Consider the following 55,069-nt stretch of genomic DNA (forward strand, 5'->3'; position numbering starts at 1 on the left):
TTTAGAGAATACATACTCTCCCAAACAGTACAATTCTCTGCACATAGTAAGGACTCAAGCAATACAACTGTTTGACTGATTGAGGAGGTAAGATGATTATTTTAAATCCATGATAAGGAATTTCTTTAAAAGTGGAAGTGGAAAAGCAACCATCGGAGGTTCTTGAGAAGTATAGAAAAATGATCAGGGCGTCAGAGTGAAGCATGGACGTAGGTGGGGAGAGACAGGAGGCAGAGAGGTTAGCAAGAAGGGTGATGCATAATCAAGATGGAATAGAATAAATGTTTGGATCAACATGAGACTAGTTTGGATGGAGTAGGGCAGATTTTATTATTTAAGCACTTATTTGTTAAGCACTTACTATGTGGCAAGCACTGTTTTAAGCACTGGGGTATATATAAGGTAATCAGGTTGGACAGAGTCTCTCTCCCACATGGGGCTGAAAGTCTTAATTCCCATTTTACAGATGAGGTAACTGAGGCACAGAGAAGTTAAGTGACTTGCTCAAGGTCACCAAGCAGACATGTGCAGAGCTGGGATTAAAACCCATGTCCTTTGACTCCCAAGCCTGTGCTCTTCCCATTAGGCCATGCTGCTTCTTATATCTTAGCATTGTTATGAAGGTCAAACCCACAGGATTCGGTGACAGATTGAATATGATGGTTGAATTTGAGAAATGAGTTAAGGATAACGCCAGGGTTATGCGTATGTTAGACAGAGAGGTTGGTGGTGTCACCTTAGAGAATTTGGGCTTGGGTGAGAAGATAAGGAGTTCTGTTCTGGACATATTAACTTTGTAAGTGTCAGTTATGTGAGCTGATAATGATAATGATGGCATTTGTTAAGCGCTTACTATATGCCAAGCACTGTTCTAAGCACTGGGGGGTGTTACAAGGAAATCAGGTTCTCCCATAATGAGGCTCACAGTGTTAATCCCCATTTTACAGATGATGTAACTGAGGCACAGAGAAGTTAAGTGACTTGCCAAAAGTCACACTGCTGACAAGTGGTGGAGGCAGAATCAGAACCCGTGACCTCTGAATCCCAAGCCTCTGCTCTTTCCACTGAGCAGCGCTGCTCCTCAAGGAACTACAAGAATTATTACCTTCAATTTGCAGATGGGGCACAGAGAAGCAAAGTGACCTTAGGAGCGTGCCAGTAACTAATAAGCCCCTCACAAACATCGTTAAAAAAAATAATTTGCCCAGTTACCCAGCAGGCCATGTGGCTGTGCTTAGTCTTTGATTATTGGATTCCATTCTCTTTCTACTTTTGCTCTCTCACAATTACCTTAATTTCATTAACTGGGAGAAGTAGCGTACCCTAGTGAGAAGAACATGGGGTCAAAAGGACGAGGATGCCAAGCCCGGCTTTATGTGACCCGTCACTTCACTTCTCCGTTCTTTAGTCTCTTCATCAGTAAAATTGGGAATTAAGTTTGAGAGTCTCATGTGGGCATCAGAGGGTCTGTCTCCAACCCGATGAGCTTGCATCTACGCGCTTAGTACAGTAATCGCTCAATAAATACGATTGAGGGAATCTACCCCAATGCTTAGCACATTCGCTGGCACATAGTAAGCTCTTAACATATACCATTAAAAAATGACCTAAACTTACAGTCTGGAGATGTTGTCAAATCTAATCATCTTACAAAGGGAGAAACATTGGCGTACTACCTTCCCCAGTTACGTTGCCTCCTTCCTCCATTCTCCAACTTCCTTTCCTCCTCTATCCGGTACCTGAAAGTAAGGACACGTGGCGCAATTACGCGCAAGCGTATGAGTTTCTAATACAGTCAACTGAAACGTAGGAAGTGTTACGGAAAAGGAAACTACGCCCAGGAGTTCAGTGCTGCTGTGACGTGGCAGAGCTTGGATAAGTGGTAGCGTTAGGACCCAGCCTCAGCAGTAGGTTGAAGTTGCCAATGCCGTAAGAGCTTTAATTTGACCCTTACAGAGACGCTTCTTTCCTCCTGCTTCTCCCAGGAAACCAAGGGAGGAAACCAGGACACTCCCCGCCAACTACGATACCGATTCGCGTTGTTTAGATGGGCCTCACAATATCCTCCCTCTTTTCCCGGCTCTTCGGCAAGAAACAGATGCGCATTCTGATGGGTGAGTGTCAGTGAATGCTGAAACCTAAGACCAGTAACGAGGAGGCAGTTAATGGCCTCTGATCAGGGTTCAGAGAATTCTGTCAGACGAACTTCGAAGTTACGGCTGAGCCTTCTAGCCCTCGCGTCAGTTTTCCTTTGCATTGCGGCTATGTGGGTTAATAGGATTGGGGGAGTTACGGTGTTTGAAAGTGAAAAATAGGAATTCTGTTGTTTCGTAATTTTATAAAGGCTTTGTATACTGCTCTGCACTTAGTAAGCGCTCAATAAATACCACTGATATGTTTATTGTTCTCAAGCTAAAATATAATTGTGAAAGGATTGTGGCAACTTGAAAAGTATCCAAAACCTTTTTCATTTTTTTTGATATGAAGGAACTGAAGTGGTGGGAAAAAACTTTAATGGATTAAAATCCTCACATTTTATGCAATATGTTTAAATATCAGGGAATTGCCTTCCGAGGCTAGACATTTTTCTTAGGAAAGTGCCTGACTAGGCCTCCCAGTACGAAAATTGTGTCAAACGCAGTTTAGAAGGCAAACCGCAGATGTGGTTTTGAACGATTTTGAAATGTAGGCCACACTTGAAATTTATTAGCGACGCAATACATTGTCAAAGAGGACTAAAATAGATGACGTTAATAAATCAGTTAGATAAATGTATATATATATTTGCAGTTGTCCTTGCGGCTTCCTTAGGGGTGAGGTCAGTAGCCCCAATCTGTAATTTAAGTACGTAATTTACCCTTACCTTTTCCAAGAACTAGGGTAGCCGTTGAAGAGAGATAATGGAGATTAGTCTTCCATTGCTGCCTGGAAGCCTTTGCTCGTAGAAGAAGCTAACATGGCTGCTAAGATCCAGGGCCAGAGTTTAGGTGCCTTCAGTATATCTTTCTCTTCTCATTTACTCTGTCTTCACATTTACCAGTTGCAGTCAGCCGGGCTTCTGCAGAGCAGGACTTTATGCTATTTTTTTAGGGAAAGGAGAAACATAAGTACTTTGAGCATATTTTTTTATGGCGTAAATACTATCTGTAAAGCAGTTAGTTTGCGTGTGTCAAGCACTGTTTAAAGCGGTGGAGTTGATACAAGTTAATATGGCCCGGTTCTCGGAGAACAAAATCCCCATTTAGCAGTTGAGGAAACAAGCACGTAACAGTTAGTGACTTGCCTAAGATCTCACTGCAAGCAAGTAGCAGAGCTGGGATTAAAACCCTGGCCCCCTGGCTTTTAGGTCCTGGTTTTATCCATTAGATCAAACTTTCCTTTTTCCCTCTTTATATTCCAGTTTCTCTGCAGTTCTTAGAAACAAATAAAGAAAAACTGGACTTTAAAAAAAGCTAATATGAGTAGTTTGAAATAAAGAACACAGTTTTTATATTTATTAGATTTTGATTTAATGCAGGATTTACATTCAAGCTTATGTACATAACGTATGTACGTAACTGAAAATAATATATTATAAATTATTTATTTTTATTAATGTCCGTCTCCCCCCTAGACTGTAATGCTATTGTTGGCAGGGAATACGTCTACTAACTCTGTTTGTTGTATTGTACTCTTTAAGCACCTAGTATAATGCTCTTCATACCTTGCTCAGTAAATAATGATGTTGATGATGATGATATTTCTATGGAGGATTTTTATTAATATGTAAAGCAAATATTTTACTGGCAAGTATTTTTCTTGGAAATTTATATCTTAAAAGCATCCAACACCCAAGTTTTAACAACTAAGCATAGTTATGTCGCCAAATCATTTATTGCATTTTCATATTTGTGATTTTCCTGCAAGAATTAATAAATTGGCTTTTTATATAAGAAAAAAGAAGCAGTGTGCTTTAGTGGAAAGAGTGCAGGCTTGGGAGTCAGAGGATGTAGATTTTAATACTACCTCTGCCACTCTGTGCTTAGTGACCTTGGGCAAGTCTCACTTAACTTCTCTGTGCACAGTTACCTCATCGGTAAAATGGGGATTAAAAGTGTGAGCACCATGTGGGACAACCTGGGTACCCTGTATCTACCCCAGTGCGTAGGACAGTGCTTGGCACATAGTAAGTGCTTAACAAATACCATCATCATTATTATTAATAAAACACTTCTTTTAAAACTTATCAAAGTCTTTAAGAAAGTGGAAGGGTAGAGGGCACTTCTCATTTGAGTGGCTTCTAAACTACATCAGAGTTCTTCTCATTTACTGCAATATGAAAGCTTTCAGTCAGTAAAACGTACTGACTACTTTCTGTGTACTTTCACTGTACTAAGTACTTGGAAGTGTACAGTGTAACAGACTTGCTTGATGTTTTAGTTGCCCACAAGGAACTTACCCACTAGTGGGGAAAATAGTAAGAATATGAATGTATACATAAGTTCTGTGGGGCTGAGATTGGGTTGAAGAAGGGGTACAAATCCAAGTTCAGGGATCACCTGGAAGTGAAAGGTAATATGGGACTCTATCAAGCAATTACTGGTATTTACTGAACATATACTGCGTGCAGAGCATTGTACTAAGCCTGTGGGAGGGTACAGTATAACACAGTTGGTAGATATGTTCTCTGTCCACAAGGAGCTTATCAGCTAGAGGTAAAAACAGATGTGGCCTAGTGAGTGGAGCACAGGCCCGAGAGTCAGAAGGACTTGGGTTCTAATGCTGACTCAGCACCTGGTCTGCCGTGACACCTTGTATAAGTCACTTAACTGCTCTGTGCCTCAGTTATATTATCCTTAAAATGGGGATTAAGCCTGTGAGACAGGGACTGTGTCCAGTCTGATTAACTTGAGTCTACCTCAGTCCTTTGTACACTGCCTGGCACATAGTAAGCATTTCATAAATATCATCTGCCATTAAGTAAATTATGGGTAATATATAAATTCTGTTGGACTGAGGGTGAGGTGAATAAAAGGTACAAATTCAAGTAATAATTAATAGCAGTAACTGTGGTACTCGTTAAGCACTTACTATTTGCCAAACACTGTTATTTGTGGGGTGTAGATACACATTAATCAGTCCTTGCCCAAGGTCACATAGCAGACATGTGTAACATGCCTCAGAGAATAGAGCACGGGCCTGAGAGTCAGAAGGATCGTGGTTCTAATCCTGGCTCCACCACATTCTGCTGTGTGTCCTTGGGCAAGTCACTTAATTTCTCTGGGCCTTAATTACCTCATCTTAATCGACTGGGAGCCCTATGTGCAACAGGGATTGTGTCCAACCTGATTAACTGGTATCTACCCCAGTGCTTAGAACTGTGCTTGGCACATAGTAAGTGCTTAACAAATACCATAATTATTATTCTTATGGAACAGAGCTGGGATAAAAACCCTGATTCTTCTGACTCCTAGGCCCAAGCTCTATTCACTAGGCTGTGCTTCCTCAAAGAGGAAGAGGAGAGTCAAGCAGTTAATCAATGGTAAATATTGAAGCCTTACTATGTTCAGAGTACTTTACTAAGCACTTGGGAGAGTACTATGCGACACATTTCCTGCCCACAATAAGCTTACAGCCTAGTGGGGGAGACAGACATTAGTATAAATAACTAATTTATTGGGAGAGTCAGAGAAGCAGCGTGGCTCAGTGAACAGAGCACAGTCTTGGGAGTCAGAGGTCATGGGTTCTAATTCTGACTCTGCCACTTGTCAACTGTGTGACTGTGGGCAAGTCACTTAACTTCTCTGTGCCTCAGTTACCTCATCTGTAAAATGGGGATGAATAATAATAATAATGTTGGTATTTGTTAGCGCTTACTATGTGCAGAGCACTATTCTAAGCGCTGGGGTAGACACAGGGGAATCAAGTTGTCCCACATGGGGCTCACAGTCTTGGTCCCCATTTATACAGATGAGGTAACTGAGGCACAGAGAAGTTAAGTGACTTGCCCACAGTCTGAAGACTGTGAGCCTCACATGGGACAACCTGATTACCCTGTATCGCCCCCAGCACTTAGAACAGTGCTCTGCACATAGTAAGCGCTTAACAAATACTAACATTATTATTATTATTATTAATTTATAATATTTAATTATGAGGAAATGAGGGCTTAGTCGAGGAAGATCTTGGAGGAAATGTGATTTTAGTAAGGCTTTGATCAGGGGAAAGTGACCCTCTGAAGCAGGAGGTAGTTCCAGGCCACAAGCAGGATGTGGATAAAATAACCTAGATCCAGGTACAGTGAGTAGACTGGGATTAGAGGAGTTTCCTGGGTTGTAGAAGAAAACCAGAGAGAGAAATTAGGAGGGGGCAAGGTGATTGAGTGCTTTAAAGCCTGTGGTAATGAGTTTTAGTTCATTGTGGAGTAGTTAGGCAATGACCGGAGGTTCTTGAGGAGTGAGGAAGCATTTTTTTTACAAAAATGATCATTTTCAGCCAGACTTCAGTGCCTGTGAAGGATCATTTTGAAGGATATATGTCTATATGCACATGTGGAAAGATGAATAACTATCTTTTGTACATCTCTCTTAGTGAAATTTTAAGGTATCTCCATTTTTAACATTCCTAAATAAAAGAACTCTTCAGAGCAAATTAAAGTGCACAGTAATAATATGGCATAGTGGGTAGAACACAGGCTGGGGAGTGATAAGGACCAGGGTTCTAATTCCAGCTCTGCCACTTGTCTGCTGTGTGACCTTGGTCAAGTCTCTTCACTTCTGTGCCTCAGTTACCTCATCTATAGGAATTAAGACTGTGAGTCCCATGAGACTGCCTGGGTCCATAATGATTACCATGTATCAACCCCAGTGCTTAGAACAGTCCTTGGCAAATACTAAGTACTTAACAAATAACATTATTATTGTTATTTATTAGTATTATTCTTATAGGAAAGCAAAGACATATCTGTGAAGAGCATCTACCAGCTAACTGCTGGACAGTATTCTTGAAATGGTTCACAGTGTCATTCATTCATTCATTCAATAGTATTTATTGAGCGCTTACTATGTGCAGAGCACTGTACTAAGCGCTTGGGATGAACAAGTTGACAACAGATAGAGGCAGTCCCTGCCGTTTGATGGGCTTACAGTCTAATCAGGGGAGACGGACAGACAAGAACAATGGCAATAAACAGAGTCAAGGGGAAGAACATCTCGTAAAAACAATGGCAACTAAATAGAATCAAGGCGGTGTACAATTCATTAACAAAATAAATAGGGTAACGAAAATATATACAGTTGAGCGGACGAGTACAGTGCTGTGGGGATGGGAAGGGAGAGGTGGAGGAGCAGAGGGAAAAGGGGAAAAAGAGGGTTTAGCTGCAGAGAGGTAAAGGGGGGATGGCAGAGGGAGAAGAGGAGCTCAGTCTGGGAAGGCCTCTTGGAGGAGGTGAGTTTTAAGTAGGGTTTTGAAGAGGGGAAGAGAATCAGTTTGGCGGAGGTGAGGAGGGAGGGCGTTCCAGGACCGCGGGAGGACGTGACCCAGGGGTCGACGGCGGGATAGGCGAGACCGAGGGACGGTGAGGAGGTGGGCGTCAGAGGAGCGGAGCGTGCGGGGTGGGCGGTAGAAAGAGAGAAGGGAGGAGAGGTAGGAAGGGGCAAGGTGATGGAGAGCCTCGAAGCCTAGAATGAGGAGTTTTTGTTTGGAGCAGAGGTTGATAGGCAACCACTGGAGTTGTTTATGAAGGGGAGTGACATGCCCAGATCGTTTCTGCAGGAAGATGAGCCGGGCAGCGGAGTGAAGAATAGACTGGAGCGGGGCGAGAGAGGAGGAAGGGAGGTCAGAGAGAAGGCTGACAGAGTAGTCTAGCCGGGATATAACGAGAGCCCGTAAGAGTAAGGTAGCCGTTTGGGTGGAGAGGAAGGGGCGGATCTTGGCGATATTGTAGAGGTGAAACCGGCAGGTCTTGGTAACGGATAGGATGTGTGGGGTGAACGAGAGAGACGAGTCAAGGATGACACCGAGATTGCGGGCCTGAGAGACGGGAAGGATGGTTGTGCCATCCAAGGTGATAGAGAAGTCTGGGAGCGGACCGGGTTTGGGAGGGAAGATGAGGAGCTCAGTCTTGCTCATGTTGAGTTTTAGGTGGCGGGCCAACATCCAGGTGGAGACGTCCTGGAGGCAGGAGGAGATGCGAGCCTGAAGGGAGAGGGAGAGGACAGGGGCGGAGACGTAGATCTGCGTGTCATCTGCGTAGAGATGGTAGTCAAAGCCGTGAGAGCGAATGAGTTCACCGAGGGAGTGAGTGTAAATGGAGAACAGAAGAGGGACAAGAACTGACCCTTGAGGAACTCCAACAGTTAAAGGATCGGAGGGGGAGGAGGCTCCAGCGAAGGAGACCGAGAATGACCGGCCAGAGAGGTAAGAGGAGAACCAGGAGAGGACAGAGTCTGTGAAGCCAAGGTGAGATAAGGTATGGAGGAGGAGGGGATGGTCGACAGTGTCAAAGGCAGCAGAGAGGTCAAGGAGGATTAGAATGGAGTCTCGAAGACAGCAGAGATGTTGAGAAGGACTAGAATGGGTTAGTGGTCCCATTTCGCTAGGATGGGGTAGTGACCATGGGTTTGGCAAGAAGAAGGTTATTGTTGACCTTAGTAAGAGTGGTTTCCATGGGGTGAAGGGGAAGGAAGGCTGATTACATGGGAATGACTAGAGAGTTGGAGGAAAGGAAGTGAGGTCAGGAGTTTGGAGAAAAATTGTAGGAAGATGAGCTGATAACTGGAGGGAGCCATGGGATCAAGGGAGGTTTTTTAGGATAGGGGATTATTTTGTTAATGAGTTGTACATCACCCTGATTCTGTTTATTTGCGATTGTTTTAATGAGATCTTCTTCCCCTTGACTCTGTTTATTGTCATTGTTCTTGTCTGTCTGTCTTCCCCAATTAGACTGTAAGCCCGTCAGAGGGCAGGGACTGTCTCTATCTGTTGCCGGTTTGTACATTCCAAGCACTTAGTGCAGTGCTCTGCACATAGCAAGCGCTCAATAAATACTATTGAATGAATGAATGAGAGAAGGGCATGAGTGGTTAAGGAGTTTAAGGAGAGAGTTAAAAGTACAGATGTCACTGTAATAGGCACTTGGGAGAAGATAACAGTACAGTTAATAGACATCTTTCCTACTGACAAGGAATTCCCTGTTTCCTTCCTTCATTCATTCAATTCATTCATTCAATCATTTTGAGGGCTTACTGTGAGCAGAGCACTGTATTAAGTGCTTGGAAAGTATAAAAATTTTTTTAATGACAAAAAAATTATAATAGAGGAAATGGGAGAGTGTAAGGAAATGTAAACATAAGTCATTCGTTCACTCACTCTTATTTATTGAGAGCTTACTATGTGCAGAGCACTGTACTAAGCTCTTGGAAGGTACAATTCAGCAACAGTTAGAGATAATCCTTACCCAACAACAGGCTCACAGTCTAGAAGGGGGAGACAGACAACAAAGCAAAACAAGTAGACAGGCATCAATACCAAATAGATAAATAGAATTATTGATCTATGCACATAATAAAATATACTAATAAATATGTACAGATATATACAAGTGCTGTGCGAGGGGAAGGGCGTAGAGTAGAGGGAGGAGTAGTGGCAGTGGGGAGGGGAGGAGGAGCAGAGGAAGGGGGTTGCTCGTTCTGGGAAGGCCTCTTAGAGCAGGTGAGCCCTCAGTAAGGCTTTGAAGGGGGGCAGTGAACTAGTTTGGCTATATGAGAAGGGAGAATAGAGGTAGGATGTGGACCAGAGGTCGACGGCGGGACAAGTGAGAACGAGGCACAGTGAAGAGGTTAGCGGCAGAGCAGTGGAGGCTATGAGCTTGTCTGTAGAAGGAGAGAGGGAGATGAGGTAGGAAGAGGCGAGGTGATGGAGAGCTTTGAAGCCAGATGAGGAGTTTTTGCTTCATATGACAGGCAGCTACTGGAGATTTTTGAGAAGGGGGTGACATGCCCAGAGCATTTCTGTATACAGATAATCTGGGCAGCAGAGTAAAGAATAGACTGAAGCGGGGAGAGACAGGAGGTTGGGAGATCAGATAGGATACTGATGCAGTAATCCAGTTGCGATTTGGTGAGTGACCTTACCAACAAGGTAGCAGTTTGGATGGAGAGCAAAGGGTGGAACTTGGTGATATTGTGAAGGTGAGACCAGCAGGTTTTGGTGACGGATTGGATGTGTGGACGAATGAGAGAGCGATATCAAGGATGACACCAAGATTGCGGGTTTGTGAAACAGGAAGGATGGTAGTGCCGTTCACAGTGACGGGAGAGTCACGGAGTGGACAGGGTTTGGGAGGGAAGATAAGGAGCTCAGTCTTGGACATGCCGAGGTTTAGGTGGCGGGTGGACATCCAGGAGGAAATCTGAAGGCAGGAGGAGATGCAAGCTTGGAGGGAGGGAGGGAGAACAGAGGAGGAGATGTAAACTTGGGCATCATCTGTGTAGAGATGATAGTTGAAGCTGTGGGAGCGAATGAGTTCACCAAAGGAGTGAGTATAGATGGAGAACAGAAGGGGACCAAGTACTGACCCTTGAGGAACCTCTGCAGTTAGGGCATGGGGGGGTCGGGGAAGAGAAGCCACTGAAGGAAACCGAGAATAAACAGTCTCGTAGCCACGGAGTTGGGGTAAATAGCATATATTTAAGAGGGGCAAATCCAAGTGCATATGCAACACAGAAGGAAAGGCGAGTTTTTCGTAAGGGGAAAAACCTCATGGGTGAGGGTCATTTTAGTAGGATATTGAAGCTGGGGAGAGCTGTCAGATATGAAGGGGAAGGAAATTCCAAACTTAAAGGAAGTATATAAGCCAGAGTTCAAGAGATACAGATAATAGAGCACTCAGTACAGTGCTTTGCATACAGTAAGCGCTCAGTAAATGTAATTGAATGAATGAATTGAATGAATGAATAAAATAATAATGATGGTATTTGTTAAGCACTTACTGTGTGCCAAGCACTGTTCTAAGTGCTGGAGGAGTTACAAGATTATCAGGTTGTCCCAGGTGGGGCTCACAGTCTTAATCCCTATTTTACAGATGAGGTCAGTGCAGCCAGAGAACTTAAATGACTTGCCCAAAGTCACACAACTGATAAGTGGCAGAGTCAGGATTAGAACCCATGACCTCTGACTCCCAAGCCTGTGCTCTTACCACTAAGCCACGCTGCTTCTAGAAGGAACGTGGAGGTGCTGTGAGTACTTGGACATTAGAGGAGTGAAGTGGTTTGGGTTGTATTTGTAAATCAGGGAGATAAGGGAAGAGAGAGCGGTAATTTAGTGCCTTAAAGCACAGTGTAAGGAGTTTTTATAATTATTCCCCTGCTTTCAAAGCCTATTGAAGGCACATCTCCAAGAGACCTTCCAATTAAGCCCTCCTTTCCTCTTCTCCCATTCCTTTATGCACCATCCAGACTTGCTGCCTGTATTTATCCCTCATTCAAACCCTACAACACTTGTGTATATACCTGTAATTTATTTATTTTATATTAATGTCTGCATCCCCATCTAAACTATAAGTAAGCTCCTTGTAGGCAGGGAATTATCAGTTTTTATTGCTATATTGAACTCTCCCAACTGCTTAGTACAGTACTCTGCACACAGTAAGTGCTCAATAAATATGATAGAATGAATGAAAGAAGTGATTTGGCAATGACTGAAGATATGAGGAATGGGGGAATATGGGCTGAACTGTGTTTCAAGAAAATAAGCGTGCAGCAGAATGAAATGTAGCCTGACACATAGTTCCTGGTTCATAGTATAAGTTCTGAAGAAATGCCACAAAAAAAGTTTTCAGCAGGAAATGCAGCAACTTGTCCTGAAAGCAGGAGGAAAAGCTTAACTGTCCAGAGTCAATCAATTAACCAACCAACCAGTGGTATTATTGAGTGGTTCCAGTGTATAGAGCACTGTACTAAGCGCTTGGAAGAGTATACAACCAAGTTGGTAGGTACATATCCTCCCCATGGAAGGGTAAGCTCGTAATGGGCAGGGAATGTGATTGTTTTTTGTGGTATTGTACTCTCCCAAGCACTTACTTTAGAGCTCTGCACGTAGTACACACGCAATAAATGAAATTGAATGAATGAATGTGTAGGAGAGTGGTTTCATGTTCATTTATTCATTGTTATATTTATTGAAAGCTTACTATGTATAAAACACTGTACAAAACACTTGTAATTTAGTATAATGTAGCAACAAATAAACACATTCCTGCCCACAATGAGCTCACAGTCTAGTACAAGAATTTTAGTACACACATTCCCCTTGTGTCTTGAGAAACTTGATGTACATATCATTTTCATCCCAAAAGCCATTGATATTTGTTTCCCTTAATAAGATGTAAACACATTTTGGAGCAGGAAATGTGTCTTGTATTTTTGTTGTACTTTCACAGATGCCAGAACCAGTGCTTTAATCTCAGTAAACATACAATAAACATTATTATGATTACTTTTAGTATTACTATTATTATTCAGTTTAGGCTCCTGGTGGAACAGGCATGTGGAGATCCTGTGGGATGAAGGGGGGTATACTTTGCATTTTTATATCCCCCAGTCGTTTTTAACTTCTTAAAACCACAGATTTGTTCATTTTGCCAAGTCAGTTAGTTGTTATGAACACTGTAAAATCAAAAGTTGTTTAGGTGGAAAATAAAAATTCCAGTTATTTTTGTGTCTTTATTCTTGAAGTACGCAGTAAAATTTGGCAACGTTCAATCATGATGGCATCATTTGGCATCAAAAAAAGGTAAAACCACGGTAAAACCACAATTCTCATTTGATTGGTTGTTTTTAGAGATGATATATGCCTTTTTTCAAAATATAAGCACATTAGATGTTGCAAAGTAAAATGTATACTCTGAACTAAAATTAATTTTTCTCGTTCTTTAGTTGGTTTGGATGCTGCTGGCAAAACAACTATTCTGTATAAACTGAAGTTAGGGGAGATTGTTACGACTATCCCTACTATAGGTAAGAAAATAATAATTAACCATTCATTCATTCATTCATTCAGTAGTATTTATTGAGCACTTACTATGTGCAGAGCACTGTACTAAGCGCTTGGAATGAACAAGTCGGCAACAGATAGACAGTCCCTGCCATTTGACGGGCTTACAGTCTAATCGGGGGAAACAGACAGACAAGAACAATGGCAATAAATAGAGTCAAGGGGAAGAACATACTGTAGAGATTTATTGTAATTACCTGAATAAAAATGGAAGGATTTTTAAATTCAGACAAATTGCTAATTAGTCCGAACAAGTTATAATTCTACTTTAGAGGTAGGACTAATAACAGTTTATCAAATCCTCTACCATTTCAATTTTAAAACACTTTTGACTAGCTTTACAGCATTAGTTCTGGAGATTTTCTCATCTCCTCAAAACCCTTCACTTGCTCCTGTTATCTTAACATCAGATGCAAACAATGTAGCATTAGCTTCAAGTCTTGCCACCTCATAACTCACCTTTTCTTATTTGTTTTCCTCATTTTCTCTGCCCCAGTTCTTTATCTTTGCTCTTTCTTAGCCAGCCATTTTGTTATGTCTCACTTTAGAGCGTTCTGTCTTCTTCTTCTTGTTCACCCATTCCCTTCCTCAACTTTAAACTCCCTCTCTCCCCACATTACATAGATCACAGGTTTCCCCCTCCCCATGTTCCTTAAATCTCAACTCTATCAAACCTTTCCTTATTAAGTTCCTAGCACTTTGAGCCAAATCATCTAGCTTACTAATTTCAATAGTATTTATTGAGCGCTTACTATGTGCAGAGCACAGCTAAGCGCTTGGAATGTACAGGGAAGTAGCGTGGCTCACTGGAAAGAGCCTGGGCTTTGGAGTTAGAGGTCATGAGTTCGACTCCCAGCTCTGCCACTTGTCAGCTGTGTGACTGTGGGCGAGTCACTTAACTTCTCTGTGCCTCAGTTACCTCACCTGTACAATGGGGATTAAGACTGTAAGCCCCACGTGGGACAACCTGATTCCCCTGTGTCTACCCCAGCGCTTAGAACAGTGCTTGGCACAAAGTAAGCGCTTAACAAATACCAACATTATTATTATTATTACAGTTAGGCAACAGAGACAATCCTTGCCCATTGACGGGCTTACAGTCTATTCGGGGGAGACAGACAGACAAAACAATAGCAATAAATAGAATCAAGGGGATGTACATCTCATTAATAAAATAAATAGGGTAATAAAAATATATACAAATGAGCGGACGAGCCCAGTGCTGAGAGGAGGGGAAAGGAGAGGGGGAGAAGCAGAGGAAAAGAGGTATATATGCAGTTTTCCTAAGTGTGCCTCTGGGGCTGAAAAGGCCAATATGGTGCATTAATAGTCCTGTCCTTTTTGAGCACACAAACAGCCGTTTTTTTAGTAGCCTGCCTATTTTTCCAGAACCGGACACTGTTGTCTTTTCTGTCTGTTTCATGTTGCTTATAAAGCTTTTTCTCAAGCACTTTGTACTCCCTGTCCCACAACAAGCTCTTTCCCTGCCCCACAGTACTCTCCCCACCCCATAGCACTTGTGTATATGTACATATTTATAATTATATTTTATTTATTTTATTAATGATGTACATATATAATTCTGCTTATCTATTTCGATGGTATTGATGCCTGTCGACTTGTTTTGTTTAGTTGTCTGTCTTCCCCTTCTAGACTGTGAGCCCGTTGTTGGGTAGGGATTGTCTGTATCTATTGCCTCTAACTTGAAATTGTACTTTCAAGCACTTAGTGCAGTGCTCTGTACACAGTAAGCACTCAGTAAATACAATTAAATAAATGAATGAATGAATCTATAATTCTGTTTATTTATAATGATGCTACTGATGCCAGTTTACTTGTTTTGATGTCTGTCTAACCGCCTTCTAGACTGTGAGCCCATTGTGGGCAGGGATTGTCACTGTTTGTTGCTGAATTGTACCTTCCAAGCGCTTAGTACACTGTCCTATACACAGTAAGTGTTGAGCAAATACGATGGAATGAATGAATACTCTTCCAAGTACTTAGTGCTTTGCACCCAGAAAGTGTTCCAAAAATATGATTGGATGGATGGATGGACAGACGGATAGATGGACATATTCCAGATTTCTGCTGGAATGTAGATAACACTTGACTGATACTCTTTTTTATCTTTTTTAACCAAGTCCTTAAAACCTTGCTTCTGCCCTCCTTGCTTCAGTTTCCCAATTTCAACTGTCAGTACAAGAGCTAGTTGGTTATTCTGTTATTGCCCATAATGAAGGAGCCATAAATCGTCTTTGTTGAATATATCTTTTTATTTGTCCTTCACATAAGAGGATAAGCTCCTTGAAGGTATGAAACTTGTTCCTTCATTTTTCTTCATATCTTAAATGTAGTTTCACACATCAAGTAGGCATTCATTCTGCTGCCACAATAATTTACAATTTTATTCAAGAATCAAGCCCCCTTTTAATTATATTTCCTATGTCTCTAACTTTTAGTGTTTCAAATTTACAGTTTATAGTTACCAATTTTGTCAAAAATCTGAGAACTTTTGAAATTTGAATCAGTTAATTCCAAGAAATCATTAAGATTTAGAGAAGAAATCTAATTATTGAAATGACCATTTTTTTTTATTGTAGGTTTTAATGTCGAAACAGTAGAATATAAAAACATTTGTTTCACAGTGTGGGATGTTGGAGGCCAAGATAAAATTCGACCTCTTTGGAGGCATTACTTCCAAAATACACAGGTATGATTTAAGTTCATATAATTTCTTCCTCTGTGGATTAAGTATTATATATTCAGAAATACTATTTAGCATTTATCAGTATAATAATTGTTTGTTTTTGGGGGGAGTTTATTATGTAGAGTGTACTACACTAAGTGCTTGGGGGAGTACAATATAACTGAGTTGATAGTTTGTTTCCTGCCCACATCAGGCGTACAGGCTAGATGGGGAGACAGACATTAATATAAATAAATAATTCATGAATAACTGAGGCCATGGGAAGAGTAAAGGGTGCAAATCTAAGTGTATGGGCAATGCTGAAGATGGGGGAGAAGAAGAAATGAGTATTTAGTCAGTGAAATCCTCCTCATTCATTCACTCATCCATCCATCCCTCTCTCCCTCCCTTCCTCCCTCCATCCACCCATTTGCATTTATTGAGTGCTTACTGTGTGGAGAGCCTTGTACTAAGTGCTTGGAAGAGTACAATACAGCAATGAACAGACACATTGCTTGCCACAACTAGCTCACAGTCTAGAGGAGAGGAAATAGACATTAATGCAAGTGAATAAATTACAGATATGTACATAAGTGCTGTGGTCCTGGGATGAGGACAGAACAAAGGGAGCAAGTTAAGGCAATGTGGAAGGGAGTGGGAGAAGTGGAAACAGGGGCTTTTTAGGTAAGGCTTCTTGGAGAAGATGTGCCTTCAATAAGACTTTGAAGTGGGGGAGAGTAATTGCCTGTTGGATTTGAGGAGGGAGGGCATTTCAAGCCAAATGCAGGTCCTGGGTGAGGGGTTGGTGGCGAGATAGGTGAGATCGAGGCAGAATGAGAAGCTTATAGCATTAGAGGAGTGAAAAGTGCAGGCTGGGTTGTATTAGGAGCATAGCAAGGTGAGGTAGGAGGGGTCGGAGGAACCGAAGTGCTTGAATGCCTTAAAGCCAATGGTGAGGAGTTTTTCTCTGATGTAGACAGGGGTGGGCAATCCCTGGAGTTCTTTCAGGAGAGGAGAGTCATGGCCTGAACATTTTTTTAGAAAAATCATCTGGGCCAGAGAGTAAAGTATGGACAGGAGTTCGTAGAGGCGGAAGCTAAGGAAGTCTGCAAGGAGACTGATGCAGTAATCCAGGCAGGATAGGATGTGTCACTGTATTGACATGATAGTAATTTGGATTTTAGTGATATGAAGGTGGCACAACAGGATTGAATATGTGAGCTAAATGAGAGAGAGCAGGCAAAGATAACGCCAAGGTTATGGACTTGTGAGATAGGAAAGATGGTTGTGCTGTCTACAGTGATGGGAAAGTCAAGGGGAAAACAAGGTTTGGTTGGGAATATAAGGAGTTCTGTTGTGAACATGATAAACTTGAGGTCACAGGAGGACATTCAAGTAGAGACGCCTTGAAAGCAGAAGGAAATTCAAGCCTGAAACGAAGGACAGAGATAAGGGCTGGTAATGTAGTTTTGGGTATCATCCACATGGAGGTGGTAGTAAAAGTCATGGGAGCAAATGAGTTCTCTGAAGAAATGGGGGTGGATGGAGAATAGAAGGTGACCCAGAACTGAACCATGAGGGATCCCCACAGGTAGGGGAGGGAGGCAGACGAGGAGCTCATGAAGGAGACTGAGAGTGATAGCCCAGAGAGATAAGATGAGAACCAGGAGAGGACAGTGTCACTGAGGCCAGGGTTGCATAATGTTTCCAAGAGAAGGGGTTGGTCATTAGTGTTGAAGGCAGCTGAGAGGTGAGGAGGATTAGGATGAAGTAGAGGTCATGCGATTTGTCAGAAAGGAGATCATTTGTTATCTTTGAGAGAGCAGGTTCAGTGGAATGAAGGGGACAGAGCCAGATTGGAGGGTGTCCAGAGGAGAATTGGAGAAGAGGAATTTGAGAAAGTGGGTGTAGACAAATTAATCAAGGAGTTTGGGGAGGTATTGTAGTTGGCAGATGCTGCATTACCTGGAGAGAGTTGTGGGGTCAAGTGAGGGTTTTTTAGCATAGTGGAGACAAGGGCATTTGAAAGCAGTGGGGAAGAAGCCACTGGAGAGAAAACAGTTGAAGATGACTGTTAGGAAGATAAGAGAGAGAGGGCAAGAGTTTTAATAAGGTGGGAAGAAATGGTCGGATGAGCAGGAGGAGGGGGTAACTTTTGAGAGGAGACATCTCCTCTAGTGATACTGTTGAGAAGGGTGGGAGAACTTAAGAGGGGACTGGAACAGAGGGATTATGGAGGGGCAGGGGAGATTTTAGGGAGCTCATGCCTGATAGTGTAAATTTTCTTAACAAAGTTAGGTGGCCAGGTCACTGGGGCAAGGGTTGGGATGGAGGAGATGTACCTTCAGTAAGACTTAGAAGGAGGGGAGAGTGATTGTTTTTCAGATATGAAGAGGGAGGGTGTTCCAGGATGTGGGTGAGGCCTTACATTCATTCATTCAATCTTATTTTTGAGTGCTTACTGTATGCAGACCACTATGTCACATGCTTGGGGAGAGAACAGTACAACAGTAAACAGTTATACAATTCCTTCCATACTGAACTAACCGTCTTTTGTGGGAGACATTAATATAAATAAACTGCAGATATATTTCTAAGTACTCTGGACTGGGACAGGAAAAGAACAAAGGGAGCAAGTCAGGGGGATGCAGAAGGAGTGAGAGAAGCAGAAAGGGGCCTTAGTCATGGAAGGCCCCTTGGAAGGAGAGGTGCCATCAGTAAGGCTTTGAAGGGAAGAAGAGTAATTGTCTGATTTGCAGAGGAAAGGCGTTCCAGGACAGTGGCAGGATGTGGGCAAGGAGTCAGTGAGAGATGAGTACAAGGCACATTGAGATATGTGGAAAGGAGTTAACTGTATGGACTGGATTGTAGCAGGAGAGTAGTAAGTTGAGATAAGAGAGGGCAAGGTGATTGAGTGCTTTAAAGCCAGAGGTGAGTAGTTTTTGTTTGATGCAGATGTGGATGGGTAACCACTGGAGTTTTTTGAAGAGTCAGGAAACATGTTCTGATCAGGATAGGTGGGTGGTGATATAGATGAGATCGACATTGAGGTATAGTCAGTAGTTCGATATTAGGGGAGCAAAGTATATGGGCTGGCTTGTAGTAGGAAACCAGTGAGGTAAGATAGGATGAGGTTAGGTGATTGAATGCTTTACAGCCAGTAATAGGGAGTTTTTGTTTGATGCAAAAGTAAAAGGGCAACCTCTAGGTTCTTAAGGAGTACGGAAGAATGAACTGAACATTTTTATAGATAAATGTCCGGGCAGCAGAATGAAGTATGTATTTGCATGTGGAGAGAGGAAACAGGGAGGTCAATAAGGAGGTTGATAGTAATCCAGGTAGGAGTGAATTAATGTGGCAGCAGTTTGGATGGAGAGAAGAGGGTGAATTTTAGCACTTTTGTGAAGGTGGAACCAACTAGATTTGGTGGGTTGAATAAAAATAAAAATAATAATCGGGATATTTGTTTAGTACTTACTATATTGCAGGCACCGTACTAGCGCTAAGGTAGATACAAGGTAATCAAAGGTGAGTTGAGGATAATACTAAGCTTGCAGCTTGTGAGAGAGTGAGGATGGTGGTGCTGTTTACAGTGATGGGATTGTCTGGAGGGGCAGGATTTGGGTGGGAAGGTGAGGAGTTCTGTCTTGGACATGTTGTGTTTGAGGTGTCAGAGGATCTTCATATAGAGATGTCCTGAAGACAGGAGGAAATGCAGGAGTTCAGAGCTGGAAATGTAGATTTGGGAATCATCATCCACATAGGAATAGTAGTTGAAGCCATGAGACTGAATGCATTCTCCAAGGAGTGGCTGTAAACAGAATAGAAGGGACTAAAACTGAGCTGTGAGAGACTCCCACATTATTAGCAGGTGGAAGGGAGGAGAAGCCCATGAAAGAGACTGAAAAGAGTGGCCAGAGAGATAGAGGGAAATGAGGAGTGGGCACTGTCCGTGAAGCCAAGGGTGTGATCAGAAGTTTCGAAGGAAGCTGAGAGGTTGAACAGGATTGGGATGGAGTAGAGGGCCATTGGATTTGGCAAAAAGAAGATCAGTTATGACTTGGAGTAGTTTTTTTAGAGTGAACGGGGTGGAAGCCAGAGGGAAGGGTTCAAAGGAGAGAATTGGGGTAGAGGAAATGGAGATGGTCAGTTCAGAAAACTTGTTCAAGGAATTTGGAGAGGAGTGGTAGGAGGGAGAGGAGCAATTTCTGAAGGGAGCCTTAGGTTCAAGGAAGGGATTTTTTTAGGATAGAGGAGACATGAAAGAAGGGGCAGGAAGAGGAGGGACTGGAGAGGAATAGGGGAGATTGTAAGGACATCAATCTGATTATTTCAACTTTCTTAATAAAGTATGTGGCCAAGTCATTAGGAAGCAGCTAGAAGCAGCGTGCCTTGGTGGAAAGAGCATGGGCTTGGGAGTCAAAAGTTGTGGGTTCTAATCCCGGCTCCGCCACTTCTCAGCTGTATGACTTTGGGCAAGTCACTTAGCTTCTCTGGGCCTCAGTTACCTCATCCGTAAAATGGGGATGAAGACTGAGCCCCAAGTGAGACAACTTGATTACCTTGTATCTACCCCAGTGCTTACAATGGTGCATGGCACATAGTAAGCACTTAACAAATACCATCATTATTATTATTATTAGGAGCAATAGATGTGAGGGGGACACAGTTTGAGGAGGGAGTTAAACATCTGAAACAACTGGTGAAGGCAGTAGGCATGGAGTCATAATGATGGAGAAGTAATGTGGCTGGGCAAAGTTCAAGAGTTGATGTAGAGTGACATTACTCTTGAAGCTGGACTGTCAGCAAAGATCGGTAAAATAAGATAAGGGGTGAACTGAAATAGTACTGAATAGTACTTTAAAGCTGATGGTAAGGGGTTTCTGTTCACTGCGGGGTTAAATGGGCAATCCCTGGAGGTTCTTGTGGAGTGGTAAGACATGGACTGAAAAGTGTTTTTTTTTAAATTAATAATAATAATAATAATAATAATAATGTTGGTATTTGTTAAGCGCTTACTATGTGCAGAGCACTGTTCTAAGCGCTGGGGTAGACACAGGGGAATCAGGTTGTTCCACGTGGAGCTCACAGTCTTAATCCCCGTTTTACAGATGAGGTAACTGAGGCCCAGAGAAGTTAAGTGACTTGCCCATAGTCACACAGCTGGCAAGAGGCAGAGCCGGGATTCGAACCCATGACCTCTGACTCCAAAGCCCGGGCTCTTTCCACTGAGCCACGCTGCTTCTCCCACAGAAGAGTGAATTACGGACTGGAGAGACAGGAGGCAGGAAGATCAAGGAGAAGGCAAATGTAGTAGTCAAGGTGTGTTAAGATACTTGCTTGGATAAGTGTAGTTGCAGTTTGGATGAAGAGGGAAGGGCAGATTTTAGTGATACTGTGAAAGTAGCACTGACGGGATTTGGTAGCAGATTGAATATGTGGGTTGAGTGAAAGATGAGTCAAGGTAATTACCAAGATTATAGGCTTATGAGACAAGAAGGATGTTGATGCTGCCTAGATTGATGGGAAAGTCGGAGAAGACAGGATTTGAGTGGGAAGGGGAAGAGTTCTGTTTTGAATATGTTACGTTTGAGGTGCCAGTGGACACTGAAGTAGAGATTTACTGAAGGCAGGAGGAAATTCAGGACCGCAGAGAAGAAGAGAGATCAGAGCTAGAGAGGTAAATTTGAAAATTCTTGCACAGAGTTGGTAGTTGAAGCCTTGGTAATGAATGAGTTCTCCAAAGAAGTGGTGGTCTAGTGGGAAGCAGCATGATCTAGAGGATAGAGCACTGACTTGGGAGTCAGAAAGACCAGAGTCTTATTTCTGGCCCTGCCACTTGTCCACTGTGTGACTTTGAGCAAGTTACTTCACTTCTCTGTGCCTCAGTTACCTCATCTGTAAAAATGGGGGTTTAAAACTGGGAGTACCTATGTGGGACGGACTGTGTCCAACCCGATTATCTTGTATCTACCCTAGCACTTATTAATACTAACAAGGGAATTGGAATAGATAGAAAATAAAAGAGAACCAAAATTATAATAATAATGATAATGGTAACTGTGTTATTTGTTAAGTGTTGTGACTTTGTGAATATTCCAGGCACAGCGAGATAGACACAAGATAATCAAGTCCCAAATAAGGCTCACTGCCTAAGTAGGGGGGAGAACAGTATTAAATTTACATTTTTGTGGATGAATGAACTGAGGCACAGAGGAGTTAAGTGGTTTATCTAAAATCACACAGCGCACAAGTAACTTTGCTTGGATTAGAACCCAGGTCCTCAGAATCCCTATAGTAATTATGGTACTTATTAAGGGCGTACTGCATGCCAACCACTATTCTAAGCACTGGGGTAGTAACAGGGTAATCAGGTTATCCCATGTGGGGCTCACACTTTTAATTCCCATTTTACAGTTGAGGTAACTGAGGCACAGAGAAGTTAAATGACTTGCCCAAAGTCACACAGCAGACAAGTGGCAGAGGTGGGGTTAGAGCTCACGTCCTCTGATTCCCAAGCCTGCACTCGTTCCACCAGGTTATGCTGCTTCTCTCAGACATCCTCCACCCATTTTACCAATATATTTCCTCCCTTAATAAGTTTACCCATTTTATAACAATCAAAATTAATAAATATTTTTATTAGTTTTAGGCATGAAAGCTAATTTTAAAAGCTCAAAGTGTACTTTCAGTCAGCTGTGTTTGTTTAACATAGTGGGTTTTTTTAGATGGAATTTGTTAAGCACTAAATATCTTCAAGACACAGTACTGGGGTAGATACAAGGTATTGAGATTGGACACAGGCCATGTCCCACATGGGGCTCACAGTACTAATCTCCTTTTTACAGATAAAGTTATGAAGGAACAGAGAAGTTAAGTGACTTGCCCATGATCACACAGCAGACAAGTGGTGAGCTGGGTTTAGAATCAGTTCTCTCTGATTCCTAGGCCTGTGCTCTATCCAATAGGCTATTCTGCTTCCAATTTATTTATTTGATTTATTGAGCACTTTATGTGTGCAAAGCAGTATCCTAAGTGGTTGAGAGAGTACAGTATACTAGAGTTGTTAGATTCATTCCCTGCCCACAATGAGTTTTCAGATTGGAGAGAAAGGTAGACAAAAATATATATAAATAAATTTTGGATATGATCATAAATGCTGTGGGGCTGTGGTGTGTGTAAAGTGTACAAACAAAGTAGGTATTTTTTGACCACTCACTATCTGCAAAACTCTGTACTTAGCCCTTGAGAGAGTACAGTGTAATAGATTTTGTAGACAGGTTTTCTGTCCACAATATGCTTGCAGTCTAGAGGAATAGTTATGGCATTCATTAAAGGCTTACTATCAATCACTGATATTTATTGAGTGCTTTTTGTGTGCAGAGCATTGTGCTACATGCTTGGGAAAGTCCAGTATAACAGAGTTGGTGTGCCAAGCCCTGGGGAAGTTTTAAGATAAGCCCATCGGAGAATGTCCAATCCTATTTGCTTGTACCCACCCCAATGCACAGTACAGTGCCTGGCTCATTGTAAGTGCTTAACAAATATCAGAATTATTATTATTAGTAATGGTAGTAGTAGTACAGTCAGAGGACCAGTGTTCTAATACCAGCTCCACCAGTTGCTTGCTGTGCAATTATTTCAATCCTCTGTACTTCAATTCTCCTGTTCTCCCTCCTACTTAATTTTAAAGTTAAAGTGGTTTGGCCCTCAGAACCGGAGAGCACTGCAAGAATTCCTGAAACAAAAAACACCAGATCTGTACAGTGCTCTAACCTCCCAATCAGGTCCTAAGAAACCACACAAACCAAGTCCTCAGAATGGCAAGGCAGTTTCGCCTGAGAAAGGAATTAGTAGCCCCAGGCCAGCCGATCCTGCAGACCAGCCAGATAGTAAATCTGCCAAGGCACCTGCTCCTTTGGAACCACCAAAGATAGGAAAATCAAGCTTGGTAAAGCTCCACTGAAGTAATGGGAAATGGAAAGAAAACCAAGAGGGGGAAAAAGAGCAGCATTCACTATACTTTAAGTATGTCAAGCCAGTGGGAAAGGTGACCAATACAGGATGGCATTAAGTGGAAACTGGCCAATGATCATCCAGTAAGGAGAAGACTACCAGGTTTTTCAGCAGGAGGTGACTCATTTGCCGAAGGGACAGATTTGAGTTGGGCATGCTCTGCATAATGATTAAGGATACTACTTCTCGATCATCTGAAAAAGAAAATATGGGATGCCCATAAATATAACCTTTCAGGAAGGAGATCAAGAGTGGGAAGCCTTCCCTGAAACTGCTGTGTGAGAAACTCCTCAGTGAAAAGGTGCAGAAGGCTGAGCACTGTTTGGTTCAGGATGCTCAAGCAGTAATGAGAAAGTACACAGTGTTAAAAAGACAATGGGAGATGGTTATCAAAAACCAGTAGAAGCTGGGGAAAAAAATCCAGCAGCTGGAAAACATAACCATCCTTCCCCATTGCTCCTGCCTTCGTCCCCCTCTCCCTCCAGCTTTCTGGAGACTCTCTGTACTGGTAGAAGCGTTTCAAAGATCCATCTGGGACTTCCCAGAGGCCTCTTTTTTTCTCGGTTCTTCATTTTTCTCCTCCATTTACATCAGCCTTGAAGCTTCTTGGAAACTCTGTCTTCCCATAATCCAGTTGGGGCACTCTCCTCTGGAGACTGCCAGCGAGGAAGAACATTGTGGAGTCATTGTTTGTGATCATCTCTTGAACAGTGCCTCTTCGGCCCAGGAGTTCTTTGTCCTTAGTTCTCGTGAATCCATCCTGAACCGACTCCAAATAGGAACCTATTCATTCATTCATTCATTCATTCATTCATTCATTCATTCGTATTTATTGAGCACTTACTGTGTGCAGAGCACTGTACTAAGTGCTTGAAAGTACAATTCCAAGATAGAGGCAACAGATAGAGACAATCCCTACCCAACAACTGGCTCACAGTCTAGAAGATGGAGACAGACAACAAAACGAAACAAGTCAACAGGCATCAACACCATCAAAATAAGTAGAATTATATATATACATCATTAATAAAATAAATAGAATTACAGTTATAAATACATACATATACACAAGTGCTATAGGGTGGGGAGAGTACTGTGGGTCAGGGAAAGAGCTTGTGGGATAGGGAGTACAAAGTGGTTGAGAAAAAGATTTATAAGGAACATGAAACAGAAAAGACAACAGTGTCAAGTCCTGGAAAAATAGGCTACCACAAAAAATAACTGTTGTGTGCTCAATAAGGACAGGACTATTAATGCACCATATTGGCCTTTTCAGCCCCAGAGGCACACTTAGGAAAACTGCATATATGCAAATTAATAAGCTAGATGATTTGGCTCAAAGTGCTAGAAACTTAATAAGGAAAGGTTTGCTGGAGTTGAGATTTAAGGAACGTGGGGAGGGGGAGAGCTATGGTCTGTGTAATGTGTGGAGAGAGGAAAGTTGAGGAAGAGAATGGGTGAACAAGAAGAACAAGCAGAACACTCTAAAGTGAGACATAGCAAAATGGCTGGCAAAGGAAGAGCAAAGATAAAGAACTGGGGCATAGCAAATGAGGAAAACAAGAAAAGGTGAGTTATGAGGTGGTAAGCCTTGAAGCTAATGCTACATTGTTTGTGTCTGAAATCAAGATAACAGGAGCCGGTGAAGGGTTTTGAGGAGATGAGAATAGACTGTAAGCCCGTCAAGGGCAGGGACTGTCTCTGTATGTTACTGATTTGTACATTCCAAGTGCTTAGTACAGTGCTCTGCACATAGTAAGCGCTCAATAAGTACTATTGAATGAATGAATGAGAAAATCTTCAGAACTAATGCTGTAAAGCTAGTCAAAGTGTTCTAAAATTGAAATGGTATAAGATTTGATTCTGTTATTACTATTAACACCTGTAAAGTAGAATTATAACTTGTTGGGACTAACTAGCAACTTGTTTGAATTTTAAAATCCTTCCATTTTTATTCAGATAATTAAATGTCTCTACAATGTGAGATTAATTATTATTGTCATACCTCTAGTAGGAATAGTCATAACGATCTCCCCTAACTTCAGTTTATACAAAACAGTTCATTTGCCAGCAGCATCCAAACCAATCATCAGAATGCCCATCTAGTACAGAACCAAACTAGATGAGTTTAGCTTAAGGGAAAATAACCTGAGCTGGTAACTACATCTAATGATTATGATTTTACCCGCTGACTCAGATGTCAGATTGTCCTCTAGACTGTAGACTTGCAATGGGCATGGAACATATCTGCTAATTATGTTATATTGATTCTTCCAATTGCTTAGCACAGTGTTCTGCAAGTAGTAAGCATTCAATAAATACCACTGATTGATTGATTGATTACTTAGACTCTGAACCCCATGCAGGACAGGGACTGAGTCCAACCTAATTAACCTGTATCTTCCCCAGTAATTTAACACATCGTAAGCCCTTAACAAATACCATAAAGTCTCCATGCCCCAGTATTTACTGAGTTTTCTGTTTATAGAGCACTGTACTAAGCACTTGGGAGAGCCCAATATTAAAGAATCGGTAAGTACCATATAATAGAATTGGTGTGACAAGACCTTGGGAAGAAACAAGACAAGCCCATTGGACATGGTTCATGGTCTAGGCAGAGAGAAGCGGGAAATCTCATCCTTATATTATAGACATGGAGTCTGGGGCAGGTGTCAATGGACAAAGAGAAAGCCCAAGGATCAGCAACAGCCAGGAATGTATGTCACCTGATGATTTTTTTGATGTGGTTCTTGATAGTGCCAACAACAGTAGTTTGTCCTGCCATCACATGAACTTCCAGGAAAGGCTGTAGCAACCTTCGCTCAAGTTGAGTCTCAGAGAAGGAGAGGTGCCCAGGCTAAGGATGCCAGGCCTGGGTCCTGCAACCCCAGGAGGACCACAGGGTGTGGGAGCTTCCAAACCCACCGAAGGAAAATGTCCTTTCCAAAGGATACGTAAAAGGAGCTTGTTACCCCAGGAAGTTGGGCAGACTGAACTCTTTGGAAAGATTGGAGGAGGGAAGGAGCTTAAGCTACCTTTCATCCATGACCTTTTCCTCTCCCGCTCTCTCCTCCTCCTCGCCCTTTCGGAAACGGGGCTCTCTCCCGAAGACACGGTCTCCGCCGCCACTCTCTCCAGCGGAGGCCTCTCCTTCTCCCACTCCCCCAGACTCACCGGTAAGGGAGGAGGCGTCGGCTTCCTCCTCTCGCCCCAATGCCGCTTCCGCACTATCCCTCCTCCCCCCCCCTCTCCTTCCCCTCCTTCGAAGCCCATATCATTCGCCTCTACCACCCACTCCAGTTACTTGTCGCCGTCATCTACCGCCCTCCCGGTCCCACCTCCGACTTCTTCAACCACCTTGACCCCTTTCTCACCTTCCTTCTCTCCTTCTCTCTGCCCACTCTGATCCTTGGAGACTTCAACATCCATACGGATGTACCCGATGACTCCTCTGCCGCCCGCCTGCTATCCCTCCTCGACTCTGCCGACCTCCTCCTCCACCATACCGCGCCCACTCACCGACTCGGTCACACCCTCGATCTCGTCATCTCCTACCGCTGCACTATCTCCTCACTCACCAACTCTGAAATCCCTCTCTCTGACCATAACCTTCTCACCTGCCTCATCTCTCACACTCCCTCCCCCTGCAAATCTTCGCTACTGCCCCACAGAGACCTCCGCTCTCTCGATCCCATCTGTCTTTCCAATAGCATCTTGCCTCACCTTGCCGCCCTGTCCTCTCTTCCCACTCTCGACGAGCGGGTCTCCGCTCTCAACTCCACCCTCTCTACTCATCTCGACTCTCCCCCCTTTCCCTCCGCCGCTCTCGCTCCACTTACCCACAGCCCTGGATCACCTCCTCCGTCCTCCTCCTACGCTCCTATGCTCGAGCTGCTGAGCGCTGCTGGCGAAAGTCCAAGCACCAAGCCGACCTCACACACTTCAAATTTATCCTTTCCTGCCTTAACTCTGCCCTCTCCTCCGCCAGGCAAAGCTTCTTCTCCTCCCTCATCAACACCCATGCCCGTCACCCCCGCCGATTGTTCCGGACCTTTAACTCTCTCCTTAGGCCCCCTGTTCCTCCCCCTCCCCCATCTCTCACCCCCAATGATCTGGCCACCGATTTCCTCACGAAAATCAACACGATCAGGTCTGAGCTCCCCAAAGTCACCCCTCCGCCTCTCCCCTCCCCCCCAACAACCCCCTCCCCTACTTTCCCATCCTTCCCTGCAGTATCCTTAGAGGAGATCTCTTCCCTCCTCGCAAGTGCCACCCCCTCCACCTGCGCCTCGGACCCCATTCCCTCTCACCTTCTTAAAACCATCGCCCCTGCCCTCCTCCCTTCCTTAACTTCTATTTTTAACCACTCAATCTCCAAGGGCTCCTTCCCCTCTGCCTTCAAACATGCCCACGTCTCCCCCATCCTAAAGAAACCCACTCTTGACCCCACTTCCCCCTCCAGTTATCGTCATATCTCCCTACTACCCTTCCTTTCCAAAATCCTAGAACGAGTCGTCTACAATCGATGCCTAGAATTCCTTAACTCCCATTCTCTCCTAGACCCCTCCAATCTGGCTTCCGTCCCCTCCACTCTACTGAGACTGCTCTCTCTAAGGTCACCCATGACCTCCTTCTTGCCAAATCCAATGGCTCCTACTCCATTCTGATCCTCCTTGACCTCTCTGCTGCCTTTGACACTGTCGACCATCCCCTCCTCCTCCATACCTTATCTCACCTTGGCTTCACGGACTCTGTCCTCTCCTGGTTCTCCTCTTACCTCTCTGGCCGATCATTCTCGGTCTCCTACGCTGGAGCCTCCTCCCCCTCCCATCCTTTAACTGTTGGAGTTCCTCAAGGGTCAGTTCTTGGCCCTCTTCTGTTCTCCATTTACACTCACTCCCTCGGTGAACTCATCCGCTCTCACGGCTTTGACTACCATCTCTACGCAGATGACACGCAGATCTACATCTCCGCCCCTGTCCTCTCCCCCTCCCTTCAGGCTCGCATCTCCTCCCGCCTCCGGGACGTCTCCACCTGGATGTCGGCCCGCCACCTAAAACTCAACATGAGCAAGACTGAGCTCCTCATCTTCCCTCCCAAACCCGGTCCGCTCCCAGACTTCTCTATCACCGTGGATGGCACGACCATCCTTCCCGTCCCGCAGGCCCGCAATCTCGGTGTCATCCTTGACTCGTCCCTCTCGTTCACCCCACACATCCTATCCGTTACCAAGACCTGCCGGTTTCACCTCTACAATATCGCCAAGATCCGCCCTTTCCTCTCCACCCAAACGGCTACCTTACTATTACGGGCTCTCGTTATATCCCGGCTAGACTACTGTGTCAGCCTTCTCTCTGACCTCCCTTCCTCCTCTCTCGCCCCGTTCCGGTCTATTCTTCACTCCGCTGCCCGGCTCATCTTCCTGCAGAAACGATCTGGGCATGTCACTCCCCTTCTTAAACAACTCCAGTGGTTGCCTATCGACCTCCGCTCCAAACAAAAACTCCTCACTCTAGGCTTCAAGGCTCTCCATCACCTTGCCCCTTCCTACCTCTCCTCCCTTCTCTCTTTCTACCGCCCACCCCGCACGCTCCGCTCCTCTGACGCCCACCTCCTCACCGTCCCTCGGTCTCGCCTATCCCGCCGTCGACCCCTGGGTCACGTCCTCCCACGGTCCTGGAACGCCCTCCCTCCTCACCTCCGCCAAACTGATTCTCTTTCCCTCTTCAAAACCTTACTTAAAAATCACCTCCTCCAAGAGGCGTTCCCAGACTGAGCTCCTCTTCCCCCTCTACTCCCTCTGCCATCCCCCCTTTACCTCTCCGCAGCTAAAGCCTCATTTTCCCCTTTTCCCTCTGCTCCTCCACCTCTCCCTTCCCATCCCACAGCACTGTACTCGTCCGCTCAACTGTATATATTTTCGTTACCCTATTTATTTTGTTAATGAATTGTACATTGCCTTGATTCTATTTAGTTGCCATTGTTTTTACGAGATGTTCTTCCCCTTGACGCTGTTTAGTGCCATTGTTCTCCGTCTCCCCCGATTAGACTGTAAGCCCGTCAAACGGCAGGGACTGTCTCTATCTGTTGCCGACTTGTTCATCCCAAGCGCTTAGTACAGTGCTCTGCACATAGTAAGCGCTCAATAAATACTATTGAATGAATGAATGAATAAATAAATGGATGGGTGGGCCTTTTTGGAATACCAGAGGAAAAATCAGGAAGGGAGAAGGGAGAGTTGGAGGTGTTGGACAGTCCTTGGTGGGTCCATTGGGGTGAGTCGGAGAGGGGACAGTCAGGGGTGTGGAATGGTCCATGTTGGTTCACTGGGGAAAGGTCAGGGTCAGTGGGGGTGAGTTAGGGATGGCTTTTCTCAGCTTTCTGCATTCTTCAGCACTCTAATCTGGCTTGGAATCCCTGGGAGGAGAGGAGGATCCCCACCTCCCCTGGCCTGCTGGAAGCAGTTAGAGCAAGGGAACACAAAATGAAGTGGGAGAAGAGAATGTAATAACTTAGGGAAGGCCACTTGGAAGACAAGTGATTTTTATTAAGTCTTTGAAGGAGGGGAGAGTGATCATCTGTCAGGAAAGGAATAGGAGGGAATTCCAGGCCTGACATGGGTTAAGGGCTGGCACTGAGACAGGCGAGATCAGTGAGTAGGCTGGTGTTAGAGGAATGAAATTTGTGGCTGGATTGTACTAGGAAATCAGAGGGATAAGGTAGGAAGGGGCCCAGTGATTGAATGCTTTAAAATCAAGGGTCAGGACTGCTTCAGTCTGTAAGCTCATGGTGGGCAGGGAACATGTCTATCAACTGTATTATATTGTAGTTGCCCAAGTACTCAGTACAATGCTCTGCACACAGTAGGTATGCAGTAAATACCATCGATGAGGAAAAAATACCAAATTAGTTGATTAATTAGTGCTGTTTATTGAAAACCTGCAATTCACAAAGTTCTATACTAAGCTCTTTGAAGAGTACAATATATTTCAGTTGGAAGATATTCTCAAAGAGTCTAGAAATGGGAAGACTCATTAAAATGAGTATGATATTTTGCAGAGATTGAGGTTGTGGCTTGGAGAGGTAGATTAAGGAGTCATCTGTTTGGATATGATAGTTGAAATTGTGGGATTGAATGAACTCCCTTAGGCAGTGGAGATACATGGAGAACAGAAGAGGATTCAGAACTGCGTCCTGATACACGTCCACAGTTATAGGATGAGAAGCAGTCAAAAAGCCAAAGAAAGAAATGAGAAAGTGTTGACCAGAGAGGAATTAGGAAACCCTTAGAGGTCTGTGTCAGAAAAATGAAAGTTGCATACAATTTCCAGGATAAGAGGGTGACCAATATCAAAGACCTTTTAAAAGATCTAGTAGGTTTAGGATTGAAGGGCCCTTAGTTATTAGGTAGAAGTTATTGGTGGTCTTAGAGAGTGGAAGGGTGGAAGCTGGTTTGTCAGGGTTGAGGAGAGGAACTGGGTATACAGGACAGTAGTAGTTCATTTAGAAACTTCTGAAAAGAGTCAGAGGGTAAAGATGGGTGATGGTAGGTGCAATGGGGCCCAAGGTGTTGTTTCTCTAAGGTTAAGGGATAGGAGTGTGATTGCAGGCAGAGGGGAAGAAGCAGTTGGAAAATGGTTAGTTGAAGGTGATGGTAAGGGAGGAAAAAGAGTGAGTGCAAATGTTTAATAAGTTGTAAAGGGATGGAATGGGACACAGGTGGAGAAGGTAGACTTCTAAAGGAGATGGAACAGCTTCTAAGAGATAGTTGATTAGGATGAGAGGGGTAGAGAAATTTGGACAAATTTTTGGACAAATTTTGGACAAATCAAACTAAACAATGGTTTTGCTTTTGTTAATAAAATAGATGGCAAAGAATCACAGGCAAAAGATAAGGAAGTTGGGGTGCTGGGGATCAAAGGAGTGAGTTAGAATGAAATAGTTCATATGGGAAATAGATATGAGAGCTAATAAAGAATGAAAAATATTGCTGGACAGGGAGATGGCTGAGATGCAGCAGGTGAGGATGACTATAAGTTGGATGAAATCACTTTGATGTCTGGATTGTCACCAGCAGCACCCCACAGCAAGAGCAGTTTGACAGGTGACTATAAAGCTGATCCAAGGCTGTGTGTTGGTGATACAAGATCAGTCGAAGGACAGATGTGCAAGGAAGTTGAGATTAATGGAGAACTCGGGGTTGAGGGCAGGGATTTGTGCAGTAAAAGAAGGAAGGTTGAGAGGGGAGACCAAATTAGCATAATGACCTGGAGTAAGTGGAGATTTTCAAGTCTTTAGAGGTCTCTTTGGGAAACAGGACAATTTTTCAATGAGAAGTTGTATAGGAGGTAAGGCAGGAGAAATTTTCTCTACTCATCGTACCCCACTTAGCCTCCATACCCAAACTGCCCACCCTGAAGACCAAATAGACGTTCTCAACATCTCCCTCTCCATTGAACTCAACTCACTTGCTTCCCTATACCTTTATTCATCTCGTAGCACTAACCTAAAGCCTTGGATCACCTGCACAATCCGCCTCCTTAGGTCTTGCACTCAAGCCACAGAGCCCTGCTGGCGGAAATCTAAATAACAGGCTGACTTTGTCTACTTTTAAGTTTATCTTTGCAGGCATTAACTCTCCCCTTGCCTGTGCTCAGCAAAATTATTTCTCCACCCTTTTTGACACCCATGCCCAGCCCTTGCCAGTTGTTCCAGACATTTAACTCCCTCCTCAGTCGCCCTGTCTCTTAGCTTCCCCCATCTCTTGACCCCAATGACCTGGCCACCTATTTTATTAAGAAAGTCAAATGTAAGTTCCCTAAAATCACCATTGTCCCTTCTTAGTCTCTCCTCCCTCTGACCCCCTATTTAACTCTCCCATTCTTCCCAGCAGTATCTCTAGAGTAGCTCTCCTGCCTCCACTCAAAAGCCAATCCCTCCACCTGCACATACAATCCCATTCCTTTGCACTTTATCAAAACTCTCGCCCCCTCCCCTCCTTCCCTCCCTTATAGCCATCTTCAACCATTTGCTCTCCAGTGGCTTCTTCCCCACTGCTTTCAAACATACCCATGTCTCCCGTATCTTAAAAAAACTTTCCCTAGACCCCACAGGTCCCTCCACTTCCCATATTCCATCTACTATTCATCTTTGGAATCATTGAGTGAGTTGTTTATACCTGCTGCAGGGGAAGCAGCATGGCTCAGTGGAAAGAGCCTGGACTTCAGAGTCAGAGGTCATGGCTTTGAATCCCAGCTCTGCCACTTGTCAGCTGTGTGACTCTGGTCAAGTCACTTAACTTCTCTGTGCCTTGGTTACCTCATCTGTAAAATGGGGAGTAACTGTGAGCCTTACGTGGGACAACCTGATTACCCTCTATCTACCCCAGCGCTTAGAACAGTGTGTGGCACTTAGTAGGCACTTAACAAATACCAACATTATTATTTCAAATTCCTCTCCTCCAATTCTCTCCTTGACCCCCTCCAGTCTGAGTACCATCCCCTTCACAGAAACTGCCCTCTCATTCAATCAGACATAAATATTGAGCATTTACTGTGTGCAAAGCACTGTGCTAAGCTCCAAAGGTCACAGATGATCTCCTTCTTGCCAAATCCAACAGCCTCTATTCCATCCTAATCCTCCTCGACCTCTCAGTTGCCTTCAACACTGTGGACTTCCCCCTCCTTCTGGAAAAAGTAACCAACCTTGGCTTCACTGACTCTGCCCTCTCCTGGTTCTCCTCTTATCTTTCTGGCTGTTCATTCTGTATCTCCTTTGCGGGCTTCTTCTCAGCCTTCCATCCTGTAACTGTGGTCATACCTTTGGCTTGGGAGTTAGAGGCCATGGGTTGGAATCCCAGCTCTGCCACTTGTCAGCGGTGTGTCTGTGGGCAAGTCACTTATCTTCTCTGTGCCTCAGTTCCCTCATCTGTAAAATGGGGATGAAGACTGTGAGCCTTATGTGAGACAGCCTGATGACCCTGTATCTCCCCCAGTGCTTAGAACAGTGCTCTGACATAGTAAGCGCTTAACCAACATTTCTTTATTTTAAAAATAGAAGTTAAGGAGGGGAGAAGGGCAGGGGTGATGGTTTTTATAAGGTGAGCGGGAATGGGGTCCAAGGCACAGGTGGAGGGGGTGGCACTTGCGAGGAGGGAGGAGATCTCTTCTGAGGATACTGCAGGGAAGGATGGGAAAGTAGGGGAGAGGGTTTGAGGGGGGAGGCAGGAGGGGAAGGGGCAACTAAGGGGAGCTCAGTCCTGATTGTGTTAATTTTCGTGATCAAGTAGGTGGCCAGATCACTGGGGGTGAGGGATGGGGGATGGGGAGGAACAGGGGGGTCTAAGGAGAGAGTTAAAGGTCCCGAACAATTGGCGGGGGTGATGGGCATGGGTATCAATAAGGGAAGAAAAGAAGTTTTGCTTGGCAGATGAGAGGGCAGAGTTAAGGCAGGAAAGGATAAAGTTAAAATGGATAAGATCGGCTTGGTGCTCGGACCTTCTTCAGCAGTGCTCCGCAGCTCGAGCTCAGGAGCGTAGGAGGAGGACAGAGGCAGTGACCCAGGGCTGTGGGTTAGTGGAGCGAGAGCGGCGGAGGGAAAGGGGGGTGAGAGAGTTGAGTTGAGTAGAGATGGTGGAGTTGAGAGCAGTAACTGGATCATTGAGAGTGGGAAGAGAGGACAGGGCGGCAAGGTGGGGAGAGATGCTTTTGCAGAGATGGATGGGATCAAGAGAGCGGAGGTCTCTGTGGGGCAGTAGCAAAGATTTGCAGGGGGAGGGAGTGTGAGAGTTGAGGCAGGTGTGAAGGTTTTGGTCTGAGAGAGGGATTTCAGAGTTGGTGAGGGAGGGGATAGTGCAGCGGTAGGAGATGACGAGATCGAGGGTGTGACCGAGTTGGTGAGTGAGCAAGGTATGGTGGATCAGGAGGTCGGCAGAGTCGAGAAGCGATAGCAGGCGGCGCCAGAGGAGTCACCGGGTTCATCCATGTGGATGTTGAAGTCTTTGAGGATCAGAGTAGGCAGAGAGAAGGAGAAAAAGAAGGTGAGAAAGAGGTCTAGGTGGTTGAAGAAGTCGGTGGTGGGACCAGGAGGGCGGTAGATGACAACTACAAGTATCTGGAGGGGGTAGTAGAGGCAATTGATATGGGCTTCAAAGGAGGGGAAGGAGAGGGAAGGGGGAGGAGAGATGGTGCGGAAGCGGCATCGGGGTGAGAGAAGGAAGCCAACGCCTCCTCCCTTTCTGGTGAGTCTAGGGGAGTGGGAGGAGGAGAGGCCTTCGCTGGAGAGAGCAGCAGCAGATACCGCGTCTTCAAGAGTGAGCTAGGTTTCCGTAAGGGCGAGGAGGAGAGAGAGGGATAGGAAAAGGTCAAGGATGAAAAGTAGTTTAACTCTAATAGAGCGGGAGTTCCAGAGGCCACACTTGAAAGTAGCTGTGGGTGCAAGGGGGGAAGAGGGGGAAGAGCGGGGAGAGGGGAGGGTTTGGATGGGAAGGAGGTGGCGGGGCCCTGGACGGGGAGCGGGGGAAGAGGGGTGGTGGTGGGGCGTGGGTGGAAAAGAGAGAAGGGGGGAGGGTGAAAGGAGGGGGTTTGGGGGAGAGGAGCGTAGGGGGAGGGGGAAAACGGGTGGCGCTGGTAAAGTGGGGTTCTAGGGCCGGGGAGAGGAGCAGGGGAGAAGGCAGAGGAAAGAGTGGGAAAGAGCTGAGCGGAAGAGAGGAAGGGAAAGGAGAGGTTGGGAGGGGCAAATGGGAGGCAGGGGGTGGAAAGACATGGTGAGGCCAGATAGGTAGGTGGCAGCACTAAGAACAATTAACGATAACATGCGAAAGCGGTAATATAGGAACCTGATACAATAAAATAGTATTAATAAGTGGGTGATGACCAGGGTCGGGGGTTGACTCGACTAAGGGTCGACCTGATCAAAATTAAAGTCAGAAGGCCAGTGGCAAGGAGAGTCCTGGGGCTCATGTCCAAATGTCTCTGAGGCAGTGGCAGGAGCCCTGGGGACCTGGGGTGGGTTGCGGGCGTAGGTGGCGGCTAAGGTAAGGTAACACAGTAAGAACAAGGACATCGTTACCCGGGGCGGGGGAAATCAGTCACCTCACGGGGGGAGGAGGGAGTGAGGGCTTCCTAAAATGGCCACTTCAGGTGGAGTTGGGGAAGGGTGGTTGGGCAGCACAATGTCCCAAGGCCAGAGGTGGGAGGAACAGAGGAGCACAATGTCCCCAGGCCCGAGCAGGGGAGCACAATGTTCTCAGGCCCGAGCAGGGGAGCACAATGTCCCCAGGCCCGAGCAGGGGAGCACAGTGTCCCCAGGCCCGAGCAGGGGAGCACAGTGTCCCCAGGCCCGAGCAGGGGAGCACAATGTCCCCGGGCCCGCGCAGGGGAGCAGAGTGTCCTCGGGCCTGAGCAGAGGAGCATAGTGTCCCCGGGCCCGAGCAGGAGACCACAATAGGAGCTGTTGGCTGGGAGGGTCTGCGGGGACGGGGGAGATCCCTAGTGGCGGAGTCATTTAGAGGTATATCTGTAATTTTATTTATGCCTCTGCTCTTCCCTCCTTCTAGCCCCAAAGCACATAGGTTCATAACTGTAATTTTATTTATTTATATTGATGTCTGTCTCCCCCACTTCCAGATTGTGAGCTCAATGTGCGCAGGGAATGTCACTGTTTATTGTTGTATTTTACTTTCCCAAGCACTTAGTATAGTACAGTAAAGAAGCAGCCTGGCTTAGTAGTTAGTGTACTGGCCTGGGAGTCAGAATGGTCATGGGTTCTAATTCTGACTCTCTTACTTGTCTGCTGTGTGACTTTTGGTAAGTCACTTCACTTCTCTGGCCCTCAGTTATTTCATTTGTAAAATGGGGTTGAGACTGTGAGCTCCATGTGGGACAGGGACTGTGTCCAATTACATTTGCTTGTATTCACCCCTGCTTAATGCAGTGCCTGACTCATACTAAGCACTGAACTAATACTTTTGTTATTATTACTTATTGGGAGAGAGTTTCAAAGGAAAAGGTGTTGTCTGGTAAGAGCCTGGAATCAGTAATGCTGAAGAGGAACAGTGACTGGGTCATCAACTGGTTAAGGGTGAAGGGGAGTTTGTTCACCTTAGAGCAGGGGTTTCACAGGCCACATTTGATTGGGGCTGAAGTTGTATCTGTAGCTCAGTGGAAAGAGCACGGGTTTAGGAGTCATAGATCATAGGTTTGATTCCCGGCTCTGCCACTTGTCAGCTGTGTGATTGTGGGCAAGTCACCTAACTTCTCTAGGCCTCAGTTCCCTTATCTGTAAAATGGGGATTAAGACTGTGAGCCACATGTGGGTCAACCTGATTACCCTGTTTCTACCTCAGTGCTTAGAACAGTGCTCGGCACATAGTAAGCCCGTAACAAATATCAACATTATTGTTATTCCAGAGTCCTTCCTGGATTAAACTGTCAACCCCTCATTCTGTTTTTCCCTCCCTTTTACCTATCCATGCACTTAGACCCACCCACTAAACCCTAGGTATTCCTTTCAATCCCTCTCCACCACTGCCCTTGAATACATCACCTTCACCTACCTGTAATGTATTTCAGTGTGTGTCTCCCCAAGTCAATGGTAAAGTCCTTGGGAGTGGGGATTGAGGGCATGGATTTTGTTATGGTATTTGTTAAGTGCTTACTTTGTGTCAGGCACTGTTGGTTCTAAGTTCCAGGGGTCAGGGAACAGGGGAATATCAGCTAATTAGGTTGGACACAGACCCTGTTCCGTATAATAATAATAAAGTTGGTATTTGTTTAGTGCTTACTATGTGCAGAGCGCTGGGGTAGATACAGGCTCATCAGGTTGTCCCATGTGAGGCTCACAGTCTTCATCCCCATTTGACAGATGAGGGAACTGAGGCTCAGAGAAGTGAAGTGAGTTGCCCAAGGTCACACAGGTGACAAGTAGCAGAGCTGGTATTTGAACCTATGACCTCTGACTCCCAAGCCCGGGCTCTTTCCACTAAGCCACGCTGCTTCTCCAGTGTGGTTGCAATCTTAATTCCTCTTATACAGATGCGGTAAATGAGATATAGAAAAGTTAAGTGATTTACCCTTGGTCACAAAGGAGGTAAATGGTGGAGTTGAGATTAGAAAGGTGCTTCTGACTTCCAGGCCCATGATCTGCTCACTAGGCTATACTGCTTCTCATTTTTGCATCTAAAGAAAAAAACTTATTGTCCTGTATAAAGTGCTTAGTTCTCTGTAAAAGTAAGTGCTCAATAAATTCCACTGATTGATTGTTTGATTAGTTAACTATTTGGCTGTCAGGATTTGTGGTGCAAGGAGTCAGGAAAGGTTGGATGAGATTGAGTTGACTGGAATTTGGGGCAGCAGGGGAGGACCAAAATGGAGTAATTGGAGGGAGATATCAGCATAGAACATAGAGCATGGGGCTGGGAGTCAGAAGGTCATGGGTTCGAATCCCAGCCCCGCCACTTTTCTGCTGTATGACCTTGGACAAGTCCCTTAGTTTCTCTGTGCCTCAGTTCCCTAATCTGTAAAATGGAGATTAAGACTGTGAGCCCTATGTGGGACAAGGACTGTATCCAACTCGATTAGCGTGTACCTCTCCTAGCACTTAGAACAGTGCCTGGCTCATACTAAGAGCTTAAAAATACCATCATCATTATTATTGTTATAATTATGATTATCATTATTCTTAAGTCTTGAGTCTTGATAGCCATAGTTTCTAGACTTTGAGGTGGAGTCACTGTCCAGCAAGAGAGCAGGTGCAATCAGTCAATCAATCTCTAATCTGTAGTTTCTATAATGACTACTTCCTTGACTTTTCTGAAGTTCATTCCATCCAGTACTTCCTGGTCGTACCAGCTTTTCCACTTCTGTATTTTTTGCTTCTTTCTCCTTGACTTAGGTAGAAGATATCACCTAGTTACTTTATTTTCTCCAGCTCTCGAACTCAGGAGTGGGACTCAGGAACATGCTAAGCAAGAAGTTCCTGAGGAAATGATGTCCTTGCTTGCTGAAGTAGTGGGAGAGCATGTCCCTGAATAGACTGGTTAGGGACAGAGCAATTGTACTAGATATTTCCAGAAAGGGCCCCTATATAAGAATACAAGGGAGAATAGTTTGGAGTGTACATTAACCTGATTTGGGGATTAGAGGACCACAGGACCCCAGCGTTAGTTTTGGTTACCTTTAGTTGCCTTTGTTCTGAAATTACATACATTGTGCACTACCTCAAGTGTGAGCGGACAAAATGCCCTGAGGTGTAGGGTCTGCACATTGCTGGGGTGACAGAAGTTATATTAATTAAAGCAGAGGGAAGAAATGTTATGAAAACCTGAGATTGAATAAGTCAGTGATTTCAGAGATTCCGTTCACCACAGTTAATTTTAGTAGTAATAGAAGGAAAGGTATTGATTAAAAACGTAGGAAGTTCATAATCTTAGGATGTTGGGATATATTGTGGAAGCCCAAGTCATGCTGCAGGCATACAAGGAGCTAACACTAATTGAGAAGTAGATATTAAAATATTACCAAATAGGGAAAGTAAAAATAAATGGTGGATGGTGATGTTATGACCCTGGTAGCTCGGCACTGATGAGAAAGGCTGGTTAGAGAAGTTGATAATATTCATTCATTCCATCAGCCATTCAGTCAGTTGTATTTATTGAGTGCTTACGGTGTGCAGAGCACTGTACTAAGTGCTTGGGAGAGTAGACTACAACAATAAACTAACACATGAGCTTACAGTCTAAATAGACATCAATACATATAAATAAATCACAGGTATGTACATAAGTGCTGTGGGGCTGGGAAGGGAGAAGAACAAAGGGAGCCAGTCAGGATGATGCAGAAAGGAATAGGAGAAGAGTAAAAGGGAGGCTTAGTATGGAAAGGCCTCCCAGAGGAGATGTGCCCTCAACAAGGATTTGAATGGGGAAAGAGTAATCCTTTTTGTCAGATTTGAGGAAGGAGGGCGTTCCAGACCAAAGTCAGGTCTTAGGCTAGGGTTCAGCTGGGCGATAGGCAAGATTGGGGCACAAGTGAGGTTAGCATAAGAGGAGTGAAGTGTATGGGCTGGTTTATAAAAGGAGAGTAGCGAGGTGAGGTAGGAGGGGGCAAGATGGTGAAATGTTTTGAAACCAGTGGTGAGAAGTTTTTGATTGATGCGAAAGTGAATGGACAACCTCTGGAGTTCTTTGAGGAATGGGTGACGTGTTCTGAATGTTTTTGTAGAAGAATGATCCAGGCAGCAGAGTGAAATATTGGACTGGAGTGGGGAGAGGCAGGAGCCTGGGAAGTGAGCAAGGAGGCTGATGCAGTAATCCAGGCAAGATAGGATGAGTAATTGTATTAATAATAATAATAATGGCATTTGTTAAGCACTTACTATGTGCAAAGCACTGTTCTAAGTGCTGGGGAAGATACAAGGTCATCAGGTTGTCCCACGTAGGGCTCACAGTCTTAATCCCCATTTTACAGATGAGGTAACCGAGGCACAGAGAAGTTAAGTGGTTTGCCCAAAGTCACATAGCTCACAAGCGGCAGAGCCAGGATTTGTACCCATGACCTCTGACTCGCAAGCCCATGCTCTTTCCACTAAGCCAAGCTGCTTCTCAAGTGCTACCGTATTAGCATGGTAGCAGTTTGGATAGAAAGGAAAAGGTGAATTCTGGCAATGTTTTGGAGTTGAACTGACAGGATTTAGTGATGGATTGTATATGTGGATTTAAATGAGAGAGAGGAATCAAGGGTTACGCAAAGGTTATGGGCTTGTGAGACTGGTAGGAATCAAGGGTAACGCAAAGGTTATGGGCTTGTGAGACTGGTAGGATGGAGGTGCCATCTGCAGTGATGGGAAAGTCAGTTGGGAAGACAGAGTTTGGGTAGAAACATAAGGAGTTTGGTTTTAGACATGTTAAGCTTGAGGTGGTGGAAGGACATCCAAATAGAGATATTTTGAGGGCAAGAGGAAATGTGAGACTTCAGAGAGAGAGGGAGATCAGGGCTGGGTAGATTTGGGTATCATCTGAATAGAAGTGGTAGTTGAAGTCATGAGAGCAAATGAGTTATCCAAGGGATTGAATGTAGATGGTTGTAATAGTCTCTCAAGGTAATGGGACATGTCTGGACCAGGTTGGTGGGCTATTGGGTGGAAGGAAGGAGTACAGTCACAAAATATTGTAGTAGAAGAATTAACAGTATTTTGTGTTAGTTTTCTTATGTAAATTGAAATAAAAAGATCAAGGATTAATATCATGGTTATGAGTTTCAGAAGCAAGAAGAATGATGTTATGTGTTAGAAACAAGTGGGGTTGGGAATTAAGATGAGGCATTCAGTTACCATTCTGAAGGAATTTTACAAGGAAAAACTGGGACTAAATGAACGCATATTCTCTGATTAAGAATAATAATAATGTTGGTATTTGTTAAGCGCTTACTGTGTGCAGAGCACTGTTCTAAGCGCTGGGGTAGACACAAGGGAATCAGGTTGTCCCACGTGGGGCTCACAGTCTTAATCCCCATTTTACAGATGAGGTAACTAAGGCACAGAGAAGTTAAGTGACTTGCCCAAAGTCACACAGCTGACAAATGGCAGAGCTGGGATTTGAACCCATGATCTCTGACTCCAAAGTCTCTGCTCTTTCCCCTGAGCCACGGTCATCATAACCATAGAGGGGAATAAATAAATAATTACACTGGTACCTCAATAAGAGTTGAAATACCTCATGGATTAGCAGGGATTAATCAGTGTTCTTAAATAGGTTTTTAAGGGGCCTTTGAAGGCGAGTAGGAACAAGGTTTTGTACACTTTAAGATATAGTCTTCTAGTTGGGATCATTTCTAGCTTTGATTACTAAGACTAAAAAGAAATATTTTGGCTTTTCCCCCCTTTAAATGTAATTTTACTACAATTTATTAAAAGCAATTTTTTTCTTTCAGGGACTCATTTTTGTTGTTGACAGCAATGACCGTGAGAGAATTCTGGAAGGAGCAGAAGAGCTACAGAAAATGGTGAATATATTTATATAATTGAAATGGAGAGAGAGAAAGAGAGAGAGAGAGAGAGAGAGGGAGAAACAGAGTACACACACAAGTATACACACACCCACACACACCCACGCACGCACGCACGCTTAATTAATTTTAAATTTGTTTTTTGGTAAGAATGGCTTTTCAGTCTGAATGCTACTGGGTTTAAATCGTAATTTGAAGAATGTAACCCTATTTTTACTGCATAAGTTTAGTGATATGTTAGCCCAATATGTCTGTAACAGTGGGAACATGATGCTTGAAGGAATTGTATAATGCCCTCCTTGACTTGAATCTTATGGACTGGCCATCTGACACCTTTAGCCATTCTGTTCTGCATCCCTAAATTTCTCTGTAAATCAATTTTGAACATCTCATCCACAGTTTTTCTGACTAGCAGGGTCAAAAAACTCCTCTCCCTGCCTGTCGCCCTCCCCTTCTCCCTGCCACCTTCCTCTTTTCCCAAAGCTGAGACATCCCATTTTCCCACTCCCTCACCAGTTGTGGGCCAGCACCACCCTGCCATTTGGAATGGGGAGGTATTGTGGCCCAGTGGAAATAGCCCAGGCCTGGGAAGCAGAGTACCTGGGTTCTAGACCCGGTTCTGCCAACTGCTTGCTGGGTGACCTTGGGCAAATCACTTAAATTTTCTGTGCCTCAATTTCCCCAACTGTTAACTGGGGATTAAATATGGGTTGTTGTTCCTATGTAGATTGTGAGCACCATGCAGGACAGAAACTGTCCCCAACATAATAAACACAAACTAACTCCATTATGCCAGAGTTCGGGAACACTTCAGAATTTGCAGGAATAAGTTTCAAACAATAAAAACATATTTTCATAGTTTGTGATGTGCCCCTTTTCTTCCACAGAAATTTGTCATCTCTAGTCTTAGTTTTTTATTTTCTTAATTAGTTTTATTTTTGATGGTATTGTGTAAGTGCTAACTGTGTGCCAGCACTGTATTAAGCACTGGGAGAAGCATACTAATCAAGCTGGATACAGTCCATGTCCTGTGTTCCAGATCCCAGCTTGCTTACTGTATCCGAGTCTTATCTGTCTTGCTACCGACTCCTTTCCCATGTCTTCTGTCTTGCCTGGAACTCCCTCCACTTCCGGATGAGCTAAGTCATCACTCTCCCCACCATCATAGCCTTATTATTATTATTACTGTTATTATTATTTTTCATTAGGTGCTTAGTGTGTGCCAGACACTGTACTGAGTGCTGGGATGGATACAAGCAAATTGGGATGGACATAGTCCCTGTGCTACATAGGGTTCACTGTCTTACTCCACATTTTACAGATGAGGTTACTGAGGCACAGAGAAGTGACACGGCTTGCCCAAGGCTACATAGCAGACAAGAGGTAGAGCTGGGATTAAAACCCATGAGTTTCTGACTCTCAGGCCCTAGTTGATAATGGATAGTGATTAGCTCTATTATGTTATTATGCTTATTAACCCTTCTTTTCTCCAACTCCTTCTCCCTCCTGCGGCACCTGTCCATTTGGATATGTACCCTTGTAAGAATAGTCTCATAGTCTTAATTGCTATTTTACAGATGAGGTAACAGGTACAGAGAATTATGTCCCTCTTATCATCTTATCTTCCCACCCTGTCCTCTTCCTGACATTCCCATCACTGTAGACGGCACTTCCATCCTTCCTGTCTCACAAGCCCATAACCTTAGCGTTACCCTGGACTCCTCTCTCATTCAACGTACATAGTCAATCCATCACTAAATCCTGTTGGTCCCATCTTCACAACATCACTAAAATCCACCCTTTCCTCTCCATCCAAAATTCTACTATGTTAATCCAAGGATTTATCCTGTTCTGCCTTATTTACTCTGGTAGCCTCCTTGGTGACCTCCTTGCTTCCTGTCTCTTCCCACTCCAGTACATACATCAGTCTGCTGTCCAGATCATTTTCCTACAGAAACATTCAGACCATATGTCCCCACTCCTCATGAAACTCTAGTGGTTGCCCATCCTTTCCCTCATTAAACTAAAACTCCTCACTGTTGGCTATAAAGCACTCAATCACCTTACCTCCTCCTTCCTCACCTCGTTATTCTCCTGCTACACTCCACCCTGAGCACTTTGCTTCTCTAATGGTAATCTTCTCATTGTGTCTTGATCCCGTCTCTCTCACCTCCAGCCTCTCTCCCATGTCCTGTCTGTGGCCTGAAATGCCCTCCCTCCATATATCCAAGAGAAAATGACTCTCCCCTCTCTTCAAAGGCTCAGTGAAGGCACAGTTCCAAGATGCCCTCCCTGACTAACCCTTCCCTTCTCTCCCACACCCTAATGCGCCTCCCTCACTTGCTTCATTTATTCACCCCCCCACCACAGCATGCACCTATGTACATGCTCCTTCCCCTCTGCCTTCAAACATGCCCACATCTCCCCCCATCCTAAAAAAACCCGCTCTGGACCCCACTTCCCCTTCCAGTTATCGCCCTATCTCCCTATTACCCTTCCTTTCCAAAATCCTAGAACGAGTCATCTACAATCGCTGCTTAGAATTCCTTAACTCCCATTCTCTCCTGGACCCCCTCCAATCTGGCTTCCGTCCCCTCCACTGTACCGAGACTGCTCTCTCTAAGGTCACCCATGACCTCCTTCTTGCCAGATCCAATGGCTCCTACTCCATTCTAATCCTCCTTGACCTCTCTGCTGCCTTTGACACTGTCGACCATCCCCTCCTCCTCCATACCTTATCTCACCTTGGCTTCACGGACTCCGTCCTCTCCTGCCTCTCCTCTTATCTCTCTGGCCGGTCATTCTCGGTCTCCTTCACGGGCGCCTCCTCCCCCTCCCATCCTTTAACTGTTGGAGTTCCTCAAGGGTCAGTTCTTGGCCCTCTTCTGTTTTCCATTTACACTCACTCCCTCGGTGAACTCATTCCCTCTCACGGTTTTGACTATCATCTCTACACAGATGACACGCAGATCTACATCTCTGCCCCTGTCCTCTCCCCCTCCCTTCAGGCTCACACCTCCTCCTGCCTCCAGGACGTCTCCACCTGGATGTCGGCCCGCCACCTAAAACTCAACATGAGCAAGACTCAGCTCCTCATCTTCCCTCCCAAGCCCAGGCCTCTCCCAGACTTCCCTATCACCGTGGATGGCACGACCATCCTTTCTGTCTCTCAGGCCCGCAATCTCGGTGTCATCCTTGACTCGTCTCTCTCGTTCACCCCACACATCCTATCCGTTCCCAAGACCTACCGGTTTCACCTTTACAATATCGCCAAGATCCGCCCTTTCCTCTCCACCCAAACGGCTACCTTACTGCTATGGGCTCTTTTTATATCCCGGCTAGACTACTGTGTCAGCCTTCTCTCTGATCTCCCTTCCTCCTCTCTCGCCCCGTCCCAGTCTATTCTTCACTCCGCTGCCCGGCTCATCTTCCTGCAGAAACGATCTGGGCTTGTCACTCCCCTTCTTAAACACCTCCAGTGGTTGCCTATCAACCTCGGCTCCAAACAAAAACTCCTCACTCTAGGCTTCAAGGAGCAGCATGGCTCAGTGGAAAGAGCACGGGCTTTGGAGTCAGGGCTCATGAGTTCGAATCCCAGCTCTGCCACTTGTCGGCTGTGTGACTGTGGGCAAGTCACTTAACTTCTCTGTGCCTCAGTTCCCTCATCTGTAAAATGGGGATTAAGACTGTGAGCCCCACGTGGGACAACCTGATTCCCCTATGTCTACCCCAGCGCTTAGAACAGTGCTCGGCACATAGTAAGCGCTTAACAAATACCAACATTATTATTCAAAGCTCTCCGTCACCTTGCCCCTTCCTACCTCTCCTCCCTTCTCTCTTTCTACCGCCCACCCTGCATGCTCCGCTTCTCCGCCGCCCACCTCCTCACCGTCCCTCGGTCTCGCCTATCCCGCCGGGGACCCCTGGGTCACGTCCTTCCGCGGTCCTGGAATGCCTTCCTTCCTCACCTCCGCCAAACTAATTCTCTTCCCCTCTTCGAAAGCCTACTTAAAACTCACCTCCTCCAAGAGGCCTTCCCAGACTGAGCTCCCCTTCTCCCTCTTCTCCCTCTACCGCGACCCCTTCACCTCTCCGCAGCTTAGCCCTCTTTTCCCCCCATATCCCTCTGCTCCTTCCCCTCTACCTTCCCATCCCCTCAGCACTGTACTCGTCTGCTCAACTGTATATGTTTTCATTACCCTATTTATTTTGTTAATGAAATGTACATCGCCTTGATTCTATTTAGTTGCCATTGTTTTTACGAGATGTTCTTCCCCTTGACTCTATTTATTGTCATTGTTCTTGTCTGTCTGTCTCCCTCGATTAGACTGTAAGCCCGTCAAATGGCAGGGACTGTCTCTATCTGTTGCCGACTTGTTCATTCCAAGCACTTAGTACAGTGCTCTGCACATAGTAAGCGCTCAATAAATACTATTGAATGAATGAATGTACATATCTGTAATTATTTATATTGATGTCTGTCTCTCCCTGTAGACTATAAGCTCATTGTGGGCAGGGAACTTGTCTGTTTATTGTTGTATTATGCTCTCCCCAGTGCTAGTACAGTGGTCTGCACAAAATAAGGGCTCAGTAAATATGACTGAATGGCAGGCAACAGATAGAGACAATCTCTGCCCAATGACAGGCTCACAGTCTAATTGGGGGAGACAGACAGACAAAAACAAGACCACATAATCATGATAAATAGAATCAAGGGGATGTACATCTCATTAACAAAATAAATAGGGTAATAAAAATATATACAAATGAACACAGTGTTGAGGGGAGGGCAAGGGAGAGGGGGCCCACGCAGGGGAGCACAATGTCCCAGGGCCCGAGCAGGGGAGCACAATGGGAGCTGTTGGCTTGGGGGGTCTGCGCGGGTGAGGGAGCGGGAGGGGAGATCCTTAGTGGCGTAGTCCTTGAGCGGGGCTGCAGAGGTCTGGGTTGCGAAAGGTTCAGCCGAGTGTGGGGCCGGGCGTTCCAATGCACAGCTGCCAGGAGAGGCGGTCGCGGTGCGGATGAGTCGGCGAGCAGCAGGCGAAGGGCTTGCCAGGAATAGGGGCCGGGCGGTCCAAGGCTCCGCTGCAAGGGAGAGGAGCTCCCAAGTCCATGTGGCGGCCGATTCAGTTGGACCTGTCTCCCCCATTTAGACTGTGAGCCCATTGTTGGGCAGGGATTGTGTCTATCTGTTGTCGAATTATATATCCCAAGTGCTTAGTACAGTGCACTGCACACAGTAAGTGCTCAATAAATATGAATGACTGACTGACTGAATGAATGAATGAACTGTAAGGGTTCCTCAAGGGTCAGTTCTTGGTCCCCTTCTGTTCTCCATCTATTTTCATTCCCTTGGTGAACTCATTCACTCCCAGGGCTTTTATCTATTTAACTATATAACTATTATCTCTACGCAGATGATACCCAAATCTACATTTCCTCCTCTGTTCCCTCTTCCTCCCTCCAGGCTTGTATCTCCTCCTGCCTTTAGGACATCTCCTCCCGGATGTCCTACTGCCACCTAAAACTCAACATATCCAAGACTGACTCCTTATCTTCCCTCCCAAACGCTGTCCTCGCCCTGACTTTCTGTCACTGTGGCCGGCACTACCTCCTTCCGATCTCACAAGCCCACAGCCATGGTATCATCCTTGATATCACTCTCTCATTCAGCCACACATCCAATCCCTCACCAAAACCTGCTGATCTTACCTTCATTCATTCATTCATTCATTCATTCATTCATTCATTCATTCATTCATTCATTCGTATTTATTGAGCACTTACTGTATGCACAGCACTGTACTAAACACTTGGAATGTACAATTCAGCTTCAAAACATCGCCAAGATCCACCCTTTCCTCTCCATCCAAACCGCTACCTTGTTGGTACAATCTCTCATCATATCCTGACTGGATTACTGCATCAGCATCCTTTCTGATCTCCCAACCTCCTGTCTCTCCCCACTTCAGTCTACACTTCACTCTGCTGCCTGGATTATCTTTCTACAGAAATGCTCTGGTTATGTCACTCCCCTCCTCAATAATCTCCAGTGGCTGCCTATCAACCTTCATATGAAGCAAAAACTTCTCACTCTTGGCTTCAAAGCTCTCCATCACCTTGCCCCCTCCTACCTCACCTCTCTTCTCTCCTTCCACAGCCAAGCCCGCACTCTCTGCTGCTCTGACACTAACCTCTTCACTGTGCCTCAATCTTGCCTGTCCCGTGATCAACTCCTTGTCCACGTCCTCCTCTGACTGGAACGCCCTCCCTCCTCAGATCCACCATACTAGCAGTTCTCTCTTCAAAGCCCTACTGAAAGCTCACCTCCTCCAGGAAGCCTTCCAAAGCTGAGCCTCCCCCTTCCTCTGCTCCTCCTCCCCTCCCCATTGCCCCTACTCCCTCCCTCTGCTCTACCCACCTCCTTGCCCCACAGCACTTGTGTATATATGTACATATTATCCTATTTATTAGTGATGTTTTTATATCTATAATTCTATTTATTTATATTGATACTACTGATGCCTGTCTACTTGTTATATTTTGTTGTCTGTCTCTCCCCTTCTAGACTGTGAGCCTGTTGTTAGGTAGGATTGTCTTTATTTGTTGCAGAATTGCACTTCCTAAGTACTTAATACAGTGCTTTGCACACAGTAAGCACTCAATAAATACAATTGAATGATTGAATCTATCTCGTCTCCAACCCCTTGCCTACTTCCTGCCTCTGTCCTGGAACACCCTGTCTTCACAAATATGATAGTTACTCTCCCCAGTTTCAAAGCCTTAGTGAAGGCACATCTCCTCTAAGAGGTGTTCCCTGAACTAAGTCCCCCTTTCCTCTTTTCCCACTCCCTTCTGCGTCACCATGACTTCTCCCTTTGTTCTTCCCCTCTCCCAGACCCAAACCACTTATGTACATACCTGTAATTTCATTTATTTATTTTCAGATCTGTCTTCCTTACTCTAAACTGTAAGCTCATTGTAGGCAGGGAGTGTGTCTGTTTATTGTTGAATTGTACTACCAAGCACTTAGTACAGTGCTGTACACACAGTAAGCGCTCAATAAGTATGATTGAAGGAAGGAATGAATTAATTAATTAATGTACAAATATTGCTCCTCCTTCTCCTCCTCTGTAGCCTCCCCACCCCTCCTCCTATGTCCCCCTGACTCCTCCCCTCTCCTCCTTCTCCTCTTTTCCCTCCCCCTCCTTCCTCCTCTTTCCCTTCCCTCCTCCCTCCTCCCTCTCCTTCTGCTCCCATCCCCCTCTTCCTCTCCCCCCCCCGCTCTTCCCTCACCCTCCTCCTTTCCCTCCCCTCCACTCCCTCCTTTTCCCTCTCTTTCTCCTCCCCCTCCATCTCATACTTCATTCTTTCTCCTCCTCCCACTTCTCCTCCTCCCCCCACAGCAGACAAATGGTGGAACCGACATTAGAACCCAGGGTCTTTCTGATTCCCAGGCCCATGCTCTATCCACTAGGCCATGCTGCTTCTCATGAAGCATCATGAGAGCAGGGGAGCGAGGGAGCGAAGAACTCAATTTCTTCACTCCCCTGTTGTTCACACCACTAACCTGCAGTCCTGGGACAAATCCAAGGTATGCTTCCTCTGCTGTTTTGTATGAGCTCCAGAGAACTATTAATGGAAACACAGACTCTAGGTTGGCCTCTTTGATCTTAAATGAATCCTCACCCACTTCAATTTTGCTTTGTTGTCCACCTGGTAACGATACTTCTCTGTCCTTATTGTCTCCCATATTCATTTCCTTCTCAAAATCTCTGTCCCCGACTTCCTCCATCTGTTGCCCAGAATGACCTTGCTATCTATTTCACTGGTAAAATTGAAGTTATTAGAGGTGATTTCCCTAAAATCTCCCCTAAACTTCAGTTCCTCCGTCCCCCTGCCATTTCTTTAACTCTCCCATCCTCCCCAGTAGTTCCTCGTGAGGTCTCCTGCCTTTTCTCAGAATCTATCCCTTCCACTTGTGCCTATTATCCAATTCTTACCCATTTTATCAATTAAGTAATCATTGATATTTATTGAATGTTTACTGTGTGCAAGAACACTGTACTAAGCACTTAGGAGAGTGCAGCCCAAGAGAGTTGGTAATCATGTCCCCTGCCCACAAGAAGATCATAGTGTATAGGAATGATTATCCCCTCATTTCATCCCTCTCTGACCCCCATCTTCAACTGTTTACTTTCCAGTGGATTCTTTGCTGCTTTCCAGCCCTCCATATATTCCCCATTCTAAAAAAACCTCAAACCCAGGGCTCCCTCCAGTGATCATCGTACCTGTTTCCTGATATAATGCCTGGCATATAGTAAATGCTTAATAAATACCACAATTACTATTATCATCAATATTAATATAATGACTCTCCAGATTCCTTCAGTGAGGTACAACTTGGATCTTTCTCCACTCCCCAGATCTCACAGACCACAGTCTGCCTTAAAACAACCCTTCCTTGCCCCACAGCTTCCTAAATTTTTTCAAATTGTATTTGTTATGGGGTCACTAAGTGCCAGGCACTGTACAGTAATCTGGGATAGAGATAAAATAGCATGGTTGGACATGGTCAGTGGAACTCAAGTCCTTGGACTCCCCTTGCTCTATCCATTAGGCCGCACTGTTTCTCATCTTAATATTAATAATAGAATTAGTATTAATTTTAAGTGCTTTCTTGCACTTATATCTTTATTTTTGCTCAACTTCAGTATTGAGCATTAAAGTTAATTTATTCAAGTTCAGTGCTTGTGAACATTACTCTGTTGTTTTCTTCCACTGAAACTCACCCTCCTTATTGGTAGGGAATGTGTCTTAGGGCTGTTTTGAACTTTACAAGCCCTTGGTTCAGGTTGATTGAAATTTAGTAAGCTCTCAATAATTACCATTATAAATTCTCTGCTTCAAATCCTTTTTGAACCTAATGATAGCTATTACTAGCTTCCTGTAGCCCTTTTAAGTCAGAGTGGAAGAAGGAGTCTACACTGTGGCTCTCCTTTTGCTTCCTAAAACAAAAGAAAGAAGACACTGCTGTCACTTTTAAGTTTGAAATGGAGCTGAGCCTGGAAAGTCTTTTCTCGACCCTGCAGAGAAACTGTCTGTCTTACCTGCAACAGGGGAATCTCACTTGGAGGGAAACCAATATGACCGTTTATTTCTCAAGCCTAGCCACTCACCTAGTTTAAATAGTATTAATAGCATTTACTGGGCACTCACTGTGTGCTCAGGGAAGCAACATGGCCTAGTGGAAAAGCTTGGGAGTTAGGGAACCCATATTCTAATCCTTGCTCTGTCACTTGCCTACTGGATAACTATAGGCAAGTCACTGCTCTGTGCCTTTATATTTAAAATGGGGATTCAATATCTGTGCTCCATAACCAGATTAGACTGGGAGACCTTTTATGGGTCTTGGAGTGTGTCCAACCGACCTTTGAAGTGATCTACTGGGACCGAATTTTGAATGGAGTTACTAAGCGAGAAATCTGTTATAGAAGTGGTGGTAGTGGTAACGATAATAGAGGTAGTAGCAGTATATATTAAGTGCTTGGAGAAAACACATAGATTGGAATTCTCAGACATGATCCCTGTCTAATTCTCACACAGTCTGAGAATTTAATGAGGGGTCGGGGTGGAGAACAAGCAATTGGCGGCAGATACATCAGTAATGATAGTGAAACGTTATAATTCAGCACAAGCAAATGCACAAAGTATGCTCAAAATTTTGGAGGCATCAGAGGAGTCTGAGAGCGTGTGGAAACATCCGGGGACTGAGGACGTTGGTGATGGGAGGGAAGGCAAAAATAGAGGAGTTCAAGAGTGATTAGGATCAACCTTTTTATTCATCCCAGTGTCCCAGCGCACACCTTGAACAGGGACCCTCAGTGTCAGGAAGGAAGATAGCAGCCCAGTCCTTTCCTTAGTGACGATGGAAAAGTTATCTGTAAAGTAAAATTATCAATTACTGCTGCATTCCTATCTGTTGGAGTGTTTGTTCATACTCCTATGTCTCCTTCTAACAGTTAGTTTAGGACATTTTTATGGAATTTAACTGCTTACTATGTGCCAGAAACTGTACTAAACTCAGGAGGAGATTCAATCTAATCAGGTTGGACCAAGTCATGTCCCACATTCATTCATTCATTTAACAGTATTTATTGAGCACTTACTATGAGCTCTGTACTAAGTGCTTGAAATGTACAATTTGGCAACAGATAGAGACAATCCCTGCCCATTGACGGTCCCTCACAGTCTAAACGGGGGAGACAGACAGCAAAGCAAAACAGAGCAAAACGAAAACAAGACATCATCATCAAGATAAATAGAATCAAGGGGATGTTCAAACTCATTAAGAAAATTAATCGGGTAATAAATAATATATACAAATGAACACAGTGCTGAGGAGGGAAAGAGGGAGGGACAAAGAGTGGAGGGGAGGGGGGGCAGACGGAAAGGGGGGCTCAGTCTGGGAAGGAGGAGGAGGTGAACTCTCAGTAGGGCTTTGAAGAGGGGAAGAGAGTTAGTTTGGCGGAGGTGAGGAGGGAGGGCATTTCAGGACAGTGGTAGGACGTGGGCCAGAGGCCAACGGCAGGATAGTTGTGAACGGGGGACAGTGAGGAGGTGAGCGGCAGAGGAGGGGAGTGTACCGAGTGGGCAGTAGAAAGAGAGAAGGGAGGTGAGGCAGGAGGGGGCAAGGTGATGGAGAGCCGTGAAGCCAAGAGTGAGGAGTTTTTGTTTCGTGCGAAGGTTGATAGGCAATCACTGGAGGTTTCTGAGGAGGGGAGTGATATGCCCAGAGCGTTTCTAAAGGAAGATGATCCCAGCAGCAAAATGAAGAATAGACTGGCACAGAGACAGACAGGAGGAAGGGAGATCCAAAAGGAGACTGACACAATAATCCAGTTGGGATATTATGAGAGCTTGTACCAGCACGATAGCTGTTTGGATGGAGAGGAAAAGGCAGATCTTGGCGATATTGTAAAGGTGAGACCAGCCGGCATTGGTGATGGATTGGATGTGTGGGGTGAATGAGAGAGCTGAGTCAAGGATGATACCAAGGTTGCGGGCTTGAGAGATGGGAAGGATGGTCGAACCGTCCACAGTAACCGGGAAGTCAGGGAGTGGATAGGGTTTGGGAGGGAAGATAAGAGCTCAATTTTAGACATGTTGAGTTTTACGAGGCAGGCAGACATCCAGGTGGAGACGTCCTGGAGGCAGTAGGAGATATGAGCCCGGAGGGAGGAGGAGAGAACAGGGAAGGAGATGTAGATTTGGGTGTGTCATCATCATAGAGATGATAGTTGAAACCGAGGGAGCGAATGAGTTCACCAAGGGAGTGAGTATAGATGGAGAACAGAAGGGGGCCAAGAACTGACCCTTGAGGAACCCCTATAGTTAGTGGATGGGACGGGGAGGAGGAGCCCGCGAAGGAGACCAAGGATGAACGGCCAGAAAGATAAAAGGAGAACCAGGAGAGGATGGAGTCCGTGAAGCCAAGGTGAGATAAGGTGTGGAGGAGAAGGGGATGGTCGACAGTGTCAAAGGCAGCTGAGAGGTCGAGGAGGATCAGGATAGAATAGGAGCCATTGGATTTGGCAAGAAAGGAGGTCATGGGTGACCTTAGAGAGAGCAGTCTTGGTAGAGTGGAGGGGACGGAGGCCAGATTGGAGGGGGTCCAGGAGAGAGTTGGAGTTGAGTAATTCAAGGCAGCGAGTGTAGACGACTCATTCTAGGAGTTTGGAAAGGAAGGGTAGGAAGGATACTGAAAGATAACTGGAAGGGGGAGTGGGTTCAAGAGAGAGTTTTTTTAAGATGGGGGAGACATGGGCATGTTTGAAGGCAGAGGGGAAGAAGCCATTGGAGAGTGCATAGTTAAAGATAGAAGTTAAGGAGGGGAGGAGGGAAGAGGCGATAGTTTTTATAAGGTGAGCGGGAGTGGGATCCGAAGCACAGGTGGAAGGGGGTGGCACTTGCAAGGAATGAGGAGATCTCCTCCGAGGATACTACAAGGAAGGATGGGAAAGTAGGAGAGAGGGTTGGGAGCAAGGGGGATGGGGAAGGGGGAGGGGTGACTTTGGGGAGCTCAGATCTGATTGTGTTAATTTTTGTGATGAAGTAAGTGGCCAAATCGTTGAGGGGGAGGGGGAGGAGCAGAGGGCCTGAGGAGAGAGTTAAAGGTCTGGAACAGTTGGCAGGGTTGATGGGCATGGGCGTCAATGAGGGAAGAAAAGTAGTTTTGCCTGGCAGAGGAGAGGGCAGAGTTACAGCAGGAAAGGATAAACTTGACACGAATAAGGCTTGGCTTGGTGCTTAGGCCTTTGCCAGTAGCGTTCAGCAGCTTGAGCATAAGAGTGAAGGAGGAGGACAGAGGCAGAGATCGGGGGCTGCAGGTTAGTGGAACAAGAGCGACGGAGAGAAAGGGGGGGTGGGAAAGTTGAGATGAGTAGAAAGGGTGGAGTTGAGAGCGGTAACCTGATTGTCGAGAGTGGGAAGAGAGGATAGGGAGGCAAGGTGGGGTGAGATACTTTGGGAGAGACGGATGAGATCAAGAGAGTGGAGGTCTTTGTGGGGGAGTAATACAGATTTGCAGTGAGAGGAAGTGTGAGAGAGGCAGGTGAGAAGGTTATGGTCCGAAAGAGGCATTTCAAAGTGGGTGAGAGTGGAGATAGTGCAGCAGTGAGAGATACTGAGATCGAGGGTGTGACTAAGTTGGTGAATGGGCGAGGTGTGGTGGAGCAGGAGGTTGACAGAGTCAAGGAGTGGTAGCAGGTGGGCGGCAGAGGGGTCACTGCGAACATCCCTGTGGATTTTGAAGTCTCTGAGAATCAGAGTGGGCAGAGAGAAGGAGAGGAGGAAGGTGAGAAAGGGGTCAAGATGGCTAAAGAAGTTGGAGGTGGGACCAGGGGGGCAGTAGATGACAGTTACAAGAATCTGAAGGGGTTGGTAGAGGCAAATAATTTTGGCTTCAAAGAAGGGGTAGGAGAGGGAAGGGGGAGGAGGGATAGTGTGGAAGCAGCATTGGGGGTGCGACAAGGAAGCCAATGCCTCCTCCTTTCTAGGTGAGTCTGGGGGAGTGGGAGAAGGAGAGGCCTCCCCTGGAGAGAGAAGCAGAAGAGACCTTGTCTTCAAGAGTGAGCCAGGTTTCCATAAGGGTGAGGAGGAGGAGAGAGCGGGAAAGGAAAAGGTCAAGGATGAAAGGTAGTTTACCTATAATGGAGCAAGGATTCCAAAGGTCACACTTGGCAGCAGATGTGGGGGTGGAGGAGGGAGGAGAGAGGGAGCCAGGGGAGGGTTTGGATGGGAATGAGATGGAGGGGACCTGGGCAGGGAGAGG

General features: G+C 45.2%; 1 protein-coding gene across 1 annotated transcript; it reads left to right on the top strand.

Moving 5' to 3' along the window:
* The first annotated feature begins 1,834 nt into the window (after positions 1 to 1,834).
* LOC114808749 (ADP-ribosylation factor 4) lies at positions 1,835 to 41,770 on the top strand. The gene is made up of 4 exons (XM_029056578.2): positions 1,835 to 2,114; positions 12,915 to 12,995; positions 15,633 to 15,742; positions 41,662 to 41,770. Exons 1-4 carry the CDS (start codon positions 2,048 to 2,050, stop codon positions 41,749 to 41,751), a joined length of 348 nt encoding a protein of 115 aa, XP_028912411.1. The 5' UTR covers positions 1,835 to 2,047; the 3' UTR covers positions 41,752 to 41,770.
* The last annotated feature ends 13,299 nt before the right edge of the window (positions 41,771 to 55,069 follow it).

This window comes from Ornithorhynchus anatinus, chromosome Y5 (assembly GCF_004115215.2).
Source record: "Ornithorhynchus anatinus isolate Pmale09 chromosome Y5, mOrnAna1.pri.v4, whole genome shotgun sequence".
Classification (NCBI taxonomy): domain Eukaryota; kingdom Metazoa; phylum Chordata; class Mammalia; order Monotremata; family Ornithorhynchidae; genus Ornithorhynchus; species Ornithorhynchus anatinus.

What these genes read in the sequence shown, in the direction of transcription:
- LOC114808749 (XM_029056578.2), top strand. Translation starts at nt 2,048, where the DNA reads ATGGGCCTCACAATATCCTCCCTCTTTTCCCGGCTCTTCGGCAAGAAA. An exon ending in TACGACTATCCCTACTATAG is followed by an intron (nt 12,996 to 15,632) that starts GTAAGAAAATAA and finishes TTTTTATTGTAG; the next exon opens with GTTTTAATGTCGAAACAGTA. An exon ending in ATTACTTCCAAAATACACAG is followed by an intron (nt 15,743 to 41,661) that starts GTATGATTTAAG and finishes TTTTTCTTTCAG; the next exon opens with GGACTCATTTTTGTTGTTGA.